Consider the following 72,089-nt stretch of genomic DNA (forward strand, 5'->3'; position numbering starts at 1 on the left):
GACAGCTTGACAGGAAATATATTTATGAATATGAATATGAAATGAATTCATAGTGTCTATTTTGATCTTAGGCTTATAACATTAGTTTTATTGATAAACATCCTTTTATGCTTTGAAGGAAAAAAATTACAATATATTCTGAAAATTGACTTGAAAATATTCTTTTTCAACTGATAAAAGTAGATTAAAAACATATCTTTTGTAACGGACAAGTTAAACGTGTATCGATGCCAGCTATTCAATAGAAGGAACTGAACTAAATATACAGAATCAAGCATACGATTCCAACTTATCAGTACAAATATAGTTCAGAAAATAATTTTGTCTGCAGATATGCAATGTTGTACATTGTAGTTCCTAATATATTGAATATTATTATACAAATGTCTTTCAACGGCCTTTTATAATCCTTTTTTATACTATTTTTTTGTCAATCCGGAAAAGCGCTTCCGACGCATACAATTATTGAACGTGTTGTTTTCAATATTTTATAACAATATACAATATAGCTGATACTTTTGGTACGTAATCGGGACCAAAGTCGTTTTTTGTCCAACAAATAGATGTAATGATCTCGTTCCAAGAATAACCTTAAAAAATATCACAGTCTTTGGAGGACTTTTGTTGGTTTTAGTTTTTGGTTATTTTAACTTTGTATACCTCCTTAATAACATTTCGACCACGTGTAAATGAAAAACCATACATTGTACCATTTTTATTCATAACGCTATACCATTGGCCAGTGGACTTTACCAGGATATACCATTCGTAAGCATAAATCATGTACATGTTTGTTCAAACTGTTTCTGTACGTACATGTAGGCCGAAAAGATAGTAGTTTAACTTTTTAGAATGTCCTTTCACGACGTATATATATTCAATATATAGACATACAATTTTTCTAATTGATATTAAGTCGAAACTTCAGCATCCGGATATTAAATTGCAATACAATATGTATTGAATGACGTAGTAGTAGGACATATTATACAATCTGGAAAAATAAAGGCAATAGTAGTATACCGCTGTTCAAACTCATAAATACATAGACAAAAAACAAAATCGGGGTAACAAACTAAAACTGAGGGAAACGCATTACATATAAGAGGAGAACAACGACACAACACTACAATGTAACACACACAGAAACGGACCAAGCATCAGACAAAATCCCACGAGAATAACAAATATAACATCAAAACCAAATACATGAATTTGGGATAGACAAGTACCGTGACACGTCTTATCGCAATGTGAATTTACACTAAAAAAATAAAAGAAAACAAACGGCACAGCGTTAAAATGTAACACACACAGAAACGAACTATAATATAACAATGGCCATATTCCTGACTTGGTACAGGACATTTTTAAAGGAAAAAATGGCGGGTTAAACCCGGTTTTGTGGCATGCCAAAACTCCCCCTTTATAGCCATGTGAAATATAACATTAAAATGATAACTCAACAACACAGAACTACAATATAAATAAATTGGAGAATACAATTGACAAAGAAACACACGAACAACAGCCAACAAGTTGATAATTTTAACACGCCAGAAGTGCATTTTATCCACACAAGATCTACTAGTGATGCCCAGATACAAAAGTTTGAAAGCAGAAACAAGCACAAAGTCGAACAGAATCGAGGACCAAAAGATTAAAAAAGTTGTGCCAAAAACGGCCAAAAAGTCATTCAAAAATATTCATTGACACCTTCTAAACATTGATCCTTGGTAAAAAATAATGCCAGTGCAAGTCATAAATGAGAAAGAGACCCGATTAATTGAATTTGAACCGTATTGCGTCAATATAATGATTCGAATACAAGATACAAGTTCAATATCGTTCATAATGCTGATGTTTCATGGTGTAATTGTAAACAAATAACAAGTTTTGTATTCTTTATGATAAGTTATGAGTTATAAATGAGAAGCAGCTGAAATTCCAAAGTAATTCACTGAGTCTATATTATCAGTTCGTTTTCGACTGTTTAGTACGAATTCATTTTGGTATATTGCTGCATTGTCGTTTTTTATGTTGCACTTCACTGTTTCTGTTGTTTCGTTTTCCTCTTCTAGTTGTATTCTTTCTTATTTTTTTTCGCTCTTTTTCTCTTTATATTTTTTATTTTTTGTGTATCAACAATATATTGTTTAAATGGTAAAGAATTGTTAAGAAATTCCATTCCTTTTAAATAAGAATAAATGGCAATGTAGATTATTCGTTTTTATGTTGTACTGTTACACCACTGTCCCAGCAAGTGAGAGGGAGGGTTGGGATCCCGTTCACCTGTTTAACCCCGTCATGTTCTGTATGTATAAATAACAGAGAACATGTGGTATGATTGCCAATGATACAACTGTCCACAAGAGACCCATATGACACAGACATTAATAACTATAGGTCACCGTACGGCCTTCAACAATGAGCAAAGCCCATACCGCATAGTCAGCTATAAAAGGCCCCGATCTGAAAATGTAAAACAATTCAATCGAGAAAACTAACGGCCTTATATAAATAAAAGAAATGAACGCAAAACAAGTGTGTAACACATAAACAAACGACAACCACTGAATTACAGGCTTTTGAATTGGGGCAGGCACATACATTAATAATATGGCGGGGTTAAACATGTTAGCGGGATTCCAACCTCCCCTAACCTGGGGCAGTGATTTAACAATACAACATAAGACCGAACTATAAAAATCATCTGGCAGTTGAGGTGATATACATGATATACTATCGAGGAGAAGATATACATGATATACTATCGAGGAGAAGATATACATGATATATTAGCGAGGAGAAGATAAACATGATATACTATCGAGGAGAAGATATACATGATATACTAGCAAGGAGAAGATAAACATGATATACTATCGAGGAGAAGATATACATGATATACTAGCGAGGAGACGGTATACATGATATACTATCGAGGAGAAGATATACATGATATACTAGCGAGGAGAAGATATACATGATATACTAGCGAGGAGAAAATAAACATGATATACTATCGAGGAGAAGATATACATGATATACTATCGAGGAGAAGATATACATGATATACTATCGAGGAGAAGATATACATGATATACTAACGAGGAGAAGATATACATGATATACTAGCGAGGAGAAGATATACATGATATACTAGCGAGGAGAAGATATACATGATATACTAGCGAGGAGAAGATATACATGATATACTAGCGAGGAGAAGATATACATGATATACTAGCGAGGAGACGATACACATGATATTCTATCGAGGAAAAGATATACATGATATACTAGCGAGGAGAAGATATACATGATATACTAGCGAGGAGAAGATATACATGATATACTATCGAGGAGAAGATATACATGATATACTAGCGAGGAGACGATATACATGATATACTAGCGAGGAGAAGATATACATGATATACTATCGAGGAGCAGATATGCATGATATACTAGCGAGGAGAAGATATACATGATATACTAGCGAGGAGAAGATATACATGATATACTATCGAGGAGAAGATATACATGATATACTAGCGAGGAGAAGATATACATGATCTACTAGCGAGGAGAAGATATACATGATATACTAGCGAGGAGACGATATACATGATATACTAGTGAGGAGAAGTTATACCCTAAAAACCATGCGACTGTTTTCATATAATGTTGATTTCTTAAGAAAAACATAAATGTATAAGTCATGTCAATATGTCAACATTTTAATTGGATGATACAAGGTATTTGACTCTATTTCATAGTCTAACGGGGGATAATTGTTTGAATGTCACCCTGGCGTGCAGACAAATCTAAAATCGATAACTCAAAAACAATGAAATGAATTCAGCCCCATAAAATCAAGACACGGCCCTAGATCTAAGTTTTTGCCGTATAATGTTTTCAAAGGCTGTCATAAAAATGTATAATATATTGCCTTGCATCTGCTGTTTTTGAAATGACAGTGTCGTTGGTATGTGTGTGCATTTAGTTTAAATACTTTCTTTGATATTCAACTGTAAAAGACAATTATAATATGAAAAAAGAGCTGAGAGGGTGATACAGCAGATTGAACCTCTCGATCAAGCTCTGTCAACTTCGACCTCGCCTCAGTTGACGCTGTTTTCTGGAGAAGAAATTCTGCTCTATTATACACTCAGTTATGAGTTATAAATGAGAAGCAGCTGAAATTCCAAAGTAGTTTCACTGAGTCTATATTATCAGTTCGTTTTCGACTGTTTAATACGAATTCCTGTTGGTATGGCCCGCAGGCTAGATAGGAAGACTTGTCTTACATGCATGTATCATGCATCATAACCCTTTGTTGTAGGTAGGGTAAGTAGTTCCTGGCATGCATACATTACGCGCCATAACCCTTTGCTATGGGTAGGGTAAGTATTTCCCGACATGCATGTATCTACTAAAAACTGTTGATGCGTATCCTACATTTTGAGAACAAAAGTCATTATTAAATTAGGCATAATAAACTAAGAAAAAAGATAATCGAACTGTACGGAACATGGTTTGTATAACGTTCTGACACTAGTGTCACGTCTCATGTTGAAATCGTACTGTACGGAACATTGTTTGTATAACTTGCTGACACTAGTGTCACGTCTTATGTTGAAATCGTACTGTACGGAACATTGTCTTTATAACTTTCTGACACTAATGTCACGTCTCATATTGAAATCGTACTTTACGGAACATTGTTTGTATTACTTTCTGACACTAGTGTCACGTCTCATGTTGACCATATCGAAATGTACACACGTATTCTTTATTTGTATATGTATCTGTCTTGAATGTTCTTGTATTGATTCGTACCGTACTCCTGTCATGCAATCTTGTTATTGTATTGTTATATTCAACATTGCTAGAACAGGGCGACGTTTTAATAGCCACAAAACCAAAGTCAACTCACCATGTTGTTCTTAAAATGTCCTGTACCAAGTCAGGAACATGGAAATTGTTAGCTTATATATATTTAAAAAAAAAAGATAGTTCCTTTCTTTGTGTGCTGCATTGTCGTTTTTTTTTGTTGCATTTCAGTGTTTCTGTTGTTTCGTTGTTTTCCTCTTATAGTTGATGTGATGGTTTAAGTATGTGACACGGTTTTTACTCAATCGATTTCTGACTTAAAACAGCGGTTAATTGTTGTTGCCATTATCAACAATTACTGGCTCTATAAACAAAATCTGTGTCACCGTACAAATATAAATGAGTGATATTCTGTTTTATAAACAATTCTACAGACACAGTTAAATCGTGTAACCATATCTCTGTAGCTATAACGTTTGTTAATAAATGATCTGATTTTTCACTCCTTTATAACACAAAATATTATAATGTTCATGTCTGATTAAAAAAAATAGATGGCTGACCAAAGTTAGTTGACGTAGTCAATATAATAAATACATATAATCATTAAAATGTAATTTCCCAGTTTTTAAGCTTCGTCATTTAAAGACCAAATCTGTCACGCGTGTTTCACTTGGTCCAATGCAGAAAAGCAATACGATGTCTTTAAATGTAGAAACAAATCTAACTACCAATTATTAATTTTTTTTTAAATCAGCGGAGGAGTATTATAGTAATGATTTATAGTAAAATATGATATATTGTACTTTAACAACTTTCTTTCTGGACATTATGGGTAAATGGTTTTATTTCAGTGTCTTATGTCTATTTCTAAGTCGATTTTGGTGTTGATGGTGGATTTGGTACGCTATTCTTTCCAGTGATATTTGATTTGTTCTTGTTACCATTTAGATGTGTTGAGTGTAGCTACACGTCTAATTGAATTTGCCATATATAATTGATTTTGTAAACTATACTTTGAATATATTTAGTATCTTTTTTCACCACACGTAGTATTACCACAAGTGAAGACTTTGTCCAAAATTCCATATAAAAGCGAGTGTACTAAATTATATCGAATTAGATGAAGAACGAGACCGAGACAAACAAAATAGGTTACCATATATCATAGGATATATTAACTTAGCATACTTTTAAGTAGGTGTCTTTTGATAAAAGATAAATGCTTTTTAACATCATGAACTTCTATAAAAACAAAAGTACAATATGAAGTGAAAATAATTTTTCAAGACTTATCTATTTATATTTATAAAGTATTGTTTCTCCCTTCAATGAAAAACTGGTCATACTTTAAACTAAATTCACCTTTTTCAAAAATGTACTTAATAACATATATTATTTAAATCCTTTTTCATCTGCTCACTAGTCATGCTAGTTGGCCATTGTGTAAAATTGTTGGATCGTTTAAACAGACGGTTACCTACTTTTATATTTCATTACAATAATGAATACCTTTAAATGAAATCTACGAATGTTGTGTAACTAGTTGTGAAGATTTGTTTTTAACAAAAACGCATGGAAAGACAATCAAAGATGGCCGATCATTTATGATGTGATTTTAAACTGAGGTACGTATTTTTGTTAAGTTTCAAAACAATTATTTTAATCCTCACGCGAGTCAATGTGAACAAAGACAACACATGCACGTAAACGGAATTGAAATAAGATAAATTTCCACGAACTTCGAGACAGGCTAAGGATTTCCCTTTTCATCGTCGTCATGTAGCTGCTTATGCCAAAGACAAATAATGTGATAACATTAGAAATGTAAAATTTTATCTTTAAGATAATCACATGAAAAAATTAACACAAGGAATTAAATCAACATTATTTTACTTTTAAAACAGAAAGTATTGTAAGATGCCCTCATGCTCAATCAAAAGATCAAATACATCGTCTCATTAAACAGAGTGTTGTATGTGGTAGGCCGTGTTCACATCAAACGATATGTACAGTAAACATCTATAGTCCTTGTTAAATTACCTGTACATAAGATTTGTTCACACTTGTAAACTATATGTCATTTCAATGTTCATTATGTCGAACCGAATGCAAATTTTTCGGACAACTTTTCTAGCAGTTGGGGAACGACCAATTGACTTCAAAAAGGGGGGATGGATTTCTTCTGAGAAATATTCCGATCCCCGATTTAACAAAATACAAATTATTCTGAATCCAAAGTTTCCCCATACATTACAGTGATAAATATTGAAAATAGATATTTTATTCCTGATATCGAAAAATACTGAATAAAAACGTTCGCGCGAAAAAAAAATGCTGAAACAAAAATATACATCCCCTTTTGTTGAAGTTAAGTGGTTTCTCCCTTATGAAAGACAATTTGACGATTTGCATTAGTTTGACAATACTAAAGATGTCTCGATTACGCATTTTAAAACGTAGGCTGAAGCAGTGTGCTAACAGACAAAGAAAAGGTATTGATATGTTAAAAGGATCACTACATTTTTTATCTTTTCAGTTTATTTCAAATTGTATTTTTTTCCCAAGGAGTATTTAGCAAAGAGAGATGTGAATATTGTTTTTTTTTTTTTATTTCTAAGTGTATTTTAACGGATCTGAGATACTTGACACACAATACAATTTACCTCACACTTTTTTCTAGGAATTCATTTATGAGTAAATCGTTGTTTGAGTAAAGACCAGTGGCAAATATCTCCGTGTACGTCTAGTCGAATCGTGAAGATGTTTTCAAATGAATTAAGTGTTCGGCAATGATTTGAATCTACATAAAGTTTTTTTTTAAACAAATAAATATATCAAATTTAGACAAATATTTCTGTAAAGAACTTCATTAATAATTGTTATAAATATCAATTTAATCAAAATTCGTTCCTTCCTGAAAAATACTTGGTAATTATAAAGTTATGTATGCCTAATTTTGTGTATACTTAACCTACAGAAGGCCAACATTGACTATCGACTGCATGTAGACAAAACATGATTTAAACTACATGTAAACATTAAGATTTAACAATGGGAATGTAATTGTGTGTAGTTTACGTGTGATTTACACTAACACAACACCGAGTTTATGACAATGTGAACACGGCCTTAGTGTCAAGACATTGTAGCAGTGTAAATGTATCTTATTGAGAACCAAAAACAAAGAAGATAACAGAAATAAATGAAAGCTCGAATTAAAAGATAAAAATCATAGCATTACACATCTGCCTCAAATATTTTCATCAATTATTTACAAATACTTATCACGTATATGAGGGAAGAAATTTACCTATTTTAACTTTAAGGAGATTTATAATTCTGATTTTAAGCATATTTATGTGTGATTAATTTGTGTTTTACTACAAAAAGTATTGTATTTTAAACTGGATGTCCGAAGGAAATTCGATAATTGATTTAGGTATGCATGGTGGACGGGGGCTCCTAAACAGGTGTCTATGCATTTACCCAGGGACAGATCGACCAAAGTTTTAAAATTTGAATATGTTGATTGTTATGACAAAATGGATATATTGTTTAATATTGACGATATTTACTCTCATCATTTAGGTGTTATGTTTTTATTCAAAGATTGAAAAATGGCATTTCCAGTTTTGTCCTTTATTTAACTCATGAACCATTCAAACACAGCTTAAAATTATCATATAATGTTACTTATGGCAAATGGTGGTCAAGCTACTTATTGTCTGGAGTTTAGATCTTTGTGATATTGCAAAACCAGGACATAACATAAATGTTAGAAAAATCTAGTTTGCTGTAACGCCGATGGCCTCTTGTTGAAAGTAAAACAATCCAAATACCGAATTCCAAGGAATATTTTGATAGCTAGCCACACAAATCACTTGTCTAGCAGTTGCATGCAATTACATCATACGAACAACGATGTGTGATCAAACCAACATACATAAAAGATAAACAGGTCACAAATAGGGATACATCAGTCAACATTGTCGTAGCGGTGTAATGTACTAGATAACAATAAAGATAAACAAATATGCCGTCAAAGAAAAACAAAATGGCATACATACAAAGCACATATGCAATAAAGAAAGACAAGAATACAAAACATTATAGCACAATAATTAAATTAGATGCATAATGTTTAACACACTTAGTATATAGATGAATAGTTATATTTAGCTTCTGTTAAAAAAGTAATAAACACAATACACATAATATGTTGTCAACTACAATAATCGATTATTAATTGAGAAAAACGTTCATACAGATACAATTGAGAAAATAATCATCCGTTACCAGATGAACTGTTTTGCAGTTGCATGAAATTACTTCATAAGGTAACATTCCAATAAACTTGAAAAATCAGGCTTTGTTTTTTTTCAATTTTGAAATTAATTTTCAACCCCTCTCTCTCTCTACACATCTCTTCCTCAACCCCTACCCCTCATATTTAAAATATCGTTACCTCATTGCAACAGTTTTTTTAAATTATACATTTTTTACATAAAATAGTATATGTGACGTATGTGTGCGTTAATATTCTGTCTATAAAGATTAAGTTCGATGGCACGTGACAATAATCAAAAGGTAATAAAATCAACGATGCATAAAATAACTTGACAATGACAATGGCTATTTCACAGTTACATCATACGTTCACCCGTCATGATCTCATATAAACATGTTGCTCCGTATATGTAGTTTAAGGTTCTTAATCCTTTTTTGATTGCTTCTTTCTATCAATATTGACGACATTATTCAAACTACACGCACATATCACAAAACCGCAAATTTAGTATAGTTTAAAAAATATTGAAAATGCTTTTGTTTTTATATCAAAAATGTATGCTCGTGTATTTTTATTTCTAGATGTTTACCTAAAATGTATTAAACATGCAAAAGTTTAGATTTTTTCTCTCAAATATTTCCCAAAAGAAACATATAACAGCGTGTACTAAATTACTTCAAATTAAATGAAAACCGAGACAGACAAATATGTTATGATATATCATATGATATATTAACTAAGCAAACGTTTAAGTAGATGTCTTTTGATAAAGAATACATGTTTTAACAAGATGGGTTTCTATAAAAACAAATGTATAATATGAATTGAAAAGTGTTTTTAAAACTTATTCATTTATATATTGCTTCAGTATTTCTTCTCCTTTTAATGAAATCTGGTCATACTTTTGACTAAATTCACCTTTTTAAAAAATGTATTAAACAACATGAAAACTGAGATAGACAGAGGATCTTATCATATCTCATAGGATATACAAACTTAGAATATTCAGCCATTATTTAAAATATTGGATCGTTTCAACAGGAAGTAACCTTTGTTTTCTGTTTGCATTATTACAAAAGTGAATACTTTTAAATCAAATTTAACAAATTCTTCTGACTAGTTTCGACGAAAGATTTCTTTTTCAACATGTACACACCTATCTTTGACTGATTGATTGCCGAAATAAATGGATTTTAATGTAACTGTGTCATATGATAAAAACATTAAAAATGCTTGATCATGTGTGATTTGATTTCGTGCTGAGGTACGTATTTTTCTTAAATTTGATGTAATGGTTTAGTAAACTTTAAACCTTTAATTAAGCTTTGTGTCATTTTAATTTGCGACTCAGAAAACACATGAAGGTAACAACATAAATGAACTTTGATGAACTACGTGACAGGTTATACATTATATCGTCATCATCCAGTATGCAGCTGGTTTTGCCAAATATAAATGATATGATTTACAAACACAGGCAATTTAATCAACCTAATGCTTCTTTACTCTTTAATCTAAGAATGATTCGAGTTAAAACTATTCTATAATCGTTTAAAAGATCAAATGCATCGTCTCATTGTACAGAGTATTTAGTAAAAAGCTGTTGATTCGATTTATTTGAGGAAATGATAAATTCTAATTTGTGAAGAACAACCTTGATTATAAAATCCAAAACAAAACGAGAATGATATGATAAATATGCTGTCCATTTTGATCGACAACATTTCAACACCAATATTCCTCAGTTAATAGTCATGCATTTCAACTAGCAGACTCGTAAACTCAGAATTAATACACAAGCGTCGCGAAGACAAATAGAAAACAAATCATCTTGAAAAAAGGAACGTAACTAAAATACCGAGCTCCGAGAAAGATTATAAACGGACAGTCCGTTATATAATAGAAAAATTAAAAGCCCAAACATATCAAACAAATGGACATCAACTGTCAAATTCGAAACTTGCCATCGGCTTTTTCAATGTAGAAAATGGTGCACCAAACCTGGTCGTATAGCTAGCTAAACTTCTTACTTGTATCACTCTTACATGTTTTATTTATACATGTTATACAGATACTGAAACTCCATAACCAATATTTAAGTCAGTGCTTGCATCTGAAGTATTAAAATGCATTTGAGTGTATGATACTGTCAGATTTCCCTACTATCTTGATTGTTTTCTTGACATTCACACATATAATACCCATTTATCAGCGGTAATAACAGCAACGATAACATAAACAAACAATTTATCCCATCGTATTACGATTACAAATATCATTTCATATGTTACATTTGTGCTTGTTCACTCTACACGAACTTCATTTAAGGGGATGCGCTTCGTTCACAAAGACTTCTGCAACAGCGTTTCGGAGAAGAATTGTTGAATTCGATACGTATCTGATTTTACGGTCACCGTCACGTATTGTTTGACATATGCGATGAATATAAATACGAAGATGTGATATGAGTGCAAATGAAACAACTCTCCATCCAGGTCACAAAGTATGTAGCGATTATAGTTAGTAATCATAAAGGAATAAGAATCATTTATTTAATCATTTTATTTTATGTATAACTTTATTTCATTCATCTATTTATATTTTGTTGGTGAAATAATCGGAAAGTTCAACACTTGTACATGTTTTATGGATGATAATTTCAAAATACATTGATATCAGCTTTATTTCTTTATTTACAGAATTTTCTCAATGAGCTCAGAAGATAGAAGGAAAAAGCTTTGCCAGGTATAAAAATAACTTATGGTGTTCGAAACTAATATATAATAAATTTGTAAAGGGATATCTTTTTTTATATTTCTGATAATGATAACACAAATGATTAGTAAACATCATATATGTAATTATCCTAGCTGTTAGATATACACGATTCAGTTGAATAATCGTGGTATACATGAATGTATCAACTGTTTTATGAAATAAAACATACGTCATATAGTACATGTATAAGTTTGCATCCTGCGCTTACTTTAAAACTGAAATACAACTACGCATTTGAAGCATGCGTAGTGCATGTAAACACAAATGATATCGGATATGTTCCTTGCGTCGTAACTACGATTCGCTTCCCTTTGATGAATATAACCTACCGAATTAGACTATTTACCGGATTTGTTATAACATAAACAAAACGACGGGTGCCACATGTGGAGCAGGATCTGCTTTCCCTTCCGGAGCACCCAAGATCACCACTAGTTTTTGAAGGGGTTCTAGTTGCTTATTCCTTAGTTTTCTATGTTGTCATGTGTTCTGTTGTTTTTCTGTTTGTCTCTTTTAGTTTTTAGCCAGGCGTTGTAAGATTATTTTCGATTTATTAGTTTGACTGTCCTTTTAGTATCTTTCCCTATTTAAGAAATGGTAGTAATGGCCAATTTAAAGTATAAAACATTTTTATTGAAAATGATGAAAAAAAAACCACTTCATACATGTGTTGCGTTCAAAAGGATTTTTTTAAAATCAAACATTGAAGCAAATATACTATACGGACTTATATAGGCGATGGGAATTGGAACAACACTGTCAAATAAGTACATTACAAGGAGATTTAAAAGCTAAATTAGCTATATAATTATGTCAGCTTCACCATTGGCTGTTTTACTAAAGTGGTCAGAACCTAAGGGACTGGCAGACCTGCCACAGCAGTATGAACAAATTGATACACAATTTAGATACGTTTAACCAATTAAATTCAACCAAATCGATTATTTGGACGCTCAAACTTTCAACTTAATATCGAGAGAAAAAAACAGATATAACTTAATTAATATGTTATCGCATGTGCATTTGAAAGCTAGACATCCATTGTGCATAACTAATTTTTTTCGCACTTTTAACAGATCAATTCAACAGTAAGTCGTCCAATTAATAGGACATCTTATATCAGAGAAAACAACCATATTAGCTTTGCATCAAGCTAAAATATGACGAGAATTATATTTATCTCAACAATAACAGACGCACAATCCAACAGCGATATATAACTTTAGCCGATATTAATAAGTCTAATAAGTCAAAACAAGAGTTGTAGAACAAAACATCCCCTTTTAATAATTATAGTCTATATTCCTTTAACAGATTGAAAACATATCGATTTTTTTTAATTAATAATATATGTATGCATACTATACTAACTGCTTTAGTAATGAAGATATCACGCCACTAGATAGCCAATATAAAATGGAAAATGGAAGCAAGTCGGGCAAATTCAGAAATGTACACTCCATATCAATGTCCATTTTACAACCTGTTGAGTTCTTTAGATACAAACAAATGTTTACCCCTTGACATACATATGAAACCTACCGTGTGTGCAATAACCCTTCTCAAATTCTCTTTTCTTATCAAATATGGTCTTTCAACTGTTGATGAGAGCGTCATTGATGAGTCATATGTATTCAAGAGTATATCCTTAACTGAGGTAAACTAAATGGCCTCCCAAATACCGTTTCGATTCCTGACATTTTAACTATAGATGCGATGACTTATCACTATTAGTACAATCATTAATTTTCGAAGAAGCGGGGAATTTTTATTGTAGATTTATGTGATAAATGGACTTGCAACAAATGAAAAAACTTAATTGATGACTTTAGTATCATTGAATGTACTTTGTGTGGTTTGATATATGTATGATAAGAGCAGATTAAACACCCGTATGAATTGACCTAGGTCAAGAGTGAACGATATTCATAACCAACAAATCGTTTACCAACATTTCAATCAAATTGACCATTCAGGTTATTCCATTAAAGTTTGCATTTTTGAAAAAGATTATCACCACACCAATAATATAACATTAAGTACACCGTTTCGCAGACAAAGAGAAGAGTACTGGATCAGAGAATTAGGTAATGCAGCACCTAATGGATGTAATGACAAAATAGATACTGTAGGTAACTTGAGTAACCCTATCTGTAGTTCAGTGAATGTGATGGATTTTTTCAATAGGTCTCTTCGTCGGCCGAGGAGCCATGGACATCGTCGCTATAATCCACCTGATATGCATGATGGTTCTATAGATGGCCTTGCCGAAAAAGTATCAATAAACCTCTTGGAATTCATCACATTCGCTCAAAACTGTATTCACTTCCGCTTTCTAGACTGGACTCTCTATTGAACGCGTGTGAAGAATGCTACACTACAGATAGTCGATCTACGAAGTATTAAATAGTTGCCATGGTGATGGATATTGCGAACCATAGATTATTCAGACCCGTTTTTTGAAAATTTGGAGGAACTGCCAAAACGTAATTCTTCAATTTGAAGTTCACAAACAAGTGTATTGATGCTATAAATATAAGTAATATTTTTCACCATAAAGAGTAAAAAGCAACATTCCTTCTTACTTTAAGGATCAATTTTGTTCTATAGTATCGTATTCCTACACCAACCCTGTTGCATCTAAAACAAAATATCACAAAAAAGTGTTGCAGAATCTAAATATTGATGACTGCAAAGCTAAACCACCTGATGTGCCTGTTCACATTCCCATTTCATGTGTAATCCAGCTGGCCATGTAATTTCTGGAGACCTAAACATAGTCAATAACTACAAGTTGAGACAATCTTTGTCCAAGGGTCCGAAATATAGAGAGCCACAGTCAATCAATTGGAAGCAGAACTTCAAACTACTAATTTATTTTGTTGATGGTATTGCGAAAGACTGGGCACAAAGAGAAAAAGGTTGAGGTTGACACTCTTTCAGAGTGGGTAAAATCAGTGATGACATTGATTCAGATAAGAGTAAGTAAGCTTAAAGGGTCAATAAGCACCAAAAATCTTTCCATCTTTAAAGACCCTCAGGTCATAGAGGAGTTGTCTTACCTCAATGACAAATATGTTGTCGTTCTAGCTGACAAAGCCTCAAACAATATTGCTTTTGCTTGCAAGAAACACTACATTGACTGCTTGATTAAGAAACTGGGGATAAATAACACACTTGAACATCCTACATATACACTAAGTACGCTTACGAAGCAGGAGATTCTGGAAAGCCACAGATCGGTTCTAATCTCCTTTGGTGTTAATCCAAAGGATGAAGACCAGGATCTTCCATCCTTATATTGGAATCCTTAGCTTCACAAGAATCCTTATAACATGTATAAGGAAATGTATATTACAGGTTCTTCCAAGTGTTCCACTACACCCCTTTCTAAAGTTCTTACTGCCATACTCACTGCAGTCAAAGAAATACGTCAGAAATATTCCGAAACGACATATTCAAGAAGTGGTGTTAACCAGATGTGGATACTGAAAAAATCAAAAGAGTTATTGGTGAATTGACAATCTCAATCATTTAAACCTTTGATTTTTCAACTCTGTATACCACTAGTTCACATACTAAGCGTAAAGCTCGACTGAAAGAACTCCTCAGCTTATGTTTCTTTAACAAAAAGGGCACTAAAAGTTTTATATATCTATTTTTGGGCTGGAATTCAGCTTACTTTGTGAAAAATCATACGGAGTCAAAGAGAAAAAATACCGACGAGGATATCACTGCCATGCTGGACTTTTTAATTGACAACATATTTGTTGAATTTGGAGGTTTGGTCTCTTTGACAAATTCCACATGTCCATTCTTTATTTGTTTTTTAAATCATCGTATTGTGAAAATGAACATTTGTAGTGTACTACAGGTAAGGCTCTCAAAAATTAACTAAAACTACCAGTTTACCGCTTAATCGGTCGAACGACTATCCGAGTAACCGTTTAGGAAAATTACACTATATTTAGTCCAATATATATTAGAAAAGTCAGTTAGCGTGTGTTTTTTTTTTTATCTCTTTTTATCCAATTCCCTTTCGGTTTGAGCCATAGATAGATATAAGAAGCTGTCATATGTGACAATGAGAAAAGTCTTCATCCGAGTACAAATTTATAAAAGTAGACCATTATAGGTCAAAATAGGTCTTCAACATATAGTCTTGGCTCACACCGAACAGCAAGTTATAAAGAGCCCACTGTATAACTTTTAAACGGGAAAACTAACGGTTTAATAGTTATCAAGATGTACGTAATTAGTGGTGAAGTGTCATGGAAATAGATAAATAAAACCAAGGATAAAGATCCCTACGATTTATAAGAAATTAAATGAAATACATTTGACATAAAAACTATTTCTTTTGAATTTATTAAAGTGTTCAATCAAACTTTCCTCCACAAGTTAATCTTTATCAAATACTTCTCTTAATTTATCTATTGTTTGAGCCAGTCGGCTAAATTAAGACTTTAACAGATAAAAAAAAATATAATTCATATATAGTATCATTATTCGACAAAAAACATGACTCGCTTAAAGAAAGCATCATAGTGGAATTTAGTTCAATATGAACAACTGAATGACAAAACCTATTCTACGTTTACAACTTTAAAAATTGTGTTGAAATGGATATTTTTCTGCAACAACATCTTACCTGCTAGTTTTAAATCACCTGAACGATCTGTTCGTGAAATGTCATATTCACCTATTTCGGTATATATTTATCAGCTTCATGGCTTTAGGCGCGATCAAACCCCGTTCGTACCTCTTACATTGTCTCACTAGTATTATTTATTTCTAAACATATACATTTTAACTAATTTTCTTAATTTTCTTCAAAAATCAAAAAACAAATCGTCTGTTTATTTATCATTATACATCAGAAAAAAATGATAGGATCCGCACTTTACATACACTGACCATCATAATGATACAGATATAAGTCATGGTAGTCGTAGGATAGCAATCATTACGTAATATGTAAACAATTTAAGTACAGTGGTCAACATGTTTTTGTAAAGGACACAATACGTTCATTGATATTACCCTGGTAAATACACTTTCTGCTCAGACACTCTTGACGTTTATTAAATCTAAACGGTAGCTGCAAGCTTTTGAATATCGTATTTGTTTGGAAATGAATGACCGATATGCAACTGAAATTGGTATACTGCTGCTAAGGTTGGGAAAATATATTAGTCAAAATTAAAATTGTCTCGCTTGTCATATATTCTGGTATTGAGGTTACTGTTGGGTTTTATTTGATTTCTAAATCTGGGGTACATACTTATAAAGCTAAATCAGAAAAGTTTCGATAGGTAATGGACGGCAAATCATCAATATAGCTGAATGTAAAAATAATGATCTGGCTTCTTTGATCTAGCTTTGGACAATTGGCTGAAGAAAGAGTTTTGTCAGATGTACACTGTTCATTCATAATGGAAGGCTAACATTGGGTCTAAAAAGACTACCTTCAAATAAAAAAAAAAAGGTAATGTCAACAAGGACCTCCAGCATGTTGATCACATGTTCTAGTTGAGAAATTTCTTACCTTTGTGTACACTGTTAATACATATGCCTTATGATACTCAAGGCAATAGTGTCTTTCCGATTAAACCATTGTTAAAAAGATGTGATGTCATGGCGTCAATTCCTAAAAACGGACATCAAATAGAGAAGTAAAAATAAATGAACATCAACTTCAGAATATCAAAAATTTACGTCGATTAGAGGTCATAGTGGCCGTCGATTTTACATGTTAGTGTATTACGACGTTAGATTTGAACGTCGATATGAGAAACGGACGTCGATGAGAGACCGGACGTTGATCTGAGTCCTACATACATTGTATTTTGTGAATAATGTTGGCAGTGCTAAGTTCTGGTTGTTTCCTATCTATAAAACATAAAATTACATACGTTAAAAGCAAATCAGGACAAGAAGCCAAATTATTGATTTACGGAGATATGTTCTTCTCTTTTAAATGTTTAAAACTTTTAAAACAGTAAACTACAATCAAACAATGTGCTTTCATGTCATACCAGAACCAAAGTACTACAATAATAGACAATGAACTGTTGATATCCTCTGGGACTAATCCACCTTCTGTCTATCTAGACTGATCATGGTAATCGTAAGTGTAAATCAAATAATGTTAAATCTGCACATTGCAGGTAACATAAGAGTGATCACAAACTTAAAAAGAAAACAAAAGTGAGTCAATATATCATCGCTACTACACAAAGCTATATCAACTGTTATAGTTTGTCGGTCGAAGTATTTTTGATCATGCATATAAAACAAACAGAAATAACACTTTAAAACATAATTTGGGGATGTGTGATTATCCTCTTTAACAAAAAGCGGCAGTATTAGTAAGAGGTCAGGCACTTTTAATATATTTAAACTTGCGGCAAAATATTGATAAACTATAAGACATTTTATTTATTGAAAATATTTGTTAAAGTAGCTTGCCAGACTATATATAATTTAAAGCAAGGTTTTGAAGATCTTTTCATGATTAAGCCAGAATACAAATATCTTATGTTTACACGAAACAATATGTGATGAGTTTACTTTTATGCAGGTTATTTAAAAAAATTGGAATACGAAATGATATCCTTAATCATCTGATAATGCAATTGTCTTTAAAACAATAATATTGCAAATGTTATATTCATTTGAAGTGTTGATTTCCTTACCCTAAATTATATAATTGATCTTTGAACAATTAATCAATTAACAAATGAAAAAAAAATGCAAACTAACATTCAAACAATCAACATGCCACTGGACGCCAACTCTCACGGTATGCTGTATTGCATATGTGTAACATTGAACGCAGTACAACAAGGACCGTTGACAGATTTGTTTTAATTTTAACTAAACTGTTATCTGTCGTCTCCATATCATATTGTATCGTTTATTCAATTAGTGTTGGGTTTTCTTATAAATGACCAGGTATACTGTCACATGATTTTATATTCGTCTACTTCATATCTAACAGTAATTCAAATTAAAATGATCGCGTATATTTTCATCATTTATAGTTAGTAATCATCAGTGAATTATAATCATTTATTCAATCTTTTTTTGTGATGTATCACTACATTTCATTTATTTATTCATATTCTATTGATGAAATAGAGGAAAGCATAACGTATTAATAAATGGTAATTTTAAAGTAAATTGATATCAGCTTTATTTACAGAATTTTCACAATGAGCTCAGAAGAAAGAAGGAGACAAGTTAGCCAGGTAAAACAAATATCTAGTGGTGTTCGAAACTAATACATGTTAAATATACCTTTTCGCTGTCTTGGTCTTTTGGAAAACGTTGTTTGTGCTATATTTAGACCCTACTACCAAGAAATTTGTTTTGCATGCACACGTAGAAAAATTGCGATTTGTATCCAATGTAATCATAGATTTGAAATTTAGACTTGTTTAGACTTGTTTATCAGGTGCAGACCTAGTATGATGGTTTACATGTAAACATATGGTTTCGTCATTACAGCCAAGCATTTAAGTCGGTTAGACTATATCATGAATACTATACAATGAAAACCGTTGAAATCATAATTGATATATTATACATAGTTTAAGTGTGTACGCACTAGAGTGGAATTATATGTCTACTTATTATGAACCTTTCCAATGGGGAGAGTGTACCAAGATAAGGATGTTATAAATCAAAATAATTTCACCGATGACAACTATAATACGTAACGGCTGCGTTGTATATCATTGTGATATGCAGTGGTCAAAGCATTATATGCATTGGTTAAGGCATAATTTGCAGTCGTAATTGAATATTCCAGAAAACAAAATGAAACAGTTATAGAATCCATATAATTAGTTACTTCGATTGAAATCGAGGAAATAACACCTGCTTCTGTCTGCAGATGGCACAGACAGTATTTTACCGATTTAGAGGTAATTCATTACATGGAAATGATGTAACTAAAAATTGAATGCATTAATAACAGTTATGTTTAACTTAAGGAATACAACTGCATAATATAATATTACTATAACGAATAATACCACTGAAATATTGAATGACATTAATATATACTGTATGTCTCGATTTCATTTCATATTGAACAACCAAAAGTTATATGCTACTTTGAAAATGTCTTAAGGAGGCTCGCGGGTATAAGATTTTCAGAAACAAATTAAACATTAATTTTTCATTACAAGTTTTGTTGATTACCTTAAGTAGCTGTTACTTTATCAAGACTTTGTCTAAATGAATTTTTTTATTTAATATAGGATTTCTCTACATTGTTCTATAAATGAACTTTATCTTATACTTAATAGAAAAATGAAATAAAAAAAATGGGGTCACCGTTCATTTACGCTCACAATCTGCCTTCGAAAGGAGCATACATTTTTGTCAATGTCCTTTTTTCTGTTGAACTAATAGGAGAAATAGCGGTAATATCGAAATAAAAAAAGAACTAAGTTACAGAAATCACTAAAATTTTACAATTATTTAGTCTATGTACAGTTTATTCGAAAACAACGATAAAAAATATAGGTTACCGATGAGTTAAAAAAGATATTTCAATTTTTATGCTAAAAAATGGCATTTTTGCACTAAAGGGAAATAATTTGAAGCTTTTTCAATGACATCTACATTTTAAAAGTCCGCTGGGGCCAACATGAATTGATTTTTGGGAATGATTTTGTACCATATGATAAAGTAACAGCTACTTAAGGTAATCAATAAAATTTGTAATGAAAAATTAATGTTTAATTTTTTTCTGAAAATCTTATACCCGCGAGCCTCCTTAACGACTGCATATAATGATGAACATCCACATAAGACATTTGTGGTGTTCCATAGACAACTATCAAGTAATATGGGTGCCCGAGAATTGCAAACGCTTCTTTCATGCATCCGTAATTTTACTTTCTTCTAGTATCAACGTTCTTTTTTTTTTATCTCATGATGTGTACAATATTCATGTTCGTTATTCATAATTGAAGATAATTGAGCAATCAGTATGTCAATATCAAACATGGGTACGACTCTTACAAATGTGATATACATCCTCAATTAAACATTGATGAATAATTTGTATCTTGTGGTACAGGATCTTATACTTGCTGCTGTGTGTGGAGACAAGGAGAAAGTAGAACAGTGCTTAGAACGAGGAGCAAATATAAACTCCTCTCACTGGGTGAGTTTTAAGAATATAATAAACATTTCATATTTCATATTTTTGCATTCTTACTTCATTATGTAATCAAAACTTCTAGTATACAATGTTTTAGAGTAAATATGACTCCATTGTCTCTTTTTTAGGACGCGGAGAAAATGTTATTATGAATTTAAAGCATTATAGAAAAACATATTTTACAATAAAATTTATCATAAAAGAGATGATTTTTCATTTCCTATCGTTACAGTCAAATGCAGTGAAGTTTAGCGTTTGATAGTTCATTGATAACATTCTGGCGTATCATAAACAAACAACTTGAAACGTCTCATTTCATTGGCCGAAAGATTCAAATACAACTGCAATGTAGTCAGTGTGCACGTGAATTGACACAGGTGACCGACAATGGAATGTACTATATGTTACTACGAACGTAAAAACAAAGATTTGTATAGTTTACAAACCTTTGGTCAAAAGAATCAAATAAATATTTTGTTAACTTCAAATAGTGGGGTCGACATATTTTATTGATATTTTGTATGAAGTAACATTATAAGTTCTTTATGTAACAGCGACTCAATTATCTTGTACCGCATAATGAGAAATATAAGGATAAAATAAAATACATGTGCCGCTTGTATACGGATGAATATATGAACCATTTTTGATTTCTTCCATACTGACGATATGTTATAATCCTAACAATGTCGTGGTCACTTGTAGGATATAACGTCAAATTTCCCCGTAAAATTTGAAATTTGAAATATTGTTAATAATGGACCATTTCCTGTTGTGATTGAATAAAAGAATGATTACTACAGTTTACGAATTAGATAATAACGAAATAAATGTCAACTGGATAGATTTATTCCGTAATGCACTTCAAACTTTATAATATATAATTGTAAATAAGACTGCATGTCATTCTATGACGTTTTACAATTTGAGAATAACGAAATAAATGTCAATTGAGTACATTTATTTCGTTAAAACAGTGTTTTAGAGAAAGAGACGCGGAAATTTGAGGATCAGTATATAAGACACTGTTTGGAAGAAACACACGGGGAAATTTGAGGATCAGTATAGAAGACACTGTTTTGAAAAAAGAGTCGGGGATTATAATGAATAATTATCATCTCCTCGGAGACGATATTAGGAATGGAACGATGGACAGTCAGGGTCTGAATGCTTCTTACTACCTGATTGGCATATATTAAGAGACGTGAATAATCAAAGTTTATTGATTGGTTAGGACAATTCAAACTTAGTTAATGTCCTTCAATCCCGTAGAGTATCGGATTTGTCCTCTCTATTTTAGCAATAAGATTTTGCCTGGTTATTAATCATGCATGTTCAGGTAACTTTTATCTATAAATATCCGAATCTTCTGGAGTTTTGTCAACAACAACGTTAGACGATATATACTACTAAATAACGTGTGACCTCACGTGTGGGGTAAAATTTGTTGATTGATTCACTTGGCGGTTCTAGTAAATGAATTAATCTACAAAGCAAGAACACTTTCAATTTTCATCAGCTAAGAGACGGCTAGCCTTTTTGAAAGGCTAATACTTGTAAAACATTGCAGTCAAATACATCAACAATAATATATATTAGCAAACTTCGTCAACTCTCTGAAGGGTTTTCTTTTTAGAATTAGAGAATAACGAAATAAATGTCAACTGAATAGATTTATTCCGTAATGCACTTCGAACCGTAACGATGACTGTGTTTTGTTCTAATGAAGTTTAACAATTTGAGAATAACGAAATAAATGTCAATTGAGTACATTTATTCCGTTAAAACAGTGTTTAAAAGAAAAAGACGGGGAAATTTGAGGATAAGTATATAAGACACTGCTTTACAGAAAGACACGGGGAAATTTGAGGATCAGTATATAAGACACAGTTAAAGAAAGACACGGGGAAATTTGAGGATCACTATATAAGACACTGTTTTGAAGAAAGAGACGTAGATTATAATGAATAAAAAAACAATGCAGTAAAATACATCAACAATAATTTATATTAGCAACCTCTGAAAGTGTTGTCTTTGGGGTATATTTAAAAAAAAGGGGCTAGGTGTTTTTTTGGGGAAAATAAAAATTGAAAAGAAATCTATTTTTTACTCAAAAAAATATGAAGAATTTCAAATATCCCCGTTTCAGGTCTGGACGGGGAAATTTGACGATAAAGCCCACTCGTAATAAGTATCATAATACTGATCCATTACAATAATTAGTGATGGGTTGCACTGACATTCCTTTTTGATTATTTTCATGCTATAAAACATACACATAGTAGCTAAGCGTACCATAAACGGAGGAAATTGTCCCCCAATGTCGTAGTTTATAAGGAACAATTCTCGTTTGAATTATTTTACATTGTCATTTCGGAGCCTTTTATAGCTGACTATGCTTATAATTGAAGACCGTACGGTGACCTATAGTTGTTCATTTCTGTGTCATTTTTGGTCTCTTATAGTGACTACATCTTCTTTTTTTCAAACAAACTGTTTTAGATTAATTCCTTAAGGAAACGATCGTTTTCATTGGTCAATTCAAACCTTTGATTTCACACCTGCGAAAATAGAACACACTAGCTATAACGTTAAATGGACTGATCAATATTCACGTAGCTTATTCGCTGTATTCGCATACATGATTGTGTTCTTGATTATCCAATTTCATTTCTAGCTTTTATACATGTATACGTGTAAAATTGATGGTCCGAGTACACAGTTATTTCGTAGTGCATTTCTTTTAGACAATAAATGAAAATTAAAAAAATCCCACCTGCGCTTTCTCAATAATATTTTTACAGTGTGTTGTACTACTTTTGGGACAAATTATATCAAAATTATAGAAAACTTCATCAGCTCTAACTCAAAATATGGACAATCTTATGTTAAGGGGGTCTTGAAATCTTTTGACAGCTTCCGAAGTGCTAATTTTTGACCTTTTTTAGCTGGACCTAATCACTACTTTACATTAATATTTATGACCCAAATTTTTTTACAGTGTCATTTCACCCCCCAACTTGATATATGATGCATAAAACATGGAGAAATTAATTTGGAAGGGGTATAACAAAAATTGGCAAGTAACACACTGTCCACACTAAGGACTATATTCGTGAACAACGAAAATCAAAGGACGATAACTGTGTACTCGGACCTCATTGATTTTATATTTTTGAGCAATATCAACATTTCAGACTTTAAAATCTGATCTTTTTTGCCCCTCGAAATTTAACTGTCTCCTCTCTAGATTAAGGGACGATATCAAAAGTTCAATGTAGGATAAGAAAAAAATTTAATTCGAATAGTTTTTCACTGAACCCCCTCCCCTTCTTAACTTAATTACGTAGGGTACATTTGTGCATGATGTGTTATTGACAACTGATTAACGATCTTTGAATGTTTATCACAAATTGTCACCTTATTATTACTATAAAGTGACAAAACGATAGCAATAACTAATCGATATATTTATTTGATTATTATATCGGCTACAGGGTCGACATGCTACGTATATGCCAAAATATTTAGTCATGCGTTAGTTTATATATTACCTGCGTTAATTATAAAAAAATTACACCTCCGAATAGAAATTAATTGGGTCTATTTTCACGACAAAATTATTCAAACGTTCTTAACGTAGTTTTACAACACAGTTTCAATAAAGAAATGAAACTTCCTTTGATATATTTGATGAATAAATTGTAGTCTTAAAATCAATGTGCCCTAGCACAAAAGTAAAATCATAAAGTGTAGGAAGACAATAATTTTTGAATTCACCTTTTCAGTAACTCTTAAATATGAAAACATTATACTGCTCCCAAACATCGGCCCTTTGGATTCGATTTTCAAACAAAGGTTCTAAGTTTATTCATTTAATATATGATTTAAGTCTTTTCAAGAAATTGTTGTGTATATCTTTCAGTATTAATTACCATGTCTGCTTGAATACTTCAAGTTTGTTTTATTCAAAATAAACAACTCAGCTGCAATAAATGATCATATGATATACTGTCAATATAGTTATATAGAAAACCAATACCTCTACTAAAAATGAGTCTATAAGTATATGTGAATTGATAATACACGTATGGGAATTCTAATTTGGTTAAACACATGCTTGATTAAGGCAAGGACTAATTATTTGTAAGAAAATAAGTAAAATGTCCTTGGCAAATTATATATAATAACTGACATTTGTGCACTAATTAACGTATGTACATGTATATACTATCATTATAGTGCTTTATTGATTAAACTAACATGATGGTGGTAGGATAGAACTCTTACAAGTATGAACATTCAGCAGATAAGTAATTAGCAACACAGGGATTGTTCCTAGATATCTATAGTAGCATATTTTATGAATTTACTGAACATTATCAGTCAATGTTTGGATTTTTTTTATTTTTGCATAAAGATTTTTAGCAATTTAACCAAAAAAAAAAGGCTAGTTATTTTTGGTAATTTTATGCAACTCCTGTAACAGATAAGTTTGTCTTAGGTAGGTAGTTTTCAGGAACATAGTGCGCTTTCTTTGTGTTGTTCATGTTTACAAGTGGAAGCTATTCGTCGTCATTTGTGACACAAATTACCCATAACGGTCCAACAAATCGTGATAGCGTCTGGAACATTTTTAAAAGAAAGACTCTAACTTTTCGTTTATTTATGCCGACCTCAAAATTTTACTATGAGTATACACTTACAGTAATCGTAACATACAGTAACAACTCATACCCAAATAATGTTGTATCTGTGTTCTAATATCAAAGTACACCTATCTTGTCGGAAATTTATACAAAATAAGTATGCAGTTATGTCATATTCAGAATAATTATCAAATTCCAGACTATTTATTCATTTTCGTCAATACAGGGTACACTATTTTGCCCTATATCCTTTCCTTGTCTTGTCACCTATAAAATGAATTCATCATATAAGGTAATTTACTAAAATTCAAGCAGATAATAAATCCCTTTTTTACGATTTTTGACTCAAATAATACAATTCTGAATATGAGGTAGAATCAGTGTCTTCCTTAAAAAAAAATGAATACATAGAACAGGATTTTTATAAGCTATCACTATTTTTTGCGTACATTGTACTTTTAGGTAAATGCTTTTCTGATATATTGATCAATTTTAAATCCCTCACCACATTTAAAAAAGTTAACAATGCAAAATGACACGTAACCGTCAAGGTGGTATATATCTGCCAATTGATCCGATATTCCCGTACTTGCATTTCCTATCATGTTTTTCTTGATAGAGTGTTGTTGCCTTTATTTGTTGCTCACAAGGAAGCTATTAAATCAAGAGTTCCAAATGGTAAAGTTTAAATCGTCTCTTCGAAAATTTTACTACTAAATACTACTGTTGCCTTTATTTACGGACGCCATCACCAGTTGGTTGACCGTTATGGAATGACCGCGGATATGTTCCTTACGTCGTAACTACAATCCCCTTCCCTTTCATAAATGTGACCTACCGAATTAGACTATTTACCGGATTTGTTATCTCATAAGCAACACGACGGGTGCCACATGTGGATCTGCTTACCCTTCCGGAGCATCTGAGATCACCCCTAGTTTTTGGTGGGGTTCGTGTTATGTATTCTTTAGTTGTCTATGATGTGTCATGTGTACTATTGTTTGTCTGTTTGTCCTTTTCATTTTTAGCCATAGCGTTTTCAATTTATTTTCGATTTATGAGTTTGACTGTCCCTCTGGTGTCTTACGTCCCTCTTGCATTGCATTTGAAATTGTCCTTTAAGAAGTTTTAAGAACGTTACATGGTCCAGATTGTAAAACGGATGTAGTTTTATTAATTAGTTCTCTGTTGAACAATAATTTGAATACAAAATACTTCTTTGTTTCTCCATCTTTGTTATATATTGTTAATTTATATCTTCGTTTTACTATAGTTTCTAGCTGTTGCCTAAATTGTTTCAATCGATTAACGGTAACTGAACATTTAAAAACAGAATTTCGCCGTATTATGATTAGCAAGAAAAAAAAAGAAAGCAACTTTAAACCAATATAGTTATTTCATAATTTTGTCGTCATCCGTGTCAAATTGCAACAATGAATGCGACACTACATTGTCTCAAGTTAGTTGATGATATCAGCTGCATCCTTGATCATTAACAATTATGTTAGAATTGATATCAGTCTTTTTATAGAGAATGGTAGTGCTGCACGTCACGATGCTACGTTGAGCGAACACATTGAAATCTCAAGGCTGTTAATAGGCGGGGGTATTAATCTAAATTAACATATGTATGTACAATCCAAAACATTGCAGAACAATTTATTTGGTTTACCTTTATAAGTATGAATTCGGTTTGTCTTGAAATTGTTCAAATTGTAAATACTCTTCAGAGTTGCAACACTGATTTGTATTTACTTCAATGTCTAGATTGTATGCTCCTGTTGAATTAACCCTAAACTAATCTCCATATTTGGAATTTGATATTCACACATTTTATTTGGCATTTTGGTATATCTATACTACCTGTTCTTTCTTTTTTTGGTAAGTGGTGTTGATTTGTTGACTATCTGTATTTTCCAATGTTGATTTACTTTTTGGTTTTCAGATACTCTGTTTCTGTTTCTTGCCTTAATTTTTCTTTATCGATTTACGAGATTTGAGTTTCTTTCACAAATTATTAACTTAATTTTATAAGCATGTGAAAATTTGATAGCAATTATTTTCCGGTATAGTTATTTGATTAATATGTCGACACTATGTTGTCATGCGTTATGTTATTTACCAGCTGCACCTTTTAGCATTTAATGTTATGTTAACAATGCTTAAATATTTCTTTGTAATGATGGTATTACGGCACTTCACTTTGATGCATTGTACGAGAAAGCTGATATCGGAAGGTTGCTAATCGACCGTGGTATTAATATAAATTCAAGTGGATGATTATTCACATTGATTTCATCAATCATATGTCAATGTTTGATATGACTTGACCAATACTTATTTGACTGCACTTAATGAGCAGTTAGGAAATTATTGACTCTTCTGTTATGCTGGACGTAAAAATGTACAATCACAATCTAATGCAAAATTTGACAATCCTGTAAACGGTATACGTTCGAATATGAATTATTTGCGTCTATTCTTACGAGAAAAAAAAAATAAACATACTTAAGGGGGCTCGCGGGTATATTTTTTTTTCAAACATTGGATTTTGCTATAGTTTTCTACAAATGAACCTTATCATGTCCTTAAGGATGTACACCTCTGAGGAGCCAAAAATTTCTAGAATTCAACTTTTTTTCTTAACCTGATTTTTGGGTTTATAAGACTGTAACAAAATAATTGGTGGAGAAAAAATCATATGGTGGTGCACTTCTTATTTAGCTACGGTCTTTTGAAAATGCCTAATTTTGATGATTTTTCCATTTTTCATTTATTTTTACCTGTTTTGGGGCTATTATCGTGAAATAAATCACTTTTTTTTCATACTTTCTATAATGATGAAGTGGACCAATCTGAATAAATTTTACTTAAAAAAAACTATAGGTAGGTGTAAATATAAGAAAGTTTTATCATATTTTGACGCTTTTTTGTGTAAAATTTACCATGCTGTCAATTTTGTATTTTTGTGATTTTTCTCAGTTTTAAGAACAAAATGCATATTATTTTAACTTTTTGTTATAAATGATTGAAAAAATACATACCTTTATCTATATGATATGGGATGTACATGATTCTTGAAAAATTATTTTTGGTGTACCTAACCCATTTTCTGAAAATTTTGGCTAAAAAAAATGACTTTATTGGTCGTAAAATTTGAAAACTCGATTACTCAAAAACCATTAATTGTTAATACACCTTTTTTTCACAGAGTTATGTTTGATTATAATATTTTTAAAATTCATTGATATTTTCCACTTGTATCACATGTTTTGGATATAATTCAAGAACGAGATTTCAACGAGACTGAACGAGACTGAACGAGACTGAAAAGTCAGAAGCATACATCTTTAATAGAAACATGAAATTAAAAAAAAATGGTGTCACCGTTCATTTAAGCTCACAATTTGCCTCCGAAAGATGCATACATTTTCGTTAAGGTCCATTAGTTCTGTTGAACTAATAGGAGAAACAGAGGTTAAAACGAAAAAAAAAAGAAATAAATTGATTTATAAAAATCGCTTAAATTTTACAATAGTTCAGTTCAGTACAGCTTATTTGAAAGAAATAATAAAAAAATATAGGTCACCGACAAAGTAAAAAAGATATTTCAATTATAATGCCACACAAATGGCAATATTTGAACCAAAGGGAGATTATTTGGATATTTTTCAAGATGCAATTTAAAAAACATCTGGAGCGAAAACAAATTGATTTTCGTGGTTAATGCTTGTACCATATGATAAAGTAACAACTAATACAGTAATGAATACAATTTGAAATGACCAAAAAACTGTTTAAATTTTTGATGAACTTTTTGTACCCTTGACCCTCCAAAACATCAAAGTTCAAATGATGAAATTTGACTTTCTTTGCAGAAATTAGAAGAATAAACTGAAGGTTTAAAAGCCATGTGTCCTACCAAATAAGTAAAATCATAAACATACCGGACTTCAAGAAATAAGCAACATAGTGATTGCTTCTAAATATCTATGATAGCATACTTAATGAAATAGTAAGAATTATCAGTCAATCTGTGAATTTGTTATCTTTGAAAACGAATTTTCAGCAATTTAGCCCAAACTAAAAGGCTAGTTATTTTAAGTTATTGTTTGCGACTCCTGTGACAGATCAGTTTTTCGTGGGTAGGTAGTAATCGGGGAAAATAGGACGGCTTGTTTGTGTTGTTCATGTTGAAATAAATTCGTCGTAACTTGTGACACAATTTACACACAACCGGATTGTTTGTGTTGTTCATGTTGACAATTGAAAGATATTCGTCGTAACTTGTGACACATCTTACACACAACGGTTCAACAAATCGTTACAGCGTTCAAAACATTTTTAAAGGAAATATTTCCACTTTTCGTTTGTTTATGCAGACCTCGAAATTATACCATCGATATTCTGGCAGTATTCGTGACATAAAATATCAACTCATACCTAATTTTGGTCTTTTGGTTACCAATGAATTCAATACCTCATATTAGGTACTTACCAAAATTCAAGCAGATCATATGTTCCTTTTCTTACGATGTTTGACTTAAATAATTCCAATGTTGAATTTAATAAAGAATCAGTGACTGTTTCTAAAACAAATGAATATCTTGAACAGGATGTCCATAAGCTATCACTCTTTTTGGTGTACATTGTTTCTTTTAAATTAATGCTTTTCTGATGTATTTTATCTGGTTTGATATTGTTAAAATTGTATATACATTTCATACAGGCAACACTGACTGATATTTAATAATATGTCAAGATTATATTCTCATGTTGATTCCTCATTAAATTAATCTCCATATTTGTATTGAATTTAAAAATTTACTTTTTATCGCCATTTCGGTGTATAAGATTACCCTTTACCTTTTTTCTTTTGTAATTGGTTATGATTTGTTTATTATATTTATTTTCTATTGTTGATTAACGGTTTGGTTTTACGATTCCCTGTTTTTTGCCTTAATTTTTTTAATCAATTATCAAGATTTGAACGTATATCACAAAATGTCACGTTATTATTATCAAATAAAAATTGAATAGCAATTATATATCGGTATTGGTATTAGCTTATTATATCGGCTACAGGGTCGACGTGCTACGATAAATGTGACACTATGTAGTAATGCGTAAGTTTATATAGCAGCTGCATTCTTCATCATTAAATGTTATATCAACACTGCTCGGTATTTCTTTGTTCAGGCTGGTAGATCTGCACTTCACGAGGCTACGATGCATGGGAGAACTGAAATCGCAAGGTTGCTAATCGACCTTGGTATTAATATGAATTTACAGAATGCGGTAAGTGGATGATTATTCATATTGATATAACCAATCATATGTCAATGTTTGATATGTCATGACCAATACTAATTTAATTGAATTTAAGGTGCATTTTGGAAATATCTGTCTCTGTAGTAATGCTAGATGTCAAAATTTACAAGCACAATCTAATTCAAACTTTGACAATTACGTAAAACCGCATACGTTCAAATGGGAATTATCACAAAAATAAAATTTAACAAACTTAACTTCATAGTTCAAAGGATTTTTTCGCAGATATTTGACGAAAAAATTAAAGGTTTAAAAGCCATGTGTACTAGGAAAAGAGTAAAAATATAAAAATACCAGGCTCCAAGGAATTAGCACCAAACGGATTGCTCCTAGATATCTATGATAGCATATTTTATGAAGCATATAAAAACTATCAGTCAATGTGATGATTTTTTTTTATTTTTGCATACACATTTTCAGCTATTTAACCAAAACTAAAAGGCTAGTTCTGAAACAGATAAGTTTTTCTTAAGTAGATAATTTTTAAGGAAAATCGGACATATTGTTTGTGTTAACTTTACGTTTGTTTATGCAAACCTCGAAATTATACCATGAGTATACACTGACAGTAATAGTAACATGCATTATCAACTGATATTTAAATTAATGTCTGCATGTGGTTAAATTGACAGTTTATTAACGATCTTTGAATGTCTAAAGGAAATTGTCAACTTATTATTACTAGCAAGTGAACAAATGGTAGCAATTACTGATCGATATACTTATTTGATTATTATATCGGCTACAGCGTCGACATGCTACGATAAATGCCACACTATTTAGTCATGCGTTAGTTTATAGATCAGCTGCCTTCTTTATCATTACCTGTTATGTTGACACTGCTTAGTGTTTCTTTGTAAACGATGGTAGTACTGCACTTAACTTGGCTGCATTGTACTGGCATAATGAAATCGGAAGGTTTTTAATCGACGGTGGTATCAATATAAATTTACAGAATGAGGTATGTGAATGCTTAATCACATTGATTCCACCAATCAGGTCAATCTTTGATATGACATGATCAAAACTAACTGCATTTAAGGTGCAATTCGGAAATCATTGTCTCTTCAGTAAAGCTGGACGTCAAAATATACAACCAAAATCTAATAGAAACTTTGACAATCTTGTAAAACCGTATACGTTCGAATAGGAATAAATTGCGTCTATTCTCACGAATTTTTTTTTAAATCCAGATATTTTTTCACCTCAATACATTCCAAAAAGTTAAGAATGCATAATGACACGTAAACGTCAAAGTTGCATTGCAATTCAAATTATCCGGTTATAAGTTATGAGGACGTTAAATTATACAGATTGTTAAACTGATGTAGTTTAATGTGTAATTGTTAATTGCTGAACAACAATTTGAGAAACAAAATACATTTTTAAGTAGGTGCTGATGATTGTTTCCCATCTTTATTATATTTTGTGTTTATTTGTCTTGGTGTTGGTATACACAGTTTCTGTTTGATGCCTAAATTGTAATCGATTAACGAGATTTTAACATCTATAAGAAAATGTCGCCGTATTATGATTAGCAAGTAAAAAAATTAAAGCATGTATTAACCAATATAGTTATTTGATTATTACATCGGCATCCGTGTCAACTTGCAACAATACATGCGATACTACGTTGTATTAAGTTAGTTGATGATATCAGCTGAGTCTTTGCTTGTTACATATTTTGTTGTCATCGATATAAGTCTCTTTTTACAAAAAGGAAGTGCTGCACGCCACGATGCTGCTTTGAACGGAAAAAAACGTAATATTAAAGTTACTAATCGGCAGTGGTATTAATCTTAATTTACATATCCAAAATATTGCAGAAAAATGTATATGGCTTACCTTTAAGAGTAAGAATTCAGTTGTGGTTTAATATTGTGAAAAAAGTAAATATATTCCATACTGGAAACACTGGCTTGTACTTACTAAAATGTTTAGAATTATATACACCTGATGAATCCTCAATAAATTAATATCCACATGCAGAATTTGATATATTACCTCTTCTTTTTTTTTGGGTTGGGGGGGGGTGGTAAGTGGTGCTGATTCGATTCCTATCTTTATTTTATATTTTGGATTTACATGTTGGTTTTAAAATACTCTTTTTCATGTCTTGTCTTAGTTTTTCTTAATCGATTAACGAAATTTACAAATTGTTACCTTATCATTACATGCATAATTAGCAAATACAAATTTATTATCATTATTATCATTTCTATTTGATTAGTATATCTGTTACAGGGTCGACGTGCTACAAAAAATAGTCCTGCGTTAGTTTATATATCAGCTGCAATCTTTAGCATTCAATGTTATGTTAACACTGCTTAGTATTTCTTAGTACATACAAGGACGCAGCTGATATCATCAACTAACTTTCTCTTCAAAAATGCTGGATGTCAAAATGTACAATCACAATTTGATAAAAGCTTAGGTAATTTGTAAAACCGTATACGTTCAAATAGGAAAAAATTGCGTCTCTTCTCACGACAAGAAAATGAAACATACTTAACTTCTTAGTTAAAATGAAGAAATAATTTGTTTTTCGCAGATATTTGACAAATAAACTAAAGGTTTAAAAGACGTGTGTCTAGCAAAAAAGTAAAATCATAAAAATATCGCGCTCCAAGGAATTTGCAACATATGGATTGCTCCTAGATATCCATGATAGCATATTTTATGTAATTCCACCTGATGTAATAATGCTGTATTTTGATTGGATGAGAACCATGGTATTTTTCACCAATTTATATATATTGATATTTTCTTTTCTCTGCCGGGGTATTTGCCATTAGGGATTTCCATATGCCGGGTATTTGCCATTAGGGAATTCCATATGCTGGAGTATTTGCTAGCAAATACCATGGCAGATGGGAAATTACCTAGCAATTACCATGGCAGATGGGGAATACCATGTCTAAAAATAACTCAATGAATTATTTATATTCTTATATGACAAATTCATGGTTCCAGATGAAATATTTAGGATAAAAAGCATCATTATCAATTTTGAATCGAATGACGTATAATATCCGGTATATCAGTCAATCTGTTATGTTTTTTTCTTGGAATACATATTTTAGCAATTTAACCCAAACTAAAAAGCTAGATATTTTAAGTTATTGTATGCAACTCCTGTAACTAATAAGTTTTTCTTAGGTAGTATTCGAAAGATATAGGACGGCTTTTGTCGCAGATATTTGACGAAAAAACTTAAGGTTTAAAAGGACATGTGTCCTAGCAAAAAAGGTGAAATTTGATTATCATATCGGCTGCAGGGTTGACGAACTACAATAAATGCGGCACTATGTAGCCATGCGTTAGTGTATATATCAGCTTTAATATGAATAAACTGAAGGTTTAAAAACCTTGTGTACTTGCAAAAAAAGTAAAATCATAAATATACCAAATTCCGAGGAATTATCAACATAGGGGTTGCTCCTAGATATCTTTGATAGCATATTTTATAAAATAACTAAAAAATATCAGTCAATATATGGATTTTTTTTTATTTTTGCGCACACATTTTCAGCAATTTAACCCCCCCCCCCCCCCAAAAAAAAAAAAGATAAATAGCTAGTTGCTTGAAGTCCTTGTATGCAACTTCTGTAGGAGATAATTTTTTCTTAGGTAGGTAGTGTTTGGGGGAAATAGGACGGATTGTTTTTGTTGTTCATGTAGATGAGTGAAATATATTCATCGTCATTTGTGACACAAATTACTCATACTGGTCCAACAAGTCGTGATGGCGTCTGTTACATTTTTAAAGGAAAAAATCCAATTTTACATTTGTTTATGCCAACCTATTAATTAAACCAGGAGTATAGACTGACAGTAATCGTAAGATAAATTAAAAACTCATCCCCAAATTATGTTCTTCATGTGGTCTAATATTAAATTACACCTATCTATTCGGATATTTAAAAACAAATTAGGATGCAGTTATGTCAGATGACGGATACTTATCGGATGTCCAAACTATTTGATCATATTGCTCTTCAATACATGAAAGATTAGTTTGCCCCATATCCCTCTCTTGTCTTGTCACCTATGAATTCAATACATCATATAATGCTATTTACCTAACTTCAAGCATATCTTTGATTCCTTTTCATACGGTTTTTGACTCAAATAATCACAATTCGGAATATGAGATAATATCAGTTTCTTCCTTTAAACAGATGGAAACATCCCGTTTGAATTGTTTTACACTAGTAATTTTGGGCCCTTTATAGCTTGTTGTTCAGTGTGAGCCAAGGCTTCGTGTTGAAGGCCGTACATTGACCTATAATGGTTTACTTTTATAAATTGTTATTTGGATGGCGAATTGTCTCTTTGGCACTTACACCATATCTTCCTTTATTTATTGAACAGGTTTACCATAAGCTATCATTATGTTTGGTGTACATTGTTACGTTTAGATAAATGCTGTTCTGATATATTGATCAATTTTAAATCCATGTCAACATTTAAAAAAGTTTACAATGCAAAATGGCATGTAACCGTCACAGTTGCATTGTATTTGCAATTATCCGTTTTTAAGTTTTGAGAACGTTTGGATCAGATCGTGGAACGGAGGTAGTTTTATTAATAAGTTCACTGTTGAACAACAATTTGATTGTGTTTATATATCTTTGTTTTATTATACACAGTTTCTGTGTGTTGCCTAAATTGTCTCAATCGTTTAACGGCAATTGTACATCTAAAAACAAATTCGCCGTATTATGATTAGCAAGAAAAAAAAAAGAAAGCAACTATAAACCAATAAAGTTGTTTAATAATTTTGTCGTCATCCGTGTCAAATTGCAACAATGAAATGCGACACTACATTGTCTCAAGTTAGTTGATGATATCAGCTGCGTCCTTGATCAATAAAAATTAAGCATTGAGATGTCTTTTTATACAGAATGGTCATGATGCTTCGTTGTGCGAACTCACTGAAATCTCAAGACTGCTAATCGGCGGTGGTATTAATCTAAATTAACATCTATATGTACAATCCAAAACATTGCCGAAAAATTGATATGCTTACTTTTTGAAATAAGAATTCGGTTTTGATTTGATATTGTTAAAATTGTATATATATTTTATAATAACAACGATGACGTGTACTTACTAAAATATCTAGACTATACGCTCCTCTTGAATCCTTAATAAATTCATCTTCATATTTGTTATTTGTTATCCACACATTTTTTTGGGCATTTTGGTGTATTCATATTACCTTCTAATTTATTTTTTTGGTAAGTGGTAATGATGTGTTTCCTATCTTTACATTCTATTGTTGATTTAATTTTTGGTTTATAGATACCCTGTTTCTGTTGCTTGACTTGATTTTTCTTAAGTGATTAACGCGATTTGAACATCTAACACAAAGTGTCACCTTATTATTATCATCAAGTATAAGTTGGATTGCAATTATTATTCGATATTTTTATTTGATTATTATATCGGCTACGGGGTCCACGTGCTACGATAAATGCAACACTATGTAGTCATGCGTTAGTTTATATATCAGCTGTGTTCTTCATGATTAATGTTTTAGTGTTTCTTTTTACAGAATGGCAATACTGCACTTCATTTGGCTGTAATGAACCAATGGAGCACGCGAAGTGAAATCGTGACTTTTCTAATCGACGGTGGTATCAATCTAAATATACAGAATGAAGTAAGTTGATAATTTTTCACATTGATTTCACCCATCATATGTCAATGATGGATATGACATGATCAATACTTATTCAAATGCATTTAATATGCATTTTTGAAATAATGGTCTATTCAGTAATGCTATACGTCAAAATGTGCAATCACAAACTTTGGCAATCTTGTAAAACCGTAACCATTCGATACCAATAAATTTTGTCTATTTTCACGATTTTTTTTTTAATAAAAATACTATAAAAATACTTAACGAATCTCACATTACAGTTCTAGTAAAGACATACAACTTCTTCTCATATATTTGACGAATTAACTGTAGTGTCAAAAACAATATGTCCGAGCAAAAAAGTCAAATTAGAAAAGTGCAAAACTCATAGGAAAAATCAACACGGGATATGGTCATATATATCTATGATAGCATTTTTATTTATATCGTTACTAGTTATCAAAGGTACCAGGATTATAATTTAATACGTCAAAAGCGCGTTTCGTTACCAAAGACTCACCAGTGACGCTTAGAGGAAAATAGTTGTAAAGCCAAATAAGTACATAGTTGAAGAGCATTATGAACCCAAAATTTCAAACCGTTTTGCCAAATACGGCTAAGGTAACTTATTTTTTCGAAAAATTCATAGTTTTGTAACTGGAAATTTATGAAAATGATCACATAATTGATATTAATGTCAACAACGAAGTGCTGACAACTGGGAAGTGATACCCTTGGGGACGAAAACGTGCACCAGCAGTGGCATCAACCCTGTGGTGTAGATATTTATCAAAGGTACCAGGATTATAATTTAGTACGCCAGACGCGCGTTTTGTCTATATAAGACTCATCAGTGACGCTCATATCAAAATATTTATAAAACCAAACAAGTACAAAGTTGAAGAGCATTGAGGACACAAAATTTCAAAAAGTTTTGCCAAATACGGCTAAGGTAATCTTTTCCAGGGATCAGAAAATCCTTAGTTTTTCGACAAATTCATAGTTTTGTAACAGGCATTTTATAGAAATAACCACATAATTGATTTTCATGTCAACAACGAAGTGCTGACCTCTGGGCTGATGATACCCTCGGGGACGAAACGTCAACCAGCACTGGTATCGATCCAGTGGTGTAACTAGTTTTAAAATGTACCAGGATTATAATTTAATACGCCAGACGCGCGTGTCGTCTACATAAGACTCATCAATGACGCTCAGATCAAAATAGTTGTATAGCCAAATAAGTACAAAGTTGAAGAGCATTGAGGACACAAAATTCCCAAAAGTTGTGCCAAGTACGGCTAAGGTAATCTATTTCCGGGATAAGAAAATTCGTAGTTTTTCGAAAATTTCATTGTTTTGTAATAGGCAATTTATAGAAATAACCACATAATTGATTTTCATGTCAACAACAAAGTGCTGACTACTGGGTTGATGATACCCCCCTCGGGGACGAAACGTCCACCATCAGTGGCATCGACCCAGTGGTGTAAATAGTTATCAAAGGTTCCAGGATAATAATACAATACGCCAGACGCGCGTTTCGTTTCGTCTACATGAAGCTCATCAGTGACGCTCAGATCAAAATAGTTGTAAAGCCAAATAAGTACAAAGTTGAAGAGCAATGAGGACCGAAAATTCCCAAAAGTTGTGCAAAATACGGCTAAGGTAATCTATTCCAGGGATTAGAAAATCCTTAGTTTTTCGAAAAATTCTTCGTTTTGTAACAGGAAATTTATAAAAATGACCAAATAATTGGAATTCATGTCAACAACCAAGTGCTGACTACTGGGCTGATGATACCCTCGTGGACGAAACGTCAACCAGCACTGGCATCGACCCAGTGGTGTAAATAGTTATAAAAGGTACCAGGATTATAATTTAATACGCCAGACGCGCGTTTCGTCTACATAAGACTCATCAGTGACGCTCAGATCAAAATAGTTGTATAGCCAAATAAGTACAAAGTTGAAGAGCATTGAGGACCCAAAATTCTCAAAAGTTGTTCCAAATACGGCTAAGGTAATCTATTCCAGGGATTAGAAAATCCTTAGTTTTTCGAAAAATTCCTAGTTTTGTAACAGGAAATTTATAAAAATGACCAAATAATTGATATTCATGTCAACAACCAATGGCTGACTACTAGGCTGATGATACCCTCGTGGACGAAACGTCAACCAGCACTGGAATCGACACAGTGGTGTAAATAGTTTTAAAAGGTACCAGGATTTTAATTTAATACGCCAGACGCACGTTTCGTCTACATAAGACTCATCAGTGACACTCAGATCAAAATAGTTGTATAGCCAAATAAGTACAAAGTTGAAGAGCATTGAGGACACAACATTTCCAAAAGTTGTGCAAAGTACGGCTAAGATAATCTATTCCTAGGATAAGAAAATTCTTAGTTTTTCGAAAAATTCATAGTTTTATAACAGGAAATTCATATAAATTACCACATAATTGAAATTCATAAGAACAACGGAGTGCTGACTACTGGGCTGATGATACCCTTGGTGAAAATCTGAGAGCTGAGCATCTGCCTATTGTCAGAGCCAAAAACCACATTGCAAACAAAAAGAATATGAACACAACTTTCTTGTATTATCACCATCTGATGGCGTATTCGTACAACTCAAATTAGCCAAATAAACAATGGTGGTCGATTCTTTAACACAGTATCTATAGGTTTCCTGCATTTTATAATCTACAGTGTTGGTCTGTCTAAGTAGTGCACTCAAAATATCCTTACAAACATGGCATAATTTACAGGCACAGAAAGACGACAAGAAAGTTTAGACCAAATCTCCTCTGTTTGCAATTGTTGGATTTTCCTAGCAAAATCACCATCACGTTGTTCAACATGTTAAACAACAGGTTACACTACTGGAATATTAATCTCACTAAGAGGATCCCCATATGCATATAAAAACCATAATGCACGATCAAAAGAAGTGTAATCAGCCATAGCACAAACATCAGAATGAGGTCCATGTGCACAATTATCCAAGTAGTCGGATCAAAGTCTTTAACTGCATATATGTTAAAGTTATTTTCTAAAGGATTATAACAGACTCTGTTCGATATTTATCTATTAAGTCTTTAAAAAACTAGGTCAATGTATCAATAGACTTACCCGTTGTAGAGATGCCCATATTGTCTCTCAACACTGCTATTTCCTCTGGAGGAAATCCTCAACTCTATGGGATTTTGCAGCTTTAATAGTATTTCTGGGCTTAGACTTCCATTAACAGGTTTTATGCTTTGTCACTTGCAAAAAGGCAGTGCCTTTTATAATCCTAATAGAATAAGGTGTATGCAAAATACCATTTGGTTTGCTACTAAATTCATCATCTATAATTTCATCAGCAACAAAGAGATAATGAAAATCATAGCCATCATCCCCATTAGTTTCAACTTAATTTTTGTATCACCCTACAAAACCAATGCATCTTCATTTTCAAAATTGACCTTTCTAATACATTATGGGTACATGTACAGGAAAAACCTGTGCTAAATTTGTAGAGTGCAAACAACCTGAAGATAACAAGAAAAACGCCTGCATTTTCTACCTGTTCCACAAATAGGAGTACATGAAAATAATTAAACAATTATCGTACAGCGTAGGCAAACACTATAATGAATAATTATGTAATGCCTAAAAACGTATGTTTTTCCTTTTTCAACACTTGTCAAATAAACTCATCATAGATACCAGGATTGATTTATTTTCTTTATGCCTAATTAGTGACACTTGAATCAAAAATTGTTAAAACAGCAAAGAAAGTAAGAAGTTGAAATACCAGGATTGATTTTTTAAATAGAATACCGCTGTTCAAAATTCATAATTCGATTGAGAGAAAACAAGTCCGGGTTACAAATTAATAGCTATAAAAGGTACCAGGCTTATACTTTAGTACGCCGATGTAACACATCAAACCAAGGGAAACACATCAACTATAAGTGGAAAATAACGAAATCACAGAAACACTGATGTGCAACATAAAAGAAACAACAATGCAACGAACACAAACGAACCATAAGATAACAACTGTCATGTTTCTGACTTGTTAAAGTACATTTTAAGACAAAATGGTGGACTGAACTTGGTTTTTGCGGATAGCCAAACCTCGCACTGTAATGGTTATATTAAATATTTATCACGAAAATGATAACATCACATGACACGAATGCCGTACAGTAAATGCAAGAACATTCAGGACAAATAAATACACAGATTAACAATACAATATTACATTTCGACATGCTAAACACATAATTACAACGAACACGTAAAACAACATAGAACAGCACACAAACACAGAACAACAGAACCACGAATTGTCCGTCAAACGACTAAACCAAAACCACAAAAGTCACGTCACAGGTAAATATCTAAAAATTGGATATGAATCAAGATTAGGTTTGGTATACATCCTTGACAAGATAAAGGTAATTTGAATAACTTTTCAACTTCCTATTCCAAGGATACACAATATATTAACTGTAGAAGAATAAGAAGTGAAGTGATGCGTCCACTTTCCACACAACATCAAGAAAACTAATGACGAGTTATTAAGGAACAGGTGTTTATACACTACGATCAATATGAATAAGAATGCATCATTTACATATTTTAAAATAATACAAATGGTAATATATTTCTACATTAACATTTCCAGTGATTCAAAACAGCTTTATCATGTTTATGAATGAAAACTATATATTATCATAAAAAAAAACGAACTACTGCTTAAGATAATTACGATTGGTTATGAAAGAAAAACATTCTTTCATCATGGTAACCTTATCAAACATAAAAAGTATTAGTTTGACACAATAGATGCACTATATTTCAACAAAGCGCACAAGATGAATAAAATATGACCACATAATGTTTACTACTGGTAAATGATTAAACACATGTTTCTACGAACATCAGTTGAATTTTTAGCGCCCCTGTTTATATACTAATAACCTTGTAGTATCTATAATTAGTAATCTAAACATTAGCAGTAGTACTTAACTATTCATCTTTTCATTGGCTACTGTTACCATCAAATCAGAACCTGGTGTGTTGTAACTAAGAGGTTAGCCGTCATAATGAATGATTGAAATTCATAAATATTCGATGAGTGCATAAGCATCTAAAACAAATAAAACATACACCAAGAGCTTCATTTTATCATATATTGTCGGATGAACGTTCCAAGGTCTTAAAAAACTAAATGCATTCTTTCTTGTTCTAATACATGAGCATATAAAAATAATTTGTAGAAATGCAGTTCATATGAGAATTACCTTCATTCAAATATGTTGATACCGAAATGTTAAGTAATCTATATAAAACAACCAAAACAAATATACATGTTAATATAATTGAATATTTCTGAAATTGAATAGTGTTGAATATCAGTTGGATTACATTGTATTTAATGTATTTACGTCCGTTTTATCCACCATTTTCACCAACAGAAAATACCTGGACCACAGCTAGAATATATAAGTTTTTATCTATTCGTCTGATGTGTTTGAGCTTTGGATTTTGCCAATTGATTAATTACTTTCCGTTTTGAATTTCCATCGTCGTCAACATGTAAGACAATAAATCAAAATGCTCAGATGTGATTATTAATTACCTATTGATTTTATCTCCAATCTTATTTTTATCAATTTAAGAGTAACAACATAACTTTAAAAAAAACTCCCTTCATTTGTGTATTCTAAATCTCTGATATAACATTGAGGAGTTAATGAACTTTATTGTTTTATAAAACCACAGGTGTATCATGCGCTCATAAAGCACATCGGAGTTCTGTATTTGTGTGATATATCAATTTCTGTGCATCATGTCTATGGCTTGACCAACGGTAATATTATCCAGATGGCAATATTCTCTTTCACATGACAAAAAAAAAAAAAAAACAAATATATATAGGTCCATAATAGAGGTACAAAAGATATCAGATGGACAGCCAAACTCATAAATCGAAAATAAACTGACAATGCCATGGTTCAAAACGTAAGTGTTGCAAATTTGTTTCAAACAATTAAAATATAAACGAAAATATCGATACATTTCAAGAAAATATATTCCCTAGAAAGTGTCCTTCTTTATAACAGAAATCAAGAAGATATTTTCCTATTTTATATTATTTAACAATATTATTAAACCTATTGTGATAAGTTAAAACCGTACGAAAATTATGAAAATAGTAACTATTATGAAAACATTTCTTGCTGAATATTTTCAAAGTAAATATATAGAGAACAGCCTTAAAACATCTTTTGTTTAACAATACAAGAAAATAAGAGTGACTTATTTTATTAACTGAAAAGATTAAACAATTTATTTTTTTTGAAATTGAAAGAAGATTTATGGGTCACCGCTGACATAAAAGGATTGCTAGTTATTTTAAGTTTGCAATCTGCCTACTATTAAAATGGACTATATGCCTAATAATTCAGAAAAGGCAATGACAACGAATCGGAAAATTATTACCAACATTTTTTAAAAGATGCTTGTACAATATGTTCATGAGTCTGATTGTAAATGCCCTAATACATGTAAAAGGTTGGTCTTGTAAACTTTTTTAGGAATTTCATTGTAAATACAATATTTTTTGTATAAAGCAACATTTTTGAAATATTTATGTAAATACAATATATATTATATAAAGTAGCAAACGATTTATCACTCAAAACTGCCCGACAATATTTTTTTGTAGACAATTTTAATTTCTTCTTGTGACCACTCAATCCCCCTGTTGTTATCCAACCCAATTTACTAACCCGCTTTAATGATAATGGTTCTTCTCAATGTCTGCAGTTTTATGGCAAATGTCTAAAGATGTTTACTCAATTTCTCGTTCAGTGGTTATCATGTGTCAGATACTATTAAATTTTAGTAGAGCAATAAATGTATGTTAATCATGATGCATCAGTCAGATTTCGAACCTTTTTTTTTATATATATAGTTTATTCTTGACAACCACAATGTGTGCTAGACATAATTAAAATATATGAAAACAAAGGGCAAATGATGTTATCGATCAATAATATTTGAAATAATTTTTTTAAGGACGGAGATACTGCGCTTCATGTCGCGTCCATAAAAGGCAACCGTCAGACAGTCAAATATTTGTTGAACAAAGAGTGGGATCCCCATATACTTAATAAAAAAGTAAGTACCAGTGAAAATATATCTTTATTATAAATAATAGATTGAAGTCGTGGTTAAATTTTTATTTTACAAAATGAACCTTACAATGCTTTGTCAACTTTCATTCACCTATGCCCTTTCCTTACGGTTTGACAAGTACATTTTTGAGAACAAAAATATCACTACAACAACCATTCCTCTGTGTGTGTGAAAGAAAATAACAATTCTTATTGTGTGTACGTTCGAAAAGCTTTTATTGAATTTCCGTTATTAGAGAGCTCCAAACTAGACATTTGAATGGCATGGATGTATACATAAGAAACATTAAAAGCTTAACGACAAACATGGAGGATCATCTGCATCTAAAGGAGTTGTTACCATTGGTTCTTCGTGTTAATGAAGGAAAGATGGAAAAAGGACATTACTTTTCTTAACTGTTTATTTTTGAATGATATGTCGATATTAATATTTCTAAAATGTCTATGTATAATATGTTGTATTTGCTCCCTAAGTTATCATAAGCTATTCAGTCAGTACAGTTGTGTTTACAAAGATCATCAACGATAATATAATCTTATTAATTTGCTGATTTAACATTATTGGGAAAATATTGGAATTAGTTGACACAATAAAGATGTTATTTTCCGATGCTCACGTACACAAATCATAAGAAGTAGTTTTAAGCAATTACTCAGGGTGAAAATAAACTCTACATTTACTTGATACTGTTTTAGGGACAATACAGAATGAATATATATCTGGACTTTGTAGTTCGTTTGTAAGGACAAACAATTTACATTCTACATAATAAACTATTACGTAACAGTTAATAGTTATAAAATGTACCAGGCTTATAATTTGATACGCTAGACGCGCGTTTTGTCTACATAAGACTCATCAGTCATTTTTGTCAGTGACGCTCAGATAAAAAAAGTTATAAAACAATCCAAGTACAAAGATGATGAGCATTGATGATCCAACATTCAATAAAAATGTACCAAGTACGGCTAAGGTTATCTATACATGGAATAAGAAAGTACATATTATTTTGAAAACAAATCATACTTTTAAAATCATGATAATAATGGTTTTGCTCAATATAAAATGAATCTGCAGAAAAGGCAGTCACGGATAATTACACGATTAAAATAACAACGAAGCGGATTTCAGTTCTATCCAATAATTTCGAAGTTATGATAGACATTTATACATTGTTATAAAGCAGCTCTTAATGTTCTGTTATGTTTTACAAAATGAAAATCAAATATATATATGTCAGGGTGAAAAGGCAATAGATGTGGCCAGCGGAAACCCAGAAATAATAAAGCTAATAAAGGTAAACTATAGATATTTCTTCTTTTAAGTAGTTTCTAATTTATTGAAAACAGTTATTTTTAAAAGTATTGTGCTGTCATCAGAAAACAGTTTAACAGTTGGGTACATATGTACTTTTCATTGCAAGTAGGCGGTTAAGGCAGCATTTTTCTCAATTTCTCTGTTCATATCTTAAACTTTGATATATAAATGCTCGTTTCAAAGATGAGACATCTTCAAATAAAGGGTTAAAAGAGTAGATTTCATAACTCATAACGTAGGACTAAAACTTGTTGATACAATATTGAAAGAATTTGAAAACGTATAATTGTTTTACCTGTCAAAGAGTTTCAGATATTGCGTTATTGGTGGTGTATATGTGATGTATCATAACTCAAATGTAGTTGAATATTGCTAAAGCTTCGTTTCTGCAATTTTTTAAAAATGTATGACAGCATACTCTCGCTAACAAACAGTTTCCTTGTATTATTCTTTGAACACTATATTCTTGCTATCCAACCAAATATTCAGTGGGCGAGGGGTTCAGCCATATACAAATAAAAAAAAAACGAAAGGTACAACATTTGTTTGGGATATGATATATATTAAAGCATGTAAAACTTGATTCTGAAATAACGTTAAAAGTCAAAGAAAGAGAAAAATGTTATTCGAAGATCAATCGGTATTGTGGGTGGGTTAGAAAAAAGTGGGTGACTAAATTGTGAAGTAAACTCCATCTACTGTGTTTCAAAGAATAAGTTAATTTTTGTCAAATGTTTTAAAAAAGGAAACTCATTCAGTTTTAAATATAGATCCCTGTTACTTCAATGGAAGATTGCATATATATATATATTAAGTTTTGCAGGTGTTTCATGGCAATATTTGCAGATTGTTTCCTTATTTTCATCTTTTTGTTTGAGGTTGTTTTTAATTGAATAGTCGCAATTTGATGAAACCTAACCATTCAAGATTTAGTTGTTCGTTTGATTATGAACTATTTTTTTTCATTATGTATCGCACCCCTAATACCATTTTAGTATGCGGCTTCTCATGGTGAAGAATCCCTTTGTGTTTTTTCACAACAAATTCTTAAAAAAATTATCAAAAATGTAGCTTCTATCAATAACCATAAACAATACTTGATAATTATTAATAGCTATTTTAGATAGAGACGCATCCTTTTTGTTGCTTCACAACATTAATTTAAACACTCTTAGGAGAAATAAGCAGTACATGTAGCTTCATATCTGACAAGTTGAGCAATTTGTTTGTAAAGGGTAAGATCATCATCGTTTTTTGTAGCTGTGCATCAACACATAGCAATTCACTTATTTCTTAAAACAAGTTTGTCTGTTTATTTGCTTATTGTTTTGACAGGCTGTAATTCATGTGATGCAACTGTTTGAGATTGATTTACACTTATTTATCTCTTAGAAAAGATTTGTTTATGCCCTTTTTGAGTTGCTCATTTTGAGGTGCTTAGGAATATTCACTACATTTACATAAAACAGGTATATGTCATATGCAACATTTAGAAGGAGACGTAGTATGATTGCTAACGACAACACTATCTACAAAAAGACGTTAACTTTAGGACAAATACAAACATGTAAATATGTGTTAATCTTAATAAACTAAAATCGGATATTTCTTTCTGAATGTTCTTTTGTAGGAATATGGAAATACACTTTTACCTGGTGAGTAGCATATACCTCTAACTCCAACTAACTACTGAATCGTATGGGTTGTTAAGTCAAATCGGTTATTCAGGATAAGGAAAATACAATACAACGACACATTGAAATCAACACTTTATAAATGTTCTGCATATGAAGAGCTTTTTCGATTGACCTTCATCAGGAACGCCTAAACGTTATCTAATTGAAAGCTAAAGATGTATAAGAACCGAAACAGTTGAAAAAGACAGAAAAATTATAGCCGAAAATGCCTAATGTAATATGTGCACGGGGGGATAAAAAAAAATGGTTTCCTTATTCAAAATTTATCAACGGACAATTTAAGAAATTGTGGTTAAAATCATTAAAATCAATACCGAAGTACTGACCAATGTGCTGATAAAATTATTGTAAAATCATTGTCAGCAATAAGGGTATTAAAAGAAATCACCTCCCAACTCACATACATTATACCTCTTGGCATTTAGTAAACATAACTTGTGAGAACTCTTATTCGTTTGATTATGTTGATAAAACAAATGTTATCTTTTTTCTTATTTCTGTTGAGCATTACTTTACTTGGTTGATTTGAACATGTTTTTTTCTGTTAGTGTTACTGATAAATAGCACACCAAATCCTACATGTTTCCCAAGTGTTTAGATGATACCTTATTTAAATTATTAAATGAAAATGTACATGAAATACAATTAAGTGAAAATATTTTTTTAGATGCTCATATCTTAACAATCTTTCACATGCTGCTCGTCGGGTTGCAAATTTGAAAACCCTAGGCTAATTTTGTTGATAACGAAAAAAGAAAACAGTGTTATTAAACATGTTAAACGTTGTCATTTGAACAAATATATGCAAAAAGCACCAATAGTTTGCTTCGCTTATCTTAAAAGCTGTTAGATTTTATATAAAACACCTTTATAACGATCTTAGTGTAAATATAATAATCATTTATACCAAGATCTGAAGCGATCATTTATAAGCATACACATAAGTCATATACGTCGCCACTTACTTTTCAAGATAACAAACCTTCGTTAGTTCCCTTTTCTATGTACTTAACAATTATCAACCTCTTACTATTCTTCTCTTTTAATTAAAAATTTTCAATAAAAGCTAATTAGTGTAAAGGGAAACAATATTCGTATGCTATCAAATACACATCTTATTTTAAAAGGAAGTAATGTTTATCCAACTACAAAAATTAAAGTAAGATTTGTTATGATATAAACATAATTTATTTACCAGGTTTTAAAGATCAGCACATTTTAAAACAGGCGTTCATTTTCATATTTCTGTTCTCAATAAAACGCTCTGATCAATTCATGGCCATGCGATTCGGTTAGCAAGAGTCAATTTAATTGAATGAACTTACATTTTAAAGGCTGGCAAATGAATGAGCAAAATAAGATCAAAACTTCAACCTTAATGTAGTGAATTGAAATAATATCAAAGAAAATTTCCTAGTTCAGTAAACATAGTTCAGATAATAAAATCATATCACAAATCATGGATTACTTTGGTAACATATCATTACGAAATACGTATTTTATTTCGTATGTTTTGTAGGAAAATTTTACAGATTTCGCTGATTTTATTGTTGTCTTTTTGTGAAATATTCTGAATCCTTTAATAACATGAATAAGTGAAGTGTCTCTTATACCTTCTTTTCTTGTCATTATTTCCTAAAATTCATTTAAAAAACCCGGTTTTTAAATCTTATAAAATCTCTGTTATTTATTTTATAATTTATTAACCTTATTTAATAATAATATTTGATATGAAAAATCTTCAGGACAAAATTTCCCGCAGAGAATTAGATTACAGTAAATTTCAAAAAGGAAATGACAGGGTGATTCAAGCGCGCAATTGCATCTTTGTATAAATACATGATTTTCTATAGGACACTACACTCAGTAAAATTCCAAAACAAAAATTAGCAGAACTATTTAAAATTGATATTTTAGCAACCGGTAAATGCTTATAATTTGAGATTCCCACGTACTTCAACTTCAAATAAATTGTCAGATTTAAATTAACTACAAAATTAAAGCCCATGGAAGCTATCATAGGTACGGATAGGCCGAGCCCCGCTTCATGGTAACCAATATATATAATTCAAGCAGTAGTGTTAAAAAAGATAAAGATATGATTTACTTTGTGTCAAGCTTATTTTCTGCACCACCGTTATATATCAGGTCTAAACATTTTTTGAAAGTTTTGGATGAACATGAAAAGATTCATATATCTATTTTATATATAGAACTGACATTTAGATAATTGAAATTTAGGTCTTCCAACTGAAGTTAAAAAATTTGATAAGAAATCAGCCCAGGTATTCTCTAGTCTATTGAAAGAAGAAAGTTATCCCCACTTTGAGTCAAGACTTATGCTAGCTGGCGAACAGGGCACAGGGAAGACAACCTTAGCGAGATATCTTGTCGGAAAACGGCCTACAAGATTCAGGATTTCAACCGATGGGATAGAATTATACAATGGTCTTTCATACATGGACCGTGAATCAAAGGATTGGCTTGGTGGACTGCAAGGTAAAACTAAAACTTTTTAAACAAACGCAGGACATACAATATACGGATGTATTCTAACTGTCTATATAGTTGAATCCTGTTAAAAATTATTAACGTAATACATCATGGTTGTGTTTTGTCTATTTATGTGAGCCAATTTATGTCAAGTGTATAATTTATAAGTATAGGATAAACATTAATAACCTCTAGAAAAATTCTCTTCAATCCTACAAAATAATATGATTCTATTATAACTATCAATTTTAGATTTCTCCCTAGAAGAAATACTCGTTAGTAGATCCCTTTTGAAAGAAGAAAAAATAACGAAACAAAATAAGTTAGATGATACAACACAAACCAGTCAAGATATACCAGTCGGCGCACAAATAATATCATTACCAGAAAGCAGTAGAAACCTAAGACGTGAATCAAAGGACACATTTATTTCCGACACAACACGAGAATGGTCAGAACATGATGGTTTGTTATATACTAACATTTCGTATGATTACCTGTATATGTAGCTTTGTCATTTATTTCCTTGGGTCGAATTTTACTGATGTACAGACCTTTATCTATGTTTCATTTCATACATAATTCCTTAGGAATTTGCCCGAAAATATCTTTGTGTCTTTGGGAAATGTTTTTTTTTTCTTCTGTAAGATAGTCATTTTGAATTGCGGCAGCATGTCAATTTGAAATAAGTCAATTTTGATTTCAATTTTTCACATGCAACATTGTAATATTTAAATTGTGAAAGCAACCTACTGTATGGTGATCAAGAAATTCGAATACATATTTGTGAAACATATGATTGCCTTATTAAAATTATTTTTCTCTAATCGATTGCTACAATTAACAACTATGATTTCTCAAATTGGAAATATAAATTTGGGAATGGAGACGGGAAATCCGTTAGAGATACAACAACCCAACTAAAACGCAGAATGAAAATAATGCAATTAAAAAACAGAACTAATACTTACTTAAAGTTTTACATTATTTTAGAATTAAAAGGTAAAATACACTAAAGAGAGGTCCAATGACAGAAACAATCAAAGTTTTTCGCGAGAAATTATGTATATAAGAATATCTGTTATTCGTCCACTTAAAGCATTGTTGTTTAATTTTAATATAAGTGGCTTTGAGTTTTGAATGTGATAGCGGTCCACAAACGTTATCAACTCAACGGGTACATTTAGTGTGAACACTGATCGCATAGTTTTATACATGTATACCTCTTACTAAATAAACCTGTTTATTGACAAGACTGTGTGAAAGAGGGACGAAAAATACCAGAGAGACAGTCAAAATCATAAATCGAAAATAAACTGACAAAGCCATAGCTTAAATGAAAAGGACAAACAGACAAACAAACACACGACACAACATAGAAAACTAAAAAATAAACAACACAAACCCCACCAAAAACTAGGGGCGATATCAGGTGCTCCGGAAGGGTAAGCAGATCCTGCTCCACATGTGGCACCCGTCGTGTTGCTTATGAGATAACAAATCCGGTAAATAGTCTAATTCGGTAATTCACATTCATGAAAGGGAAGGGGATTGTAGTTACGACGTAAGAAACATATTCGATATCATTTGTGAAACGGTTATTCCATAACGGTCAACCAACTCGTGATGGCGTCCGTAAAATTTACGAAGAGATAATTTCAACTTCACCATTTGGAACTCTTGATTTAAAAGCTTCCTTGTGAGCAGCAACCCTCTATCAAGAAAATAATGATAGGAAATGCTAGCACGGGAATATCGTATCAATTGGGAGGTATATACACCGTATGCAGGTGCTTCTAGAATGTTGCTATTTAGAAATGGAGAGTTCACAATTGGAAAGCTGAAATTATCTCTTTTGTCGTAAAGTTTTGTTTTCAATCAGTAAATGTATTATAGTTATCCATTGAAAAGTTAGTACCTCTAATCAATGGACATTATGTAACTATAGGTTGCGGTCTTGTAATTGACTGCTCCATAGGCCTACATGCAAAACAGCTGATCTTTGAAAATAAAAATAAAAATGCTACAATGAAAAAAAAAATCATGTTCATATCATGTATGTACTAATGTGAAATTGTGATCTAATCGAGAAAAAAAAAGTGAGTCATGCCACGAAGAATACAAAGTTACGTAAACCTGAAGTCAAAACATTTATTTTATACTTTGCTGTTTTTACTAGGCCGCACCACTTCCAGTAAACATGATATCCTTCCACTTTCCTGGATTGATATCCTCAAAAAGATGCAAGGTTTTTTAAAGTCTATATATATATATGTTTCAGGTCAGCATAGCCCTATAATCAAAAAGAAAAATTTAAGATTACATTTTTTTTTAAGAAAAAATGCACTATTTTCTTTCCCTCCATGTTTTGACATGCACCGGAGTTGTTATACAAGTTTGGTACCTATATGTATTTTTCTTGGTTCTTTTGATTTCATATATGTTTTTGTGATTTTTTTTTTTAGATTTTAGACAAATTTCATATTCGTCGAATAACGGAGACCGTATTAATGACACACCAATTGATGACTCAGACGGTTCTGAAGAGAAGTCAAGTCCCAGTGGTGAGATGCATATACACACTGTTACTAAACCTGGAATTATCAGAAGGCTGAAAAATATGTTCGGGGTTTCAAAACAAGTCAAAGAAGTCAAAGTGTCAATCTCGCAAGAAAAGTTTTTAAAAATGTCTTCTAAAGTTGGAGAAAAGCAGTTGCACAACAAAAAGATAGCACCAATAATTATCTGGGATTTTGGAGGGCAAGATGTTTTCTATTCAACTCATCAGACATTTCTAACATACAGAGCTATTTACATGGTAGTATTGGATGGAAGTAGAAAACTAGATGATCCCTGTCCGTATGAAAAGTATCTTCCAGGAAAGGGTCAACATAAAACAGCAAGAGGTATTTATATATATTTATTTTTGGATAAACACTATCATGAAGTAGTTGTTAAGTTTAAAACACCAAATTTCAATATAGTTTTTCATAAATATATAAACAAACACTTGACATTTTTAACATCCTCAGAATATATATCATTATTGGAGAATTTGGATTTGAAATGGAAAGCAATTACGTCTTTGATCAGTGTTCACCAATGTATTATTCGTTTTTTCCTGTTTATTATTACAGATTATCTACTATTCTGGATCAACACCATTGTTACATACTGCAAGGGAAGTAATCAGGGATTTCCTAAAATTATGGTGGTTTTAACGCACAAAGATCAGGTTAAAGCTGTAAGTATGTTACAGTGCTTTGGTTGTTTACCGTCAATTGGAATGGTGGCATGTTTTGACTTTGTTTTATTGATGTTACGTAAACATGTAAAGAAAAAAAGAAGAAGAGTTTCTTTACTATTGTCATTAATGTACTGCTTATTGTTAATGCAATTGTTTAACGTTAACACATAATTGACGGAAAAATAAGCCAAATATAATCTGAAGTAATATTCCAAAACATTCCAAACTAATAGTTGGTTGTTTTGTCTCTGACGAGCATTGCATTTAACAAAAATGTTTCATTTCATATGTAGGTTTTATATAGCTAGTGCATAAATTTTCTTGCACATACCAATTTGCATTTTTACTAATGATGAAGGGAAGGAAATACAACAACAAAAAAATACTAACAGGGTCTCCATTTCTTCAATTATTTTGTTTTGATAAGATAACATTTTCCTCGTAGTCCAGTATTTTTGTGATTCTACTTTTTCCCAATATACATGATATATTATACAACATGATCTGGCTTGAATAAATAAAATAACACCATACTAGCGCTACATATATATGAGGCAGGCTTTGAATTTGTTTGGTTAGTCACAAGCATATGTAGTCATCATCACCATTTTAAAATGTCCTTATACAGGCAATTTTGTGATTACAGCTATGCATTTCCTTATATACCGATAATTAATAATTGCATTAAAAGGAAGTTGTAGTCAAAATATAAAGTGTAACGTAAAAATGTTCTATTGTGTTATTTTAGCATGATGTTGAAGAAAGACGACATGAAATATTTGCAGAAATCTCCAAGATGTTTCAACAAACCCCATTAGAGCAGCATTTGGTGATTAATGATCAGATATTTGTCAACGCTAAAGACGAAAATGACACAGATATGGGGAAGATAAAGAAAGTTATCATGAGGGAATCAGAGAAACAACCAACATGGGGTGAACCACTTCCAAAATGCTTTATCCCTTTAGAGTTAGAATTTGCATCGCTAATCAGACGCAACATTACCTTGATAACCCTAGAACATCTAAACAAAATAAACGCATTGCAGCCTATAAGACCTTTGTCAAAAGATGAGTTGAAGGTTTTTCTGAAATTTCAACATTCAATTGGCAAGTTACTGTACTTAGATGAACCTAAATTGGACGACCGTATTATTTTGTCTCCAACCCTTCTCATTGATGCCTTTAAATCAATTGTTACAGACAAACAGTTTTGCAAAGGGGACAGAAAAAGAGAAGAAATTTGGGATGCAATGGGAACGAAAGGCGTGGTATCAAAATACGCAATAAACGAGCTTTGGAAGAGAAAGAAATATGCAAAATTCAACAAAGACAAAGATTACCTGTTAACTGTTATGACCCATCTGGACATATTGGTAGAACCAAAGAGATACGATGCTAGCCGAATGCGTATACCTGCGGACTTTTACTATGTTGCAAGTATGGTACGAGGTAGTGATGATTCCGGATACCTACATTCAGCAAACATCACACAACGAAATATCGCCATAGCTTTTCAATCGACATCATTGATGATACCTCCTGCATTATCCTTCCGATTTATAAGTTACTGCTTATCTGTCTGGTCAGTAAAGAGATTCAGAGAGACCAATAGAGAAATGCTGTTCCACAGGTCAGGAGTGTTCACAATTGATCCTTCCTTGGATATGTATATTCTTTGCGAAGATGACAAGATAACTGTCCGTCTTATTCATGCCAAAACAAACGCACTCATAATGAGGGATCTTGCGTCCAGTATCAATGAATGTTTAACATCTGCCTTGGAAAAAATTAGTCAGCTGTATATAAGAACCAGCAGTGACCAGAGTGATAACAGTGACGCATCCTTTGTGACCAGGATATGTTGTAACTCACCAGATAAGCCATGCATCCTACCATTCGAAAGTCTTGCAAATATAGGCAAACAATGGAACTGTCCTACACATCATATTGAACACAACGTATACATGATCAAATCGTGGACACCAGGAAAGGTAAGAGTCACCTCAAAAGTACTCTAGAAACCGAAAACAAAAATAAATCTGTTTATTGGCTTGATTTTCTTAAACAATTGATGAGACATTGTAATATGAATCAATATAACAATGGCAAGCAATGGGTAGTCAAGTTCTTAAATAATACAAATACGATAGAATAAATCATAAAACACAAGCCAGTGTACAATTACGATAACATTCTTAACGATTCCATCATTCAAAGTTATGTATTTATTCCTAGGTTTTAATCCTCTTATATATTGATATACAAATAATAAATTTAAGATTTGTATTATTCCAGTAGGCGGTCCTGGCATACTTATTGTTTTTATTTTTTTTTATCAGGAGGTAGACAGTTGTGAACCAGGGTGTCCAGGTATTGTATTCTGATTTTAAAACATATTTTTATGTTCTTTTATTTGTTTACATAATTTGGGATCTTAATTCGAGTTTTGTAATGTTCCGACTGAATTGTTTTTTTTAAATGTTAAATATAGATTCTACCACTGCATCGAGTGTGATGCGATATTTATCCACTCGAGACAGTCAGATGTTCAAATTTAAAACACGAGTCTCACCGAGCGTTTTAAATATTTAAGGTTAACTGTTTATATTGAATGAATATCGTATTACAATAACAAACAATATGCAGGCAAACCTATACCTTTTTGCGACTGATCATCAAAATATGTGTTCGTTCTAAGCGATGTCATCAGATATGGTCTCCGTTTTTCATGCCGTCACAATGGGAAATTCAAAGGAAAACCAGAAAATATTCTTTACAATCAGATTTTAACCAATGAAGTACTGAAATCAAACGGAATTTTTTATCCAATGGGTGCAGAAAGGGATAAATTGACGAAGAATCGGAGAAAAATGAATATTGCGTTTAAACAACCTCTCCCTTTTTGTTTTGCATATGAAGTTATGCTTACAAATCCAATAGATCGTCTTGAATAGAAACTCTATGTATACTTTTGTTTTGAATAAACTAGAATCTATTAAATTCGTTCTTTTTATGTAATATAATTACAACATGACATTTTTAAGAAACTGTGTTCTTCTTTCCATTGTAGTTAAATTAAAAGTTAAATTATGGATGTGACTAATTTCTATATTTTTTTTCTTTTAAAATTTGAATTATAGATCAACTACGAACTTACCTTATGCCAGACTATTTCACTCAAAAGTAGCCGAATTGTAATTGAATGAAAAAATATTATTACCATTTGCACATAGTAAAACTCCAGTAGAACTGAATTAAAAAATTACGCTTTGATCAGCGGTGTATGGTATACACCTTTATTAATCAAATACATTTTTCTGTATACAAAATTTTGAATTTTTCAAAAAACTTAGGATTTTCTTACCCCAGGAGTAGATTACCTTAGCCGTATTTGGCACAACTTTTTGGAATTTTGGGTCCTCAATGCTCTTCAACTTTGTATTTGTTTGGCTTTTTAACTATTTTGATCTGAGCGTCACTGATGAGTCTTATGAAGACGAAACGCGCGTCTGGCGTATAAAATTATAATCCTGGTACTTTTGATAACTATTTACACCACTGGGTCGATGCCACTGCTGGTGGACGTTTCGTCCCCGAGGGTATCACCAGCCCAGTAGTCAGCACTTCGGTGTTGACATGAATATCAATTATATGGTCATTTTTATAAATTTTCTGTATACAAAATTTTGAATTTTTCAAAAAACTTAGGATTTTCTTACCCCAGGAGTAGATTACCTTAGCCTTATTTGGCACAACTTTTTGGAATTTTGGGTCCTCAATGCTCTTCTTCAACTTTGTATTTGTTTGGCTTTTTAACTATTTTGATCTGAGCGTCACTGATGAGTCTTATGTAGACGAAACGCGCGTCTGGCGTATAAAATTATAATCCTGGTACTTTTGATAACTATTTACACCACTGGATCGATGCCACTGCTGGTGGACGTTTCGTCCCCGAGGGTATCACCAGCCCAGTAGTCAGCACTTCGGTGTTGACATGAATATCAATTATATGGTCATTTTTATAAATTTTCTGTATACAAAATTTTGAATTTTTCAAAAAACTTAGGATTTTCTTACCCCAGGAGTAGATTACCTTAGCCGTATTTGGCACAACTTTTTGGAATTTTGGGTCCTCAATGCTCTTCAACTTTGTATTTGTTTGGCTTTTTAACTAATTTGATCTGAGCGTCACTGATGAGTCTTATGTAGACGAAACGCGCGTCTGGCGTATAAAATTATAATCCTGGTACTTTTGATAACTAATTATGGTTGAACGGTCAATTGTATTATACATATGAGCATATGTGGTTTGTCATTACAGTTACAAATGAGGAGTTTTTGAAAGAACGACCATCAGATCTACACCTAAGACGATTATCATTAGTGTACAGTATAAATGAAACCAGAGAACTAGCACTACAGCTAGGATTGGAAACAACTGAGTTGGACAAACTTTCACTCATTGAGGATACAGAGACGAGGCAATTTGAAGTAATCAAAAAATGTCGCGATAGATTTGCGTTGACATTTAGAAATATCAGAGACGCATCTGAAGCTTGCAAATTTGGAAATATCCATAAACTTTGCAAGGTAATCATTGATGAATCAATTACACAAAAAGTACATATACAATCAAATTCGTTATATCTCGTTTCAGCTTGAATTTGATTTGTTATATTTGAACTGAATCACTATTTATATAACAGGGCAACTAAACAGAAGGTATATTTTGTTTAATAATGTCGTATGAAAATTCGTTGATGGAATACATTTACAAAACATAAACATTGCTGGTTAAGCTAATGTAGCGATGCAAAAACTAGTTCAACACAATACTATTATAGCTATGAAGGTCAGGCTCATCGTAATTATACTATTGTAATTGTTGTTTGGTCTTTTCATTGACTACGTCATTTGCAAAAATTATTGTTAAATGCAGACAGGTCAAATATGTTGTCAAATCTCGATCCAACTTTAAAAGCCCTTCAATGATTTATTGTTTTACTTTTGACTTTGGTATGAAACACTGTCTTTTAGATTTTTTTGTTATTGTGTTGCTGTACTTAACTGTCATACATGATCCAGATTTTTCACTCTTTTTGCAGCTTGTGAAAGGTGATATTATTGATTTCGGTAAGTCCTTCAATTAGTATGTATAAATGACATATACGATATCGTACGTTGAAATATTCAATATTTGTTTTAATAAACTGATTCGTATACGTATTACATGTAAGTACACTCTCTGTCCATGTTAGTATGCACTTTCAATTCATTAAAAATGTATTAAAAAATCAATAAGGATCATACTACTGGCTAAAGATAACTTTGTAACAGTATATATTCCTGAACTAATTAAGTATGTTGTTATCTACACTGTTTAACATAGTATGTGCTATTTGAATTTTTCACAGGCACGGGGATATGAACTGATACTACTTCGTAAAGTTGATATCTCTTGAGATCTGTAGCGAATGCTAAACGACAAATGAGCTAAATGTATATAAAATTATTTCCCCTGTGAAACTATTATAACAATTTATACTGGATTCTTATTCCAACATAAAGTACCATTCTTATCTTCTTTTTGTTCACATTGTTTGAGTTTTACTAAAAACAAGGTGCAGTTTTTCAAAAACAATTCACTCGAGTATGATATCAGTGTAAATAAACTCATCTAAGATACCAGGATTAAATGTGTATAAACGCCCCCAAACGCACGTTTTGTCTACAAAAAAAACTCATCAGTAACGCTCGAATCCAAAAAAAATTAAAAGGCCATAGAAAGCAGGAAGTTAAAAAACATTGAGGACCAACATTTTAAAAGTTTTGACAAATACAGCTAAGGTTGTATATTCCTGAGATAGAAAGCCTTAGTTTTTCAATAGATAAAACGTTTTGTAAACAGTTAATTTATAATTATGACCATATAAATGATAATTCATGTCAGCATTGTAAAGTTATTATAGTTATTTGAGGGGAAATTCCCGTTGACCTTTTAAATAAAAGCAGTTATATTGTATAATTTAAATTGTTAACAAAATCTATTGTTTCTTCCTGAGTTCGATTTAATGTGCTATTCGGTATAGATTTGAAAATGGCACGCCATTTACTAGTGTCTGACGAAGTGTTAAGAACATGTTGTATTTGTTTACGTAAATAATATTTCATAAAAGCGTATACATATTTAGCTACATTGAACGACACAAATATGTGACGTATAAATTTTCTGATGTCAGACACGCGAAGCTATGAACGTGTTTTTAATTTGATAGATGCTTTTGTGTTCTGTGAAAGTGTTTCTTTTAAAATTGAAACAAGATGATGACTGCTGTATCCATATTTTGACTTTTTTTATTTATCATTGTCTTTTTAGTTTACGCATCATTGTAAATATAACTGAATGTTGTAGGACTGACGTACAAAGGGAGAGGTTTACCGCTATAAAACAAGGTTTTATCCACCAATTTATACATTTGAAAATATCCGTATCAAGTCAGGAATATGACAGCTGTTGTCCATTCGTTTTTGATGTGTTCTGTCATTTGATTTTCCCATGTGATTAGGGACTTTCCGATTTGATTTTGGGTTGTGAACTATCAGATCACAATAGTTCTAATTACATGCTCAAATCTTCATATTTTTGAGATGGATAAGTAATTAATGGGTTCATAATTTATGTTAAAAGTAAATTCTGACATTAAATAAACTAATCCAATACCGTTATGCTGCATCCATGTACTTACGTCGGCACGTTTATGGTTATTATCATATTAAATATACTATTTTGAATGAAAATCAAAACTTTCTCATTTTTAAAAATATAGATAAAGAACCTGAGAAGTGGGATTTGGTACCTACAGAAGAACACATTGACAGATTAGCTCCAATTATTGGAAACAACTCTCTTCAATTTCTTATCGAACTAGAAATGGAGTTCAAGACTTGGGAACAGATAAGTTACAGGCACACATTTACAAGGGATTTGGTAACACTTAACAAAGATGTTTTAGAAGAATGGAGAACCAAGTTTTGTAAGATGCACCGTCTCAAACCGACTTTGCGAAAAATTGCACAGGCCTTTAGTAACATTGGCAAGCATATAGACATAGTTGAAAACACATTATCAGATCTGTTTTGACTTTGCTTCAATTCTATTTGTATTTTACCCTGTTTGCTTGAACTTTGTGCAAACATTCTCAATTTAAGAATGTCAAAATTGTTAAAAGTTAAACTGTTTATTTACATTGATAGATCAAAAGTGTGACAACAAATATACATTAAATGAATGCATGCATTGCTATATATGTAAAACTAACGTGATATCATTGGGGTTGATCAGATATATGTAGCATATTCATTTCGTATGATTGTTTGTTCGATTAGGATATTTTGCGTTTATCTTACCACTGCACAGTTTGTAAAAGGATTAGGCGCCTTTTTAATGGAATTTAGTGGTGTATAAACTCGACCAAGTCACTCACAAATAATTAAAAGTCCCAAAGAGTTGTATGATATGTTTGTGAGTGACTTGGTCAAGTTTATACACTAATAAATTCCTTTTAAAACACTTGCTACCTCTATTTTACGTTAATTGTATATTTATGCCATTGAATATCACTGGCGCATGAATATATTTGTTGGTTAATGTATTATATGTTCTTGTACTCAATACAATTTGATACAAATTTAACTGCAAAAACTCTTCTTATCACGAAAGTGTTTGTGTATTATTTTATTTAACGATAAACTTGCAGTGAAAATGAAAAAAAAAACGTCGCTGTAATTATCGCAACCATCTTGTTTACATTGGTAAGTTCGGTCAACGTCGTCTATCGAAAAATAATCAACGTCAAGATCAGCTACCGGAAGTCCTCTCGACCAATCATATCAACGTATTCCTTAATATGCAAATCCTACAATAATTATAATAGATTAAATTGGTACTGGTAATATTTGTCCATCTTTAAATATAATAATTACAAAATCTTTTAGTATAAGATATCGATAGCCACCTAAACAAAATGAGTTGTTTACTCTTCATTGCAGCACGAACGATTTCCAATAATTTATACAGTCCATTCAATCTGCACTTTGGTGTATAAATGTCTAATTGGTGATTTAGCCACGTCTTTTATTTTTCAATTTTGGTAGACAGTTTAAGGTGGATCGGGACTATTTGACTGCGCATAATTTCACGAAAGAATTACCATGCACACGAAATGTTTGAGTCCTAGATTTACTATTATTTTATTGATTAAAAATTTAAAATTATTGTACTTTAGTCACTTAGAAATTATTATCGTTATTATGTGTAAATATCGTTATTATGACTACTAAATACAAAAATGTATTCAATATTTTGCACCAAACAATCGGTTATATCATGCATTTTAATTCGAAACAAGTCAACCCTCACTATGCAAGGATTGAAAACAAATTTTATGATTTGGTATTTTGTTTGGAGTGTGTAATTTATTCCATTTATTTATAAAATTGAATAGAAACTACAATTCCTCGATTATGCTGAGCCAATATTGAAAATACGAATACGAATGATTGAAACTGCACACAAATAAAAAGGATGATCTTCCTGCGCTTTTAAATAAAACACCACCTCATTATTTATCCATTAAAGTTCGATCAGCATAAGGTAATTCTGCCCTCCTTTTGTAAGATGTGTATTGTTTTTGTGAACAAACAAGGGAGGAAATGTATTTATCAAGAATAAATGTACCTTTTCAATTTATCATACTTTTTCTATTTTTTATCTAGATTAAAATTTGCATTGTACATTATCTGTATTTCGTCATGTTTTTTTTTTTAATAAGATGCAGAAAAAAATAACTCATTTGTTATTGCGAATCATTGATAACTTGTAAATATTTGATAACTAATTCATGATATGGCAAGAATTTTGTAAAGGACATTCGGTTGGAATCCTATCCATATGTTACAGTATTCATTATGATTAGTTCTCATTCTTAATGTTTTGTTATCTCTGTCTGTTCTTGTTATTGAACATTTTCTTCATCTTGTCTATGTTATTGTTTTTTCTACTTTAAACTTCTATAGTTAACATGATTTGAATATTTATCATTAAATAAGTTTTTTTATAATCAATATTGATTAATATAATCATATGCATTAATGTATTTTTTATTACTATTATGTAAAGTTTTCTTTTCTAATATTCAAGAATTGTTTTATTTTACTTCGTCTTTAGTTTTGTAATGGAAGTCTTTAACATTGTTATCAAATCGTCCAAAAAAGTAAACAACGACAACTCTTAGGATTTAGCAGAAAATCACAACTCCACATTGAACTTAAATGCACAAAAATATTTGAGTTAAACTACATCCCTTAACAATGCGTAAAGCATCTGTTGTTTTGAAAACGCAATTACAAAACATTGCCCGTAATAAGTCGCCTACAGCAATTCTAGAATCAATAAAAAAGTTAACAAACTAGGGATATAAACAATCGTATTATGTTACAAGTATTGTGATAAGAAGATATATCTAAAATCAGTCCAATCTCATCGACAAACCTCTGAGGGTTGGTTCTGTTTTTTTTTATTGTGCAGCAAAATTGTCATCAATGTAGTTTTTTTTCAAAAATGTAAACATTAGAAATTTGTATAGTTAACTATATATAATACATTTATTATCTTGACAGCAGCACCTATCATAACATAATTGTTTGTTTGTTTGAATTAGTCTCCGTAATTACAAAATGCATAACAATCACTAATGTGTATTATTCCTTTTAAATCAATGAAGTTTATCAAGCCAAAATAATATCGCATGTTAATTCTTAATTGAGATATTTGAAAGTTGTTATTTCAATGAAAAAGCATGTCCCTAATATTTGTTTTTAATTTGAAATATGTAATTTTATTTTGAACCAGCTTATTCAGTGTTTATCATGCTTATTGTATTCTGTTCGAATACCAATAATCAGTTTTTATATGCGGACCTGTATAAGTTAAATGCATATATTTATATAGCTTCTGTGATTACTTTAGATTTATATAGCTTGTGTGATTACTTTAGATTTATATCTGCTTATATAACATTTTTTCAATAAATGAAACTGATCGCTTATTTTAGTTTTCATTTTATTAATCATTTATTTAAATATAATTGTGTATTATATGTGAAGTTTATATTGCTTATTTGTTAAAAAAGGTTTTGGTATCATACGATGATTTTTTTTATAAAAAGTACTATACGTTCTTTGTCATACCACTGGTTTATCAACTGTGAACTCAGACACTGATGACGTTTAGTAGACTGAGTAGCAGCGGCAAGCTCCTCTTGAATACCAAATACGTTGAAAAAAGTATGTCTAATATATAGGTGAAGTTTGTTTATTGCAACAATGGTGGTGGAAATTAAAAAAAACATATTTTTAATAAACATTTTCATTAAATTTGTAAGACATTACATGGATAAAACCAGAGGATCTCGAATATCCAACAGATATTTTAAAAAAGAGAAGCACATATTCTTGACGTAGCATTCATATTTAGGGTTCTTTAATAATACTGTATGACTGATGTTGTTTGTGTGTTTTCATGTTATCAATCTATACTTATATATAAGCATGCTTATAATCTTTAAAAAAATGAAATTAATTTTCAACTAAATTCAGACTGCACTTTTGAAAAAAAGCCTTCTCATACCGTTGATGCTATTACTTATTCGTCCTTTCCCTCTTCAAGGACAAGTTTTCCCTTAATGCGTTGTATCGCCGTTTAAATAACTTAAATTACAGTAAGAGATTTATTTAATCTCTAACCGATATAAGGAAATGTCTGTTCCAAGTCAGGAATATAACAGTTGCTATATAATCGTTTATTGTTTTTTGTGCTTTTGATTTTGTGGGACATTCCTTTTCCAATTTTCTACAGAGTTCAGTATTTTTGTGATTTAACTTTTTACAATTGAGGAGATACTTTCAGCTTCCCTATTGTGAAGTTTCTAGATAACAACATTTCAACAGCGTCTGCCTACACAGTATATATTTCCCTGATGTTATGACATGCCGGAGCTTTTATTTCTTAGCCTGATTTCTTTGTAAGAGGGTTGCTGCTTACAAGAAAACTAGTCAGTCCAATTGTGGTGAAGTTGAAATCACCTCTTCTGTAATTTAACAGATAAACACATGCATTTTTCGGTCGTTATGATCTGTTTCATGGTGACAACGGGTATTTTTCATTCTTCGGACCTACAATTGCGGCCCCCTTGTTTTATTATATGACTCATCGAATTAGACTGATCATCGGGTTAAAACTACCATGAACAAATTGACACAGCAGGATAATGAACAAGATCTGCTACCCTTCACAAACACCTACGATCACCCAATGGTTGTGGTTGAGATGAAAAAAAGAAAGCTGCGGTATGATAGCCAATGAGATAACTCTCCACAAGATACCCAAAATAACACAGACATTTACAACTATTGGTCACCGTACGGCTCAACAATGAGCCAAGCCCATGATGCATAGTGAGCTATAAAATGCCCCGAAATGACAATGTAAAAGAATTCAAACAAGAAAACTAACAATCTAAATGATGTATACAAAATGAACGAAAAACAACAAATATAAAACACATTAACAAACGACAACCACTGAATTACAGGTTCCTGACTTGGGAAAGGCGAATAGGCATATACATAGAGAATGTGGTGGGATAACACATGTTAGAGTGATCCAAACCATGCCACGAACCTGAGACAGTGGTATAGCAGTACAACATAAGAACGAGCTATCAAAATCAGTTGAAAAAGGCTTAATTCGTCAGATAGAAAAAAAAAGAAGTGGACGTGGACGGGTACTTGTACATTCCAATAGCAAAAAGGACACTAGGTACATATATAAGAAATTAACTGACGTACAGCTTGTTCAAAGCCATCAACAACTAATAAAAAAATCATGCATCTAAGACAAGAATATCAATCCGTACACATCCAACATCCAATTGATTTCGTGTAAAGACGTCATAAACAGTCAGAGAAAAACATGACCTTGTGCAATACCAAGATACAGCTATCGACAGGTTGTAGATCTATGAATATGTATATGTATGTAACATACAAGAAATATTTAGTTAGCTTTCAATTTACTGTTAAGAAAATCAAAATTTATACCAATAAAAACAATATTTAATGATCTTATTTCAGTTTTGAATTGGTAACCTTTGAGGATAAGTTTGTTTAAAGGATCGGTAAGTTTTCCTGGATCGTTTCTAAATTTTCTGTCATGTTTAAAAACATTTCCGTAAAAATAAGGATTTGCTATACCGTTATAAATAATTTATAGATTTGTTTAGGGGCCACATGTTATATATTGATATTTATTTTCCGAGATATATACAAATAAAAAAATAAAGATTTGTGTTATTCCAGTAGGCGGTCCTGAAATACTAATTGTTTTTATTTTATTTTTTTATCAGGAGGTAGACAGTTGTGAACCAGGGTGTCCAGGTATTGTATTCTGATTTTAAAACATAATTTTATGTTCTTATATTTTTTTGCATACTTTTGAATCGTAATTAGAGTTTTGTAATCGGCCGACTATATTGTTTTTTAAATGTTCAATATAGATTCTACCACTGCATCGAGTGAGATGCAATATCTATCTATTTACTCGAGACAGTCATTTTTTTAAAATTCAAAACACGAGTCTCACCGAGCGTTTTAAATATTTAAAGTTTTACTGTTGATATTGAATGAATATCATAATACAAGATATTTAGTGGTGGAATCTGTTTCTCTTATCAGTTTCAAACAATATGCAGGCAAACCTATACCTTTTTTGCGACTGATCTGCAAAATAAGTGTTCGTTCTATGCGACGTCAGCAGGCATGGTCGCCGTTTTTCATGCTGTCACAATGGGAAATTCAGAGGAAAACCAGAAAATATTCTTCACAATCTGATTTTAACCAATGAAGTACTGAAATCAAACGAAATTGTTTATCCAATGGGTGCAGAAAGGGATAATTATAAATTGACGAAGAATCGGAGAAAAATGAATATTGCGTTTAAACCACCTTTCCCTTATTGTTTTGCTGAAACATATGAAGTTATTCTTACAAATCCAATAGATCGTCTTGAAGATAAACACTGTGTGTATTTTTGTTTTGAATAAACTAGAATCTATCAAGTTCGTTTTTTATGTAATATAATTACAACATGATATTTTTTTAGAAACTGTGTTTTAAAGAAATTTGGCTTCCAGGAATCTCTTTTGAGGTGGATAAATACGTTATACACAGATATAAAGGGTTGCATATCAAATAATGGTTGGATTTCAAGACCCTTCAACATTGAGCGCGGAATCCGTCAAGGGTGTCCCGCGAGTTCTATAATTTTCGTAATTGCTGTTGAAATTTTAGCTAGTAGATTAAGACAAAATAAAAATTTTAAAGGTTTTCAAATTAAACTAGATAATAAAACCCATACATTAAAATTAAGCCAGCTTGCAGACGACACCACTTTATTTTTAAATTCAAAACAAGAAGTGTCATTAACTCTGAATATTATAGAAATTTTTGGATCACTTTCAGGCCTAAAGCTTAACCGAAATAAAACAGAAGGAATATGGCTCGGCAATTTAAAGTCCTGCAAAGATAAAGTTGAAAACATTAATTTTACACAAAAACCTATAAAAGTTTTGGGAATATACTTTGGACTTAATAAAAATGAGTGTAAAAAATTAAACTTGCAACGACAATACGAAAAATCTGAAAAAATAATTAAAGATTGGAATAAAATAAATTTATGTTAGGTAAGATAACTCTTGTTAAATCATTAATCTTACCAAATATTACTTATGTTGCATCTGTAACCGAAATTGATAACGAATACCTAGCAAAATTTAAAAAATTAATATACAGTTTTACATGGAATAATAAATCTGAAAAGGTTAAAAGGGATATAATAAGTAAAAATTACCATGCTGGCGGGCTTAAAATGATAAACATAGATAAATATCTAGAAGCGATAAATATTAGTTGGGTAAAAAAACTCATCGACAACGAAGATCTATCACCCAATTGGAAAGTATTACCAAGATTATATTTTGATAAATTTGGACAAGAATTCCTTATATTTAAAATGAATTTTACCAATATTAATTTGGTCTATAAACTGAAAGAACTAATTCCACAATTTTACTTAAGAATAATCAAATCATGGATAAATACAAAATCTGAAAAAGAATTGGATCATCTATCATATAAACAAATAAGACAGCAGCTTATATGGGGCAATACAAATATCAAATTAAACGGTAAATGTCTCATCTTCAAAAACTGGATAAACAGCAAAATTCTTTTTTTAAATGACATTATTGATAATAAAGGAAAATTTAATCAAAACATGATGTTAGATAAACTTTCCTGTCATGCTAACTGGTTTTCAGAATATTCTAAATTAATGAAAGCAATACCAAAACAGTGGTTACAAGAGCTAACTAAAGAAGAATCATTAAAAACAAAAGTCACCATTGACTCCGAATATAAATTTAAAGATAAAAAAGGGAAAATGGTATCACTTAAAAACATTTCCTCCAAAGACATCTACATCTCCCTCTTAAATAGAAATTATGAAAAACCAATAGGATTTCAAAAATGGGACAACATATTTATCTTGGAAAACAACACAAACAAAAGACAACAAATGCTAAATTATATCTTTTACTATATACAAGATAATAAATTCAAAATGTTAAGATGGAAATTTCTGCACTACATTTTACCAACCAAACAATTACTTTTCTCTTGGAAAATAACTAAAACTCCGCTATGTAATATTTGTGATGTCATCGAAGATTATGAGCACTACTTTTTAACATGCAAATTTCTGAAATCATTTTGGAATCAAATTAAACTTTTACTTGATAAACTTAAAATAGGACATCACATCATATCAATTAAATCACTTTTGTACGGATACAAAATAAACGATACAAGTTACTACAGTATTAATGATTTAATTACAATTATTCTTTTTACTGTATACAAAGGATACTATATATCCGAACAAAAAACAAAACAAATTAATATGTTTGAAATTTTCAAAAAAGAATTTCTTCAATATCATGAAATATTGATAAATAAAGAAGGCAAATACGAAAAATTCCATAATCTGGTTGCAGCAAAAATTAAATTAATTTCATAAATTAGAATTTATTATACATCATGTTATCATATTTCTATTCAGTTACATACATGTCATTATTACTATATATACATATTGTGCACTAACAAGTACTAACTTATCAATAAAATGCTATATACTAATGTTAACGAGGCCGGGATAAGGTACCGGCACTTCTTGTATCTCTAACAAATGTAAAATTCAAATAAAATATTATAACATTTAAAAAAAACAAAAAAGAAACTGTGTTCTTCTTTCTATTGTAGTTAAATTAAAAGTCAAATTATGAACATGATGAATGTGACTAATTTCTACAATTTTTTTCTTTTAACATTTGAATTGTAGATCAAATACGAACGTACCTTATACCAGACTATTTCACTCAAAAGTAGCCGAATAAATTGTAATTGAAGGAAAAAATATTATATCCATCTGCACATAAAAAAACTCCAGTAGAGGTGAATTAAAAAATTACGCTTTGATCAGCGGTGTATGGTATACACCTTTATTAATCAAATACATTTATGGTGGAAAGGTCAATTGTATCATAAATATGAGCATATGTGGTTTGTCATTACAGTTACAAATGGGGAGTTTTTGAAAGAACGACCATCAGATCTACACCTACGACGATTATGATTAGTGTACAGTATAAATGAAACCAGAGAACTAGCACTACAGTTAGGATTGGAAACAACTGAGTTGGAAAACATTCATTCATTGAAGATACAGAGACGTGGCAATTTGAAGTAATCCAAAAATGTCGCGATATATTTGCGTTGACATTTAGAAATATCAGAGACGCATCTGAAGCCTGCAAATTTGGAAATATCCATAAACTTTACAAGGTAAACATTGATGAATCAATTACACTAAAAATACACATAAAATCAAATTCGTTATATCTCATTTCAGCTTGAACTGATTTTTGATATTTGAATTGAATCACTATTTATATAACAGCGCAACTTAGCAGAAGGTATAACTTGTTTTAATAATGTCATATGATAATTCGTTGGTGGAATACATTTACAAAACATAAACATTGCTGGTTAAGCTAATGTAGTGATGCAAAAACTTGTTCAACACAATACCATTATAGCTGTGAAGTTCAGGCTCATCGTCATTATAGTATTGTAATTGTTGTTTGGTCTTTTCATTGACTACGTCATTTTCAAAAATATTGTTAAATGCATACAGGTCAAATATTTTGTCAAATCTCGATCCAATTTTAAAAGCCCTTCAAGGATTTACTGTTTTACTTTTGACTTTGATATGAAACACTATAGCTGTCTTTTAGTTTTTTTATTATTGTGTTGCTGAACTTAACTGTCATACATGATCCAGTTTGTTCCCTCTTTTCTCTTTTTGCAGCTTGTGAAAGGTGATATTATTCATTTTGGTAAGTCTTTCAATTAGCATGTACAAATGACATATACGATATCGTACGGTGCAATATTCACTATTTGTTTTAATAAACTGATTCGACAGTATACGTATTACATGTAAGTACACTCTCTGTCCATGTTAGTATGCAATTTCAATTCGTTTAAAATGTATTAAAAAATCAATAATGATCATACTACTGGCTTAAGATAACTTTGTAAGAGTATGTATTCCTGAACTAATTAAGTTTGTTTTTATCAACACCGTTTACCATAGTATGTGTTATTTGAATTTTTCATAGGCGCGGGGATATGAACTGATACTACTTCGTAGAGTTGATATATCTTGAGATCTGAAGCGAATGGGAAACGACCAATGAGCTAAATGTATATAAACTTATCTCCCCTGTCAAGCTATTATAACAGAGAATGCTGGAATATTCTGCTTCCAACATTAATGGTATACGAACTGATACTACTTCGTAAAGTTTATATCTCTTGAGATCTGAAGCGGAAGGGAAACGATCAATGAGCTAAATGTATATATATATATTCTGATTCCAACATTAAGTACCATTCTTATCTTCTTTTTGAAGAACATGTTGGTTTTTGTTTACGTCAATAATATTTCATAAAAGCGTATACATAGTTAGCTACATTGAACGACAAAAAATATGTGACGTATACATTTTCTGACGTTAGACACGCGAAGCTATGAATGTGTTTTTAATTTGATAGATGCTTTTGTGTTCTGTGAAAGTGTTTCTTTTAAAATTGAAACACGATGATGACTGCTGTATCCATATTTTGACTTTTTTATTTATTATGTCTTTTTAGTTATCGCATCATTGTAAATATAATTGAATGTTGTAGGACTGTCGTACAAAGGGAGAGGTTTAGCGCTATAAAACAAGGTTTTATCCACCAATTTATACATTTGAAAATGCCCGTACCAAGTCAGGAATATGACAGCAGTTGTCCATTCGTTTTTTATGCGTTTTGTCATTTGATTTTCCAATGTGATTAGGGACTTTCCGATTTGATTTTGGGTTGTGAACTATCAGATTACAACAGTTCTAATTACATGCTCAAATCTTCATATTTTTGAAATAGATAAGTAATTAATGGGTTACATTATTTATGTTAAAAGTAAATGCTGACATTAAATAAACTAATCCAATACCGTTTTGCTGCATCCATGCACTTACGTCGGCAACACGTTTATGGTTATTATCATATTAAATATACTATTTTGAATGAAAATCAAAACTTTCTCATTTTTAAAAATATAGATAAAGAACCTGAGAAGTGGGATTTGGTACCTACAGAGGAACACATTGACAGATTAGCTCCAATTATTGGAAACAACTCTCTTCAATTTCTTATCGAACTAGAAATGGAGTTCCAGACTTGGGAACAGATAAGTTACAGGCACACATTTACAAGAGATTTGGTAAAACTAAACAAAGATGTTTTAGAAGAATGGAGAACCAAGTTTTGTAAGATGCACAGTCTTAAACCGACTTTGCAAAAAAATGCACAGGCCTTTAGTAACATTGGCAAGCATATAGACATAGTTGAAAACACATTATCAGATCTGTTTTAACTTAGCTTCAATTCTAGCTGTATTTTACCATGTTTGCTTGAACTTTCTGCAAACTTTCTCAATTTAAGAATGTCAAAATTGTTTAAAGTTAAACTGTTTATTTACATTGAGAGATCAAAAGTGTGAGAACAAATATACATTAAATGAATGCATGCATTGCAATATATGTAATACAAACGTGGTATCATTGGGGTTGATCAGACATATGTAGTATATTCATTTCGTATGACTCTTTGTTCGACTAGGATAATTTGCGTTTATCTTACCACTGTAAAGTTTTTAAAAGGATTAGGCGCCTTTTTAATGAAATTTATGGGTGTATAAACTCGACCAAGTCACTCACAAACAATTAAGTCCAAATGAGTTGTATGATATGTTTGTGAGTGACTTGGTCAAGTTTATACACTAATAATTTCCTTTTAAAAACGTGTAATCCTTATACTTCTTTTATATTAGAGATAGTAACTATGTATTTTTGTTTTCACACTTGCTACCTCTATTTTACGTTAATTGTATATGTATGCCATTGAATATCACTGGCGCATGAATATATTTGTTGGTTAATGTAACATATGTACTTGCACTCAATTCAATTTGATACAAATTTAACTTCAAAAACTCTTCTTACCACGAAAGTGTTTGTGTATTATTTTATTTAACGATAAACTTGCAGTGAAAATAAAATAAAATAAAAAAAACGTCGCTGTAATTTTCGCAACCATCTTGTTTACATTGGTTAGTTCGGTCAACGTCATCTATCGCAAAATAACCAACGTCAAGACCAGCTACCGAAAGTCCTCTCGACCAATCATATCAACGTATTCCTTAATATGCAAATCCTACAATAATTATAATAGATTAAATTAGTACTGTTAATATTATTCCATCTTTTAATATAAGTACAAAATCTTTTAGTATAAGATATCGATAGCCACCTAACAAAATGAGTTTTGTTGTCTTCATTGCAGCACGAACGATTTCCAATAATTTATCAAGTCCATTCAATCTGCACTTTGGTGGATGAATGTTTAATTTGTGATTTAGCCACGTCTTCTATTTTTCAATTTTGGTAGACAGTTTAAGGTGGATCGGGACTATTTGACTGCACATAACTTCACGCGTCAATTACCATGCACACGAAAAGTTTGAGTCCTAGATTTACTATTCTTCTTATTGATTAAAAATTTTAAATTATTGTACTTTTGTCATTAAGAAATTATTATCGTTATTATGTGTAAATATCGTTATTA

At 31.3% G+C, this 72,089-nt stretch overlaps 1 protein-coding gene and 1 long non-coding RNA gene across 2 annotated transcripts; both read left to right on the forward strand.

Annotated features, from left to right (window-relative positions):
• The first annotated feature begins 19,125 nt into the window (after window positions 1-19,125).
• Window positions 19,126-54,694, forward strand: LOC143059346 (uncharacterized). Its single transcript, XM_076232827.1, has 11 exons — window positions 19,126-19,161; window positions 21,006-21,092; window positions 30,938-31,036; window positions 31,917-32,030; window positions 36,630-36,737; window positions 46,868-46,892; window positions 49,176-49,433; window positions 49,680-49,892; window positions 51,893-52,333; window positions 52,565-52,671; window positions 53,423-54,694. Exons 1-11 carry the CDS (start codon window positions 19,126-19,128, stop codon window positions 54,692-54,694), a joined length of 2,760 nt encoding a protein of 919 aa, XP_076088942.1.
• A 319-nt stretch (window positions 54,695-55,013) lies between these two features.
• On the forward strand, window positions 55,014-57,813 carry LOC143058753 (uncharacterized). Its single transcript, XR_012973218.1, has 3 exons — window positions 55,014-55,046; window positions 56,998-57,266; window positions 57,782-57,813. It is a non-coding gene; the product is annotated as an uncharacterized LOC143058753 (long non-coding RNA).
• The last annotated feature ends 14,276 nt before the right edge of the window (window positions 57,814-72,089 follow it).

This window comes from Mytilus galloprovincialis, chromosome 14 (assembly GCF_965363235.1).
Source record: "Mytilus galloprovincialis chromosome 14, xbMytGall1.hap1.1, whole genome shotgun sequence".
NCBI lineage: Eukaryota > Metazoa > Mollusca > Bivalvia > Mytilida > Mytilidae > Mytilus > Mytilus galloprovincialis.

Coding starts and splice junctions, on each gene's coding strand:
- LOC143059346 (XM_076232827.1), top strand. CDS start 19,126: ATGAGCTCAGAAGAAAGAAGGAGACAAGTTAGCCAG. Junction 46,893..49,175: donor TGGAAATACACTTTTACCTG/GTGAGTAGCATA, acceptor ATTGAAATTTAG/GTCTTCCAACTGAAGTTAAA. Junction 49,434..49,679: donor TTGGCTTGGTGGACTGCAAG/GTAAAACTAAAA, acceptor TATCAATTTTAG/ATTTCTCCCTAGAAGAAATA.